This window comes from Entelurus aequoreus, linkage group LG01, assembly GCF_033978785.1.
Source record: "Entelurus aequoreus isolate RoL-2023_Sb linkage group LG01, RoL_Eaeq_v1.1, whole genome shotgun sequence".
Taxonomy (NCBI): Eukaryota; Metazoa; Chordata; class Actinopteri; order Syngnathiformes; family Syngnathidae; genus Entelurus; species Entelurus aequoreus.
In genome coordinates, this window is record NC_084731.1 from 25,740,152 (window position 1) to 25,812,240 (window position 72,089).

At 39.4% G+C, this 72,089-nt stretch overlaps 3 protein-coding genes across 4 annotated transcripts; 1 reads left to right on the top strand and 2 right to left on the bottom strand.

Annotated features, from left to right (window-relative positions):
• Positions 1 to 3,038: 3,038 nt before the first annotated feature.
• cyldb (cylindromatosis (turban tumor syndrome), b) lies at positions 3,039 to 25,143 on the bottom strand. Its single transcript, XM_062046446.1, has 15 exons — positions 25,090 to 25,143; positions 14,644 to 14,857; positions 14,126 to 14,578; positions 12,472 to 12,595; positions 11,947 to 12,182; positions 11,689 to 11,857; positions 8,931 to 9,063; positions 7,715 to 7,819; positions 6,136 to 6,215; positions 5,986 to 6,052; positions 5,772 to 5,904; positions 5,586 to 5,694; positions 5,395 to 5,513; positions 4,082 to 4,286; positions 3,039 to 3,873 (listed from the first exon to the last, which is right to left on the bottom strand). Exons 3-15 carry the CDS (start codon positions 14,555 to 14,557, stop codon positions 3,668 to 3,670), a joined length of 2,118 nt encoding a protein of 705 aa, XP_061902430.1. The 5' UTR covers positions 14,558 to 14,578; positions 14,644 to 14,857; positions 25,090 to 25,143; the 3' UTR covers positions 3,039 to 3,667.
• A 4,218-nt stretch (positions 25,144 to 29,361) lies between these two features.
• LOC133658468 (glutathione hydrolase 7-like) lies at positions 29,362 to 37,959 on the bottom strand. Of its 2 annotated transcripts, none has more exons than XM_062060663.1 (14): positions 37,805 to 37,959; positions 37,467 to 37,660; positions 37,249 to 37,400; positions 37,046 to 37,163; positions 34,116 to 34,183; positions 33,977 to 34,050; positions 33,720 to 33,901; positions 33,555 to 33,642; positions 33,356 to 33,477; positions 33,198 to 33,265; positions 31,575 to 31,730; positions 31,388 to 31,493; positions 29,600 to 29,750; positions 29,362 to 29,527 (listed from the first exon to the last, which is right to left on the bottom strand). In XM_062060663.1, the coding sequence occupies exons 1-14, from the start codon at positions 37,893 to 37,895 to the stop codon at positions 29,400 to 29,402; spliced, it is 1,698 nt and encodes a 565-aa protein (XP_061916647.1). In that variant the 5' UTR covers positions 37,896 to 37,959; the 3' UTR covers positions 29,362 to 29,399. The 2 variants fall into 2 exon arrangements, with proteins under 2 accessions (XP_061916647.1, XP_061916568.1); XM_062060584.1 differs by having other exon boundaries at positions 33,198 to 33,273; positions 33,355 to 33,477.
• A 16,503-nt stretch (positions 37,960 to 54,462) lies between these two features.
• snai1a (snail family zinc finger 1a) lies at positions 54,463 to 59,298 on the top strand. The gene is made up of 3 exons (XM_062060785.1): positions 54,463 to 54,729; positions 55,127 to 55,618; positions 58,639 to 59,298. The coding sequence occupies exons 1-3, from the start codon at positions 54,654 to 54,656 to the stop codon at positions 58,821 to 58,823; spliced, it is 753 nt and encodes a 250-aa protein (XP_061916769.1). The 5' UTR covers positions 54,463 to 54,653; the 3' UTR covers positions 58,824 to 59,298.
• Positions 59,299 to 72,089: the final 12,791 nt, after the last annotated feature.

Genomic DNA, 72,089 nt, shown 5'->3' on the forward strand with positions numbered 1-72,089 from the left:
GAAACGGAAGGAGTCCACAATGGAGACGGGGGTGGGAGAGTCAATCAGGGTGAGGGGGGGATTGTGGGGCTGTGACTTTCCTGAAGTCCATGATCATCTCCACTGTTTTCTGGCCGTTCAGCTCCAGGTTGTTGAGGCTGCACCAGGACGCCAGCCGGTCCACCTCTCTCCTGTTGGCGGTCTCATCGCCATCCGAGATGAGCCCGATGATATTTTATTATAAGGCCATGCCGAATAAGGCATTAATAGGTACTCAATAATGACTAGTTAAGAGCCAATATGTTACTAATTTGCATGTTAATAAGCAACTAATTAATGGTGAATATGTTCCCCATACTAAAGTGTTACCATGTTTTTTTACTGGTGCATAAAATGAACCGTGCATGAACATCACCTCGTTCAAAGAACAAAACCAACACAGTGCATAAACTCACAACAAATTACACACCTGCAAACTAGTCAGCTGTTGCCGTATCCGTAATACGCCGATAGGGAGAAGTTTGTATTTACACGATGAGTCGGGTGTGTTTTCACCTCCGCCGAACCCCTGAGGCCGACTCACCGAACCCCTAGGGTTCGATCGAACCCAGGTTAAGAACCACTGCACTAGAACAAGTCCTGCGAGGCGCACTGCTTTTTTTGATTCAGTGTACAGCTCTGGTAATGCGAACATTCGCGCCCACCTGCACAAATGTACTTCAAAATGTAACAATCAAAATAAATATTTATTTATTTTTGTTTACTAGGGCATGCATATATAATATGCATTAGTTTGACCATTTAAAATCAACGATAATAAAAAGGAGATGCTTGGAAATAGCATAAAAATGCCCCAAAAACTTGGAAAAACGCGATTCATAGCGTTACTTTTTGGTGTAACCATCATGAGCGTTCTGTTCAGGTATATTTCTTTTATATTTTAAAAAATCATCGTATTTATGTATTACTAAATTTAAATAGGTATTGATCAATCTTCAAGCTGTGTGTATTTTATTTCAGTTTGCTTTTGACATCTTATTTAGAATTGTAGTTGAAACTTTTACAACCTTGTGTTGCGCTCATGATGGCGTAACCAAACTAGATTTCATTTAATAATCTTATTTTGAATATGTATTCCCTTTTTTATATTTAGTATATTTAAATATTCATTTATAAACATTGAATACATTTCAAATATCAATAAAATGCAATTACCTTCATCTTATAGGGTAATGTTTAGTTATACCAAGTCATGAGCGTAACACTAAGCTTCATCACTTTGACTTGTAATATCTCTAATTCTGGTGGGGTTTTATGCTTTTTTCTTTTTGGAACATGTACTATACATATAATACAATAAAGTCCCATATAAAATTATGTTTCTAGCAATACTTTAATTTTGCCTTTGAAAGTAACACTCCAATGTCCATTAGTGGAGCTGTACACTGCAGCTAACCTAGTAACATTTTATAATAAATAACTTTTACAGTCGCATGGGTTGTTCATAGAAACGCTCATCAATACGTAAAAAAAAAAAAATACATAATGCACTGCAAAAAGTCAAGTGTTCAAAAACAATTTAAAAAAAAAAAATTAGGGGTATTTTATTTGAACTAAGCAAAATTATCTGCCAATAGAACAAGAACATTTGGCTTGTCAAGACTTTCCAAAAGGGTGGCTGGCATCTCCCTTAGAGATAGGGTGAGAAGTTCAGTCACCCGAGAGAGACTCGGAGTAGAGCCGCTGCTCCTTCGCTTGGAAAGGAGCCAGCTTAGGTGGTTCGGGCATCTCGTGCGGATGCCTCACGAGCGTCTCCCTAGGGAGGTCCTCGTTGCACGTCCCACTGGGAGGAGACCCCGCGGTAGGCCAAGGACCAGATGGGGGGATTACATCTCCTCTCTGGCCTGGGAACGCTTCGGGATTCCCCAGGAGAAAGTCGCTAATGTTGCTCTGGAGAGGGAAGTCTGGGGGTCTTTGCTGGAGCTGTTGTCCCCGCGACCCGATTCCGGATAAGCGGTTGAAGATGGATGGATGGATGGAAGACTTTCCAAAACAAGAAAAATTAGCTAACCTCAATGAACCCAAAAATACCTTCAAATAAGTATTTTCTCACTAATAACAACTGTACTACTATATGAGTACGTATTTTCTATTGTTTCATTGAAAATAAAACAGCAAAGTCCATTTGGCTGTCATCCGTTTTAATTATGAGACACAATTAAGTCAAAGTCATGATTTTTTTTTTCATGCTTGAAATAAGAAATTAATACTTTATATTTCATATTTTATACTTGTGTTGATGACAGAGCCTTGCAACAGTTGATATTCTAGTTTCAAGCATGTTTTACTCAATATAGGTCATAAACTCTCAGCAACAAGCTGTAATATCTTACTGAAATAATTTAGGACCAAAACCCTTAAAACAAGTAAAACACCAACATAAAATCTGCTTAGTGAGAAGAATTATCTTATCAGACAGAAAATAAGCAAAATCATCCTTATTTGAGATATTTAATCTTACTTAGATTTCAGTTTTTGCAGTGTGCATACTAAGCATTGAAGGATATGCGACTATTGTCATAATGCCTTCAACACGGAGGTGCCCAGCATGTGGCAGAGAACACACAGTATAGGCCAACCTGCCCTACATAACCTTGAAAGCACACAGCCCTATCATATGACAACTCAAGACTTTCAGACTACAGTTCATGTGCAAATCAATGAATGTTGCATATGTATAACTGACATACATGTTCAATAGCACTCAACAGTAGCAAGCGGCTCTCATTCTTACCCTGTAGTAACATGAGCATTTTTTATTAAAGTAGATTGTACCCACTTTTATGTACCTGATGCATGTTTTGGACTGATCTGTGTGCAAACAAATCAAACATGACATGAAATGTCGTCTCACTTCACTCCTCAGTGTTTGCTGAAGTCATGCTGACTACGCAAACCCTCTTCCATCCACTAGAGGGCGTTAAACGTTAGTCCCTCCCACAAGGTTGAATATACTTTGTTATAAAGGGGTCATTAAACTTGCTTCGAATGGTGTCAAATATACATGATTCAGCGTGGTGTGTGAAGCTCTTCCCTGCACTTAAACCCAAGTCATTAAGGCTTGCTACTTTAAAATGAGATAAAATATGCAATTTTAAATGTTCTTAATTCTGTTATACGTTTTAACATCAAGAGGCTTATTAAAATAAAAAAACAAACAAATCATCAGTGAAGTCTCAGCACAATGTTTTCATACATTTAATGGCAGTCTACACAACACTATTTTTTTTTTTACAGTAAATAACCATCATGATGAATTATGCTCAATGAGGCTTAAAATACTTTTAGGTCACCACTGGCAATCTAGTTTTAGTAATAATACACAATGTTATTTATTAAATTACATCAAAGGGGGAAAAGCTAAATCATTTACACGCTACATTTATAATCTTGGCTTAAATGGCCACAATTCATGACAAAAGCAACAATAAAGGACAGACAGGAAAAATATGTTTCACTTCCCACAACATTCTAGTTTTTCTTCCTGCACATTATTACATTTTACAGTATGTCAAAACACAGATTTCCCTCACTGCTGTTTGGATGCAAAGACCAAAACCTGGTTGATAAAGTGCAAAGTTATTATTAAGGCACTGCTGCAAGAACGTTGTGTCCTTGTCCTCTACTTTTAAGGATGCTGATGGTTTGAATTGGAGAGAGGCATTGCTGGGTTTTGGTATAGAAACATGTAGGAGTCACACAGCAGCCTGCGCACAAGTTCAGGAGCATGCAAAGGGTTAACCTTGGCCTGCTCCTCCTCAGACTGGGACAGAAAGTTACCCAGCTCTGGACACGCTTGGATCTCTGGGATGTTGAAGCCCCTTTGATCGTCACCTGCAAAGAAGAGTGGCGCTGAGATAAGGAAATAGATTGAGAAGAGATACAACAATCAACGACGTCACAGTGCGCTCCTATCTGTCTTTATCAGATGAGAAATACGCGGGTCACGGGTAACCATTTCATTTTCAAACCAAAACATGTCAATGTTTGCACGAACGTATCAGGAACAGATTTCTTCTTCAAGCCAAATGATTGTCCTCACCATATCGGTCAGCCATGCTGTCAAAGAAGACCCATGAGTGTGGGTCTGAGCCGAATTTGACGAAGGACACGTAGTGGCTGGTGTGAATGCAAAGCACAGCAAACAGCTGCATCGTGTGCCTGGCAGCAGGGGAAGACGTGGATACCTCAGCTGAAACTGACAAAGGCTTTGGGGAATGCGCCTGTCTTGAGGGATGATTGTGCACCTTTAAAATAAAGAAGTAATACAATTAATAACTACAGTGGTACAGCAACTTAAGAGTGCCTTAACTTAAGAGTGTTTTGATATAAGAGCTGTTGACTCATTTATATGTTTTAAGTCACAAGCAAAAATGTGATTTACAAGCATCACCGCCATTAGTTGGCGTAGCAAATCTCACAGTAAACCCCAGAAGATCCACCCACAACATGTGGTCGGGAGATAAGACATAATTCTGTTTTCCAACCATCGTAAGGAAAAAAGTAAGTGTGAAGGACAGTGATGAAAAGAAGAAGTGGATACTATTTAGTGAATTGAATAAAGATATCATCAAAAACATGACCAGGCGTGTCGCCAACTCGGCAAAGCAATTCGAGCATAGCACTGCTAGTGTGTATCATACTGAAGCAGAACGCCAGCCAAGAATGCTAAAATTTAATTAAAATGGTGAAAAACATGAAAAATATGGAAAAGTTTGTAAGTTTGACAAAGAAGCAGCTGGAAGGAGATACCGTAGAAGTCCACTCTCCAAGGTAATTGCTGTACATCATCATTAGATTACTTCATAAAACTACTATAGTTGTTAGTAAAACATTCTATTGCAGTGGTTCTCAAACATATTTTACCAAGCACCACCTCATAAAACACTTAGCTCTCCAAGTACCACTATAATGACCAACAATAAAACACAGTAGCGTAGTAGGCCTAAATATTCATAAAAACAAAACAGAAGTTTTATCTAAAGAGGTATATTTAATATTTTTGGCCACTAACAATACACAGTTTGAACAGGAGCACTGTTTAAATATTTAGTCAAGTGATTATTTGGCGTGGCACGAGATGGTGCCCGTGACAGTTTGAGAGTCACTGTTCTATTGTATTGGTTTTGTACAATATATCTAAACTAAAAGTTCGTTTTTCTTTTTAAAAGGCATATTAGATGTTAAAAATGCCAGCCAAGCACCAATTAAATTGATTTTAATTCATTTCAAATGGGAGACGCTGATTTGAGATACAAGTGTTTTGAGTTAAGAGCTCCGTCACAGAATCAACTGAGCTTGTAAGTAGAGGCACTGTTGTATAATATTATTTACTAGCCATATTATTGGCCTTACCTGTGTGTTGCAGGTGGTGCAGTATGATTTGATTCTCCCTTGATGCATTTTGTGATCTGGCAGACACTGGAGACAATCGTACTCTGCCAACTGGCCACAGATGAAACACTGCCTAGGAGCTGTAAGAACACACACCCATGAGGTAAAATATGCTTGAACAGCTATTTGATGTTCTAATGCCTGTTCCTTACAGTTGTATAGGAGATCTGTAATGTCCAGCTCCATGGAGGGAATGATGTGAGAAAACATTTTATATTTGTTTCCAAACCTTGGCATCTGAACTATCAGACAGGATGGCATCTAAAGTAAAAACACAAAACAGACATTAGAGTCACATGATCATATGGTTAAAAATGTCATGCTCTTCTTTTCTGCACCTCTTCAAACTTGACGTCGCACGACAGACAGGAAGTGTCCATCAATTGTTGAACCGTGGGTGTGTGTGCCATCTGCTCTTTTTCCAGAATGATCTGGAAAGTGTAGGCCCCCTGATAACTTTCGCCTCTTGACCTAGAATAAACCTGTATTCAGTAACCTAAAATCTACCATACAAGGACCTGATGATTAAAACTGGACTGTACAAGGTCATACCGGAGTTTAAGCAGCGGCTCAATGCCAAGAACCTTCTGGAAGAGAACTGTGATGAACTCCTCTGGGTCTGCAAGGAAATACAAAAACAGGAGTGTTATGATTTAGAACGTCGAACAGACCCTCTACCACAAGACCATAAAAAATATGGACCTTTTTCTTCTGTTCGAAAGGTGTCACAGCCAAGCTGATTGCGGAAATTCATCACACTCGCAGCAGGCACAAAACCTTGTCTGCAAAAAATGCATTTGCTGTCAGTGAGTTTCCATTTAAAAGCAGTACACAACAAAGCATAGAAACACACCCCCTCATCATGATTGTTCTTTTTTCAAGCTAAAGGGTTGTAATAAACAAACCATCTGGTGCCTCAGTTCCCAAAGCGGGGTACACCAATTGTCATAATAGTATGTGAATAAAAATTAAAAACAGCATGACTACATTAGTGCCTGAAAGCCTGAGTTAAGCTTCAATGCCTCATCACAGCATGAAGAAAGGAGACCGACACAAAGCTGTTCTTTGTTTTGTATGCATCAGTGATGATTATGTCGTGAATAAGTATGTAACGATAAATTAACTGAATCTCCGGTGGTGAGTTTATTAGAGAAACAAGCTAGTTCTCTAATGGCCAGCTAGCTCTGAACACTAACATATATAATATAGTCATTAACTTCTTTCCCCACATTAGTGAACATGACAAAGAGGTTTTTACAACAGGAAGTGAACCTGCGTGACGTCGTATAAACCAGACGTGCAACTCTCGTCTTGCCTTTATCATTTAAAAAAACACTCGAAAACCTTAATGAATTAAAACTAAAGAAGATACAAGATAAACATATTCAAACACTCAAATATAAATTGTGTTATTTAATTTTTGTTCTGCCAAGAAAGTACATTGTGCATCTATGTATTTATTTGCATTTGTTAAATAAAACCTAGTAAAGAGATTTCATCATGTGTATAAGTACTTTTTGAGCACATTTAAATAACCCTGATCATTTTGTTCATCATCATAATAATAATAATAATAATAGGTACCTCCCTAGTTGTGTGTTTGATCTTGAAATTTCCATTCATATTGTGAGTTGAACATCCTCTTATGTGGTGCTGTGACTAATTACTGCATTTTTTTGAGTTATGAGCCTGCAATTTGACTGTTTTATGTGCGGTCACTTAAGTTAACCATGTTGCCGTTTACTTGTCACTTATTTCATCGTGCAGCTGACTGCTGAAAACAAATACGTTTTTGCACTAGCGGATTTACTCAGCCACGGTGTGTTACAGCACAACTGAATGACACATCCGTTGTCGCACAGATATTTAGAAAATCAAGCATGCTTGTTTGAGAAATAAGCCACAGGATTTTTTTTTTAGCAATGATTAAGTCCAGAAAAACTGAGATGGACCGTATATGTACAATAAACATACAAAACAGGTGAGAAACCATTCAGTGTAAGATGTTGTACTGTGTGCTTTTTTTTTTTTTTTAGGTGTGTAAGAGTACAAGGTACATTTCTTTCGGTGAAATACTGTATCTGAAGGGGTATGGGACAGTGGACATATTGGAACTTTATATCAATGGATAGATCTTAAGTTGATCTAGAGATTTAAGCATTGAAAGTAAAAAAATAATAATATATAACTTACTTTTAAGACTTTAATTAAAGAGACCCTTTCGGATCCTCGGACCTTTTAACATTCATAACATTGAAGGATTCCCTGATGTTATTCATACCTGCGTAAACGGTTGATTATTTTTCTCAGCGTGGAAGTAATGGGCCGCACTGTGTCATCAGGAATCTGGCATATATTGTCCATGGTCATAGAGGAGCTGAACAAACTGTGGAAAGGAAACAACTTAGTATTTATCTGGATGCAGCAGCTCAATGTGCTCGTTTGGCATAACTAATTTGTCACTTTTCCTGGTAATGTTAAAGATCTAAGGTGAGGTAAGAATGCTGCGCTGTTTAAAAATCGTGTGCACTTAAAAGGGGAACTGCACATTTTTTGGAATTTGCCTATTGTTCACAATTATGTAAGACAAGAAGACAGATGTACTTTTTAAATGCATTCAAACTCGTACATAGTATAAAATGAATGTCTGCTTATAAAAGAGTCAATAAGAGGTCCTCTATTCTGCGTATAAAACCCAATAAATAACCATACAAAAACCGCCAACAAAACTCAATTTACATTTTACATTAGTGATAGTTACTATAAGCGCAGACAAACTATAGCGGCGCCGTGATCATCATCGGCTGGTAAGCTGCTTCCTCGCCTCTGTGCTTGGTAAAGTATATTCTAGATCATAAAAAAAGGCTTCTCTCCTTGATAGTAGAAGAATGAGGACATAATCAGACGTGTTGGTACACTTTGACAGCCAATTTAGACCCGGACATGGCGAGAAAGACACCAAATGACACTTGGTTCCGCCCCCTTTTTTGTGAAGATTATGAGTCATTCTTCATCTAAACGGGAGTACATCAACAACTCATCAGTCAGCATCCCAATGACAGCAGACATCGTACAGTAAGTGATGTTTTTATTATGTTTGTTGGCTCTTATGAAGTCTTCAGTGAGTAGTAATCAGTGATGTTGTCCAATGAAAAAGCAAACCTTGTGATGCGTTGTTTAAATTAATGCGCCACCCTATGTTTAAAAAGGATCAAAGTACGTAAATATTATGTTAGTATGAATGTGCCTGTTACTACATTACATAAATGCTTACATTGTGTATATAAAATCTTGATGGAAGTGTTTAAATGTTTTTTTAAGCGCTTTATAGGCAGAATAAAGCAAATTTTATGGGCTCCAATGTAAGCAGACTTTTGATCACAGAATGCATGAAAAAGAAAAACACCTGTGTGCTTGTCTTACATATGGATTGTAAATAATAGGCACAATTACCAAAAACGTGCAGTTCCCCTTTAAGGGTGTTGAACTGGTTTTACCTGAAGAGCGTGGCATCCAGATAACAGGAGTTGATGTGACCCTGAATCCCTTTCATTCTTCCCACTAACAAAGACATGGCTTCTGATTCTGGGATGGGTGCCACATACTCGTCAGAGTCCACATATGGAGGTACTAAAACAAGCAATAAAAAATGAAAATAAAAAAAAAGTTTGTGAATAATCAAAAATTAACACACACATTAACATATTAGGCACTTTGAAACAGTTGCAACACAATGTGCTTTACATCAGTAAAAAAAAAGAAAAAAGAAGAAACACATACAAGCACGCACACAGCACTATTGAATATAAAAGATGACATGGCATTGAGGAAAAGCGCCACCTTTAAGGCATCCACACTGGAAAATAACTGGAAATTAATGTAATCTAAAAAAAATATAATACAATCAAATCGAAATTATATGTAAAAATATAAATAAATAAAAATTAAGAACCTTAGAGTTTGAAATTGTTATAAAATAAATCATAATCCAAGCATCTTGAAAATAAATTAATAAATGTGAAATAACAGTTTAACAAGCCTATTTAATGGTGAATAATTAGAGTGTCACTTCCTTTCTATGCATGTACTTTTATGTGGGTGTTCCCTTACAGCATGTGTGTCAAACTATGGCCCGTGTAAATTCACTTGGCCCGTGAGGTGATATCAAATTAACACTAGAGCTGGCCCGCCGATTATATACAGCGGCGGTGCCGCGGTTCACCGCTAATTCTCATACTTGCCAAACCTCCTGGGAGACTCCCAAATTTCAGTTCCCCTCCCGAAAATTGTAACATCCCCTTTTAATCCAGTCTAACGAGTGCTGGCTCAGTTACATAATATGTGCGGCTTTGGCACGCACACAGAAGTGAATGCAACGCATACTTGATCTTCAGCGATACAGGTTACACTGAGGGTGCCAGTATAAAAACCTTTAACATTGTTAGAAATATACGCCACACTGTGAACCCACACCAAACAAGAATGACAAACACATTTCGGGAGAACATCCGCACAGTAACACAACATAAACACAAAATAAAAAATACCCAGAACCCTTTGCAGCACTAACTCTTCCGGTGTTGTGCTGGATAATGCACCCCCGGCATAGAATGCAACCCCTGACGGGAGTTTTTAAATCAACTAAAGCCCACACTTAAAGTTTCCACGTGCAAGATTGAATCTATTTGAAAAAGTTATTTAATCCATCCATCCATCCATTTTCTACCGCTTTTTCCCTTCGGGGTCACGGGGGGCCCTGGAGCCTATCTCAGCTACAATCGGGCGGAAGGCGGGGTACACCCTGGACAAGTCGCCACCTCATCGCAGGCCCAACACAGATAGACAGACAACATTCACACTCACATTCACACACTAGGGCCAATTTAGTGTTGCCAATCAGCCTATCCCCAAGTTATTTAATAAGAAGCCGAAAGTGCAAAAACAATAATGTTCGTGTTGGAGGAGTTGTGAATGAATGAAATATGAAATCCGTGCTGCAGTCTGCAGGTGTACCTAATGTTGTGGCCCAGCAGCGACTGCAGCACGGATTTCATATTTGCACATGGAAACTTTAAGTGTGGGCTTTAGTTGATATAACACTCCCGTCAGGGGGTGCATTCTACGCCGGGGGTGCATTATCCGGCACAACACCTGTTGTCCGGGACGCTACAAGGTGGGTGTATGTGTGTGGTGGGGGGCGGGGGGGTGTTTGGAGGTAGCGGGGGTGTATATTGTAGCGTCCCGGAAGAGTTAGTGCTGCAAAGGGTTCTGGGTATTTGTTCTGTTGTGTTTATGTTGTGTTACTGTGCGGATGTTCTCCCAAAATGTGTTTGTCATTCTTGTTTGGTGTGGATTCACAGTGTGGCGTATATTTCTAACAATGTTAAAGTTGCTTATACCGCCACTCTCAGTGTAAACTGTATCGCTGTTGATGAAGTATGCTTTGCATTTACGTGTGTGTGTGCGTAGAGGAGCCGCTCATATCTTGTGACTGGGCGGGCACGTTGTTAGAAGGGATGAAAAGCGGACGTGACAGCAGTGCCTGTAAGGCACGCCCCCAGGACTGTGGAATATGAGATATAATGACTGATGAACACCTTCGATCGATAATGAGGGATGCCTCTGCTCAAAGCCTGAGTCCTGACATTAATGAACTAGCATCCAAGAAAAGATGGCAGGTATCTGGCTTGGGCACATCAGATTAGATCAGTGTGTTGCAAACTGAGCAGTTTAAAGTCCTTAATGGTTGGTTTATTCATTATTTTATTTTCAAATTTATTTGCCTGTGGAAAAAGTTAATGTTGATATTTACCTCAGAAGGCTGCAAATAGAAAAGAGGCATTCCATTTTTATTTAAATTGTATTTGATATGCAATTGATATTTTTTAATGATTATTATTATTTGAAACTCGATTTTGCATGTCACTATAAAGTTATATAAGCCTTGCTTGTTCAATATTTAATGAAAAACTTGTTTGGGTCCCTATCAAAAAGGTTAATTTGTTCAACCTTGGCCCGCGGCTTTGTTCAGTTTTAAATTTTGGCCCACTCTGTATTTGAGTTTGACACCCCTGCCTTACAGCATCATACGAACACTTCTGATAAGTACTAGTTAACAAAAAACGGTTTTCAGTTAAATACTAACTTCTTTAGAACAAGCTCACTGCCCTTCTATTACCATGTTTCAAATGGCATTACAAAGAACAACGCGATGATCAGTGAATTCAAATTGTTTAATTGCATCAAGCAACTAACCTGTAGGTATTTCCGTGTGGTTGGGGGTGCCGCTTCCTGTTGAAAAGCAGTCAAACCTGCTATCAGGGCTGCATTTGGTCACAGGAAGAAACAAAGCCCGGCTTTTTTTGCAGGTGAACAGACGCTGGCCTCCGTATGTCCCATCGGAGCATCCCTTCACATCATATTCCTTAAAACATTGAGAGAAAAAAAGACATTTAATGCAAGCAAATGATCAAAAACAAGGTAAAAATTGAATATGAATTTGTTGTGACTCACGAGTTCAATCCCAGCCCACTCAGCAGTTTTTCCTGCAGGGACACCGAGCCATCTCACAACTCCATACACTGTCACCCCTGTGTTGGACACCACCTGCGTCAAGGACCCCACTTCCAAAGGTGCACTGTGATTTGGACTCTGAATGATGCTCTGCTGCGTGTGGTTTTCTTGCACCCGCCCATGAGATCTAATATTAGGCATGGAGTTGATGCGTGTCACTGCCTTTTTGTTTGTTCCTGTGGAGAATGTAGGGAGATTCCGGATTACATAACTATATGACATATCTTTAAACTTGAGATATGCTGCGGCTGCTGCTAAAAAATTGACCTCCAGCTAACACGGCCTGAGTTGACAATATGTTCGAAGTATGTAACTCAAGACAACTGAACACACGCCATGTCATGTGATGCGATGACTCAGCTCTTCTGCATTCCTGAGCCACTTGACCAGTTTTTCCACTAGACCCCAAAGGGGTAATCTGATTTGACATTTTCTGATAACGCCACACTGGCCACCTATACATACCGCCATATTGGCCATCTCCCCAGTTCAGTCCAAGGGGGACAGAGTAAGCCGGGACCACTTGGATGATGTCTACTGCGCTGAACAGGGATGGAGGAGCAGGTTTTTTAGAAGTCTGATCACTGTCCTGGATAAGAAAAACAAACACTTGGGCGCTCAAAGTATGCACAACTAATCCAGGGTGATATAACGATTATAGGTGGATACAATAGTTATATAACAATACGTGCAAGTACATTTTCAGATGTACAGGTGAAACTAAAAAAAATTGAATATTGCTTTTTTATTCCAGTAATTAGTTACAAAGTGAAACTAATATATGACATGCAAACAAAGATATTTCAAGCCTTTTTAAGAAAAAAAAAATTAATTTTTTTTTTTAATATAACTGATAATTACGGCTTACAGTTTACAAAAAACGCAAATTGAAAATGTTGGGTTTTCAAAAAGTGTAAGCCACAATCATAAACATTATGACAAATAAAGGCCTTGCAAATCTCAATTTGCATGTAATGAGTTTATTAAAGTTACAAGTTAAAGTACCAAAGATTGTCACACACACACTGGGTGTGGTGAAATTAACCTCTGCATTTGACCCATCCTCTTGTTCACCCCCTAGGAGGTGAGGGGAGCAGTGAGCAGAAGCCGTGCCCGGGAATCATTTTTTGGTGATTTAACCCCCAATTCCAACCCATGATGCTGAGTGCCAAGCAGGGAGGTAATGGGTCCCATTTTTATAGTCTCTGGTATGACTCGGGCGGTGTTTGAACTCAAGACCTACCGATCTCAGGGCGGAAACTCTTAACGCAGTGGTTCTTAACCTTGTTGGAGGTACCGAACCCCACCAGTTTCATATGCACATTCACCGAACCATTCTTTAGTGAAAAATAAAATGTTTTTTTTTTTTTTCAAATTCAAGATAAAGTTATATGTTTTTGGTAACACTTTAGTATGGGGAACATATTCTAAGTAACAAAGACTTAATTGAGTTTTTTGGACACTAGGGGAACATATTCTAAGTAACAAAGACTTAATTTAGAGTTATTTGGTTAGGGTTATGGTTAGCGGGTTAGGGCCAGGGTTAGAGGGTTAGGGTTATAATAAGGCATTAATAAGTACTTAATAATGACTAGTTAAGAGCCAATATGTTACTAATTTGCATGTTAATAAGCAACTAATTAATGGTGAATATGTTCCCCATACTAAAGTGTTACCATGTTTTATTACTGGTTCACAAAATGAACCGTGCTTGAACATCACCTTGTTCAAACAACAAAACCAACACAGTGCATAAACTCACAACAAATTACACACCTGCAAATCAGTCTGACTTCTGCTGTTGCTGTATCCGTAATACGCCGATAGGGAGAAGTTTTTATTTACACGATGAGTCGGGTGTGTTTTGACCTCCGCCGAACCCCTGAGCCCGACTCAGTGGTTCTTAACCTTAACAGGTTAAGAACCACTGCTCTAACCACATACTAGTTTTAACATATTAGTTTCACATTTAAAAGTTGAATTGCTGACATTAATGGACTTTTGCCCAATACAATTTGTATTAAGTTCCACCTGTAATGTTGCAGTTTCTAATCTACTTCTGAACGTTCTTCATTGAGAAGGATGTTCAGACATTATAAAGAAATGAATACAAACTCACCAGAAATTCCACCTCAAAGGCCAACATTTGCAGGTCGCCTTTGCCCTCCTTCCTCCCAATCTGCATCAGGTTCCTCACCAGTCCCACTTTGTGGCCCTTCTTGTTCTTCACCACCACCAGGTCATCCACATTCAGCTCGCAGATGGCCGAGAACAGCTGAGGGTTGCACAGCAGCTCCAGGCGTTTGCTTACGGAGGAGACGTAGAGCAGTAGCTGGGCCTGGTGGCGAGTCAGGGGGTAAGTGTCCTCCCTCCGTACTACGCCTCCGTTCTTGGGGCTCCCGGCGTTGGGGCCCCCGCAGTAGAGGAGCCCCGTCATCTCCCCGTTCTGCGTCTCTGCCTCCAGTCGGCCAATGCACCCGCGACAGAAGCCTTTCCTCGACCTCCCACGTAAAACGATGAAAAACTCCTTTAAAACGGGATTGGGCTCCATGGCAACAGGTGTTAAAAGGAACTGCAAATTGAGCGTAAATCTCTATAAATACACGTTGTATAGGTCGTTAAATAACACAACATTACCTAATTGTCGGGTTGCTTCCTTGTCGACAGCGCAATGTCAAGTTTGAACCAATTAGTCGTCAAGTTGTCGCCATATATTGTTGTTGAACTACAGGCGGATGATCCTCCCTCTTGTCTCCTCTCGAGGTGACTGAGTTTTTCTTCTTCGCTTGTCCAAATAAGTGTGACCCGACAGTGACCGCCGGCCACGCCCACTTTCCCTCAGCTCTCCGCCCTAAAACAGTGCACACACACGTCATGGCATTGCGTGACCGCAGCTGTGATAATAACGATAACGATAAAACATTTGAAAAAAGGAATTTTACCTTTGTAACCTCATTATACTATTGGCTAAGTTTTATAAATTAATAAATGTTACATTTCTCAATACCCGACCTGTTTTTTATGCCTTTAAAAAAGATTTAGAACTCTACATTAAAACACTCTACTAGGGGAAAAAAATCGATTCGAATTCAAATCGCGATTCTCACGTACAGTATCGATTCTCATTTTTCAAAAATCGATTAATTTTTTTATTAATCAATCCAACAAAACAATACACAGCAATACCATAACAATGCAATCCAATTCCAAAACCAAACCCGACCCAGCAACACTCAGCACTGCAATAAACAGAGCAATTGAGAGGAGACACAAACACGACACAGAACAATCCAAAAGTAGTGAAACAAAAATGAATATTATCAACAACAGTATCAATATTAGTAACAATTTCAACATAGCAGTGATTAAAAATCCCTCATTGACATTATCATTAGACATTTAAAATAAAAAAAAAGGGAATAAGCGGTAGAAAATGGATGGATGGATGGAATTTTAAAAAAAGAACAATAGTGTCACAGTGGCTTACACTTGCACCCCATCTCATAAGCTTGACAACACACTGACAAAGATAAAATAAGTCATATTTTTGGTTCATTTAATAGTTAAAACAAATTTACATTATTGCAATCAGTTGATAAAACATTGTCCTTTACAATTATAAAAGCTTTTTACAAAAATCTACTACTCTGCTTGCATGTCAGCAGACTGGGGTAGATCCTGCTGAAATTCTATGTATTGAATGAATAGAGAAATGTTTTGAATCGGAAAAATATCGTTTTTGAATCGAGAATCGCGTTGAATCAAAAAAATCGATTTATAATTGAATCGTGACCCCAAGAATCGATGTTGAATCGAATCGTGGAACACCCAAAGATTCGCAGCCCTACTCTCTACCTCTAACAACCAAAAAGCTGTAAAAACGATGATGCTGTGTTCCAAATTTAAGTTATTTACTGAAATTGACTGAGCCTATGGCTTTGCACTTTGTTTATATGTATATATATATATATATATATATATATATATATATATATATATATATATATATATATGTATATATATATATATATATATATATATATATGTATATATATATATATATATATATATATATATATATATATATATATATACATATATATATATATATATATATATATATATATATACATATATATATATATATATATATATATATATATATATATATATATATATATATATATATATATATATATATATATATATATATATATATATATATATATATATATATATATTGCATTCTATTTTAGTTACTTTGAATTTACAACCCCCTGGCGCTGTTTTGTACTGTTTTTGTACTTACCTTGATTATTATTTCTCAACTGTTTGTAAATGTTGAAATTTCTAAACAAAGGTTTAAAAAAATTTTTTTTTTTAAAGATAATAACGATAACGTTTTTGTGCCTTTGCGAATGCAGATATTGTCAGAAATGCAACAATGTTTATTTTATTTTATTTTTTTTACAAAATTGAATATCCTTTTTATTTGCTCCTGTTGTTGTACCGTAATAATGAAATAAATAATTTATATGACCACTAGTGTGCCGTGAGGTACAGTCTGGTGTGCCGTGGGAAATGATCTAATTTCACCTATTTGGGGTAAAAAAATATTTTTTGCAAACCAGTGATTATAGTCTGCAAATTATGTGTTGTTGTTGTTGTTGAGTGTCGGTGCTGTCTAGAGCTCGGTAGAGTAACCATGTAATACTCTTCCATATCAGTAGGTGGCAGCAGGTAGCTAATTGCTTTGTAGATGTCGGAAACAGCGGGAGGCAGCATGCAGGCAAAAGGGTGTCTAATGCTTAAACCAAAAATAAACAAAAGGTGAGTGCCCCTAAGAAAAGGCATTGAAGCTTAGGGAAGGTTATGCAGACCGAGACTAAAACTGAACTGGCTACAGAGTAAACAAAAACAGAATGCTGGACGACAGCAAAGACTTACTGTGGAGCAAAGACGGCGTCCACAATGTACATCCGAACATGACATGACAATCGACAATGTCCCCACAAAAAAGAATAAAAACTAAGTACATGTGGGAAATATCGCTCAAAGGAAGACATGAAACTGCCAAAGGAAAATACCAAAAAAAGAGAAAAAGCCACCAAAATTGGAGTGCAAAACAAGAACTAAAACACTACACACAGGAAAACAGCAAAAAACTCCAAATAAGTCACGGCGTGATGTGACAGGTGGTGACAGTACACTTTGAGACAAGAGCTATATTGATGCATGCTTGGTTATGGTTTAAATTCATATCCAACAATTGCGACAACGACTTTTTTCTGTCAACTGAGTTACGTTGTTTAATGATTTCTGCTGGTGGTGTGCCTCCGGATTTTGTCAACACAAAAAATGTGCCTTGGCTCAAAAAAGGTTGAAAATCACTGTTTTAGACAAACTTTTGTGAAATCAGCAGATTAATATACTTGTTTTTCCACTGGAAGGGACAAGCGTTTCAAAGCCATATATTACAAATTAAAAAAAACACCAGATGAAAGATTATCAGTTATATGCTGTTAAAAATGACATCCTGCAGCTTTCCAGTCAAATAGATGTGTTTTCCCAAACTGGCTGCCATACAGACCAGCATGTTTAAGGACGTACTCCTAAGACTTTTTTCTTATACATTTGTGAAGATGACTAATACAAATCCAGTTGTCCCTCGCCACATCATACTTCAAATATTGCGGCTTTGCAGATTTGTTTGAGTTTTTTATGCATATTCTACATTTTGGCCGTAAATTATGTAGTTTAATGGAAATATGTACATTCTCTAGAACAGTGTTTTTCAACCTTTTTTGAGCCCAGGCGCGTTTTTTTTCATTGAAAGAAATCCTGAGGCACACCACAAGCAGAAATCATAAAAAAACCAAACTCAGTAGCCGATATTGACAGTAAAAAGTCGTTCTTGCAATTGTTGGATATGAATTCAAACCATGACCAAGCATGCATCACCATAGCTCTTGTCTCAAAGTCGGTGTACTGTCATGACCTGTCACATCACGCTGTGACTTATTTGTTTTTGTTGTTTTCCTGTGTGTAGTGTTTTAGTCCTTGTCTTGCGCTCCTATTTTGGTGTTTTTTCCTGTTTTGTTGGTATTTTCCTGTTGCAGTTTCATTTCTTCCCTGAGCGCTATTCTCCGCACCTGCTTTGTTTTCGCAATCGAGACTATCTAAGTCACATATGTCAGAGTCAAGGCCCGCGGGCCATATCCGGCCCGCGAGAAGGTTTTTTACGGCCCTTGGGATGATCTTGATTTATTATTAGAACCGGCCCGCAGACCGCAGATCTTTTTTTTTTTTTTTTTTTTTTTTTTTTTTTTTTTTTTTTTTTTAGACCGCAGATCTTTTACACGCACCAAGCGGATGCCGGTCCAAGGTTCCGAAAGGGGGCGAGCGGCCCGCCGGGACGCGCCTGCCGGCCGAAGGGCTGCAGCCCGGCCGTCAGTCGCGGAGCCCGCCGTGCCACGCGCGCCAAGGGGGCGGGCCGAAACCCGGCCCCGAGGCCCTGAGACTTCTGCTTTGTTTCCCCAAACCGCGCGTCACCGCCGGGCCCGCACCACCGTCGGGCTGCAGCCCGAGCGTCGGTGGCGGAACCCGTCATGTGCCGCGCGCGCCAAGCGGAGCGGGGGGGTCAAGCGGGCCGAAACCCGCAGGCCACCCCCTCACCACGAGGCCCTACGCGCGGCCCGTCGGGACGCGCCCGCCGTCAAGCCACGAGGGCCAGCCGTCGGGTCGCGGAGCCCGCCGTGCCACGCGCGCCAAGGGGCGGGCCGAAACCAGCGGGGGGTTTCGGGCACCCAACTCGCCTCCCTCCCACGGAGGGAGGAGGGGGGTTTAATGTGAACATTACTGTGCAATCACATATTTAGAGTTTTTACTCAATTCAAGTTTAAAAGTTAAAGTTTAATATTTGTTTTCACTGCATGTTACTTCTCCTTAAACAAAGTGTTGTTTTTGATTTATAGATTTTTGCACTTTATTTTATTGTATTTCAATTTAATTATATTTTAAAAATATTTCAGTTGAGTGGATGATAGAAAATTGCTATTATTGTTTTTTTCTTTGAAGTAAATTTAGCCCACTTTTGCTAAAATAGAAAATATAGGCTACTGATGGTGCCTTGAATACCGGTTTCTTTCATTTAATGTTCATGTTATGGGGATTTTTATATAAAGGAAATTTGTCTTTTGTGTCTGTTGAAAATTAAAGATTACTGACAGAGCCATAAGAAAATATTGCTTTATTTATCTGATCATATTGGAATATATTTGTTAGGTTTTCAGTAGGTTCAATTAGGTTCACTAGACTATATGCGTCATTTAAAAAATTTTCAATGAACATTCGAACAGTCCGGCCCTCGGCTTGTAGCTAAATTTTTTATTTGGCCCTCCGTCCATTTGACTTTGACACCCCTGATCTAAGTAGTGCGGACGCTATCCTTCTTTGTGGGAACATTGTTGATTGTCATGTCATGTACGGGTGTAGTTTGTGGACGCCGTCTCTGCTCCATACGCTGTAAGTCTTTGCTGTCGTCAAGCATTTTGTGTTTTGTTTACTTTGCAGCCAGTTCAGTTTTAGTTTCATTCTGCATAGCCATGCCTAAGCTTCAATGCCTTTTCTTAGCGGCACTCGCCTTTTGTTTATTTTTGGTTTAAGCATCAGACACCTTTTTACTGCTGTCGTCTGCATATTGTGATCATGACAAACCATTCAATCCACTTTATTTGTATAGCACATTTAAACAACAAAAATGTTTCCAAAGTGCTGCACAACAATATTAAAAACAATTCAAATATTATTGTTAGCTCCACCAATGACTGAATAAAAACCAAAACAAGTAATATAAAAACAATATAAAAATAAATATGATTAAAAACGATTTTAAAGATTTAAAAATTAAAACAATAAATATGCTCTTGTAGCATGTCCTAGTTTAATAATGTCATTTTTTACAGAGTGGGGTCGCCGATAGAGTGAGTGCAGTCATGTGACTGCCAAGCTCCAATTCATTGGTGAAATGGGAGTCAAAAGTGACTAGTGTTTATGTTGAATTGGCAAAAAACAGAGTCATGTGAAAGCGCCCGCTGGAAGAAGTCTCTCTCTGACAAACCAAAACAAGAACGTTGCAAGCAGTATCCAATAATTTGAAATAAAGGAAGCGAACGGAATGAAATTTAATGTAACAAAGTAAAAGTAGTGTTTCTTCTTCCTAAAAATATATTCAAATACCAGCAGAAAGTATGTTGTACAATTTATCCAAAACACTACTTAAATAAATGTAATGCATTACATTAGGGGTGTTAAAAACAATTAATGGTTGATGTGGTACTGCCGGCGGTTGGCGTCGCTGTGTTGGGTTGGAGTGGTTGGGGGACTGTGGCTGGTATCTGTGCGCTTGTGGGGTTGTGGGGGCTGGCTGGCGTTGGCTTGACGGCTGGTTTGGGGGCTGGCGTGCGGACGGGGTGCATTGACTTCTTCCCCGGTTGGGGGGCACCATCCCCCGGCCGGAACTCGTATGGGTGCGTTGCTGTGTGGATGGCCGGGATGCGGTGTTTGCATTGGGCATGGGGCTGTGCAGTTTTTCTGCGTTTGGTTGCTGGTATGGGCTCTGCGGGGTTGGGTTGGGGCGGGCGGGGGATGGCTTTGTTTGGCGGGGGGTGGGCTCGCGTGACGTCACGCTAAAGTGGTCTGGTGTGGGTCACGGGCCGTGGGGGGGGGGCGGCTTCCTGGCCGTAGTTCCTGGTTGTCGGCCGCATGGACTGGGGGGGATGTCCGGGCCCTCTACTCCTCCTACTTATAGCACACACAGTCACACAAATATAGGACTTTGGGGGATTGTCCTGCGGGGAGGCATGGCGGGGGGTTGAGGATGCCTCCTATGGGGCTCCGGTCCTCCTGTCTTGTCCCCTGCTCGTCCATCCCTCAATCTTAGCTGCATATTAGACACTTAGGATTTGGAGGGCTCGGCTTGGTTGGGACCCACCAAGACCTTGATGTCCCCCAATTTTAATCGCATTATTAGTTCCCACAAGCATACATATCTCACTCACGCTACAGTACACACATCAATAGGGACTGGAGGTCGGCTGTAATGGCTGACCTCCTAATTTTAACTACACAGTAGACACTCTGGGGGCCTTGTACACATGCATGTGGGGGGGTTGGGGTTTGGCGCACCCCTCATTGCCTCGTCGGCCGGCGCGGATTCCGGGGACTGCGTTCTGGTGGCCTGCCAGGCTTTTATTAATTTATTATTATTATTATTATTATTATTATTTTTATTTTTTTATTTTTTTTAATATGTATATATATGTATGTGTATATATATATATATATATATATATATATATATATATATATATATATATATATATATATATATATATATATATATATATATATATATATATATATATATATATATATGTGTGTGTATGTGTATGTGTATGTGTGTGTATGTGTATGTATATGTATGTGTATGTATATATGTATATTGATATATTTATTTATTTATTTTTTATTTTATAATTATTTTATTTTAAAAATAATTTTTATTATTTACTTACTTTATTTTATTTAATTATTTGTATTTGTTATTTTTAATCTAATTTGTATTTCATGTTATTATTATTATTATTTTTTTTAAAATTATTGTTATTTTTGTTTAATCTTATTATTTATTTGTGTGTGGCGTCGCGCGGGTCTCGCTTCCTGTTGGGTGGGGTCCGTGCCCGTGTGGCCCGACCTTGCGCTGTGGGGTCTCTGTTGGCGACTTGATGTGGTGGCGGCGCGGCGCCCGTGTCTGGTCTGGATACTGTGTCTCGGTTGTTTGGGCGGTGGTGTGTTTGTGCGGGTTTGGGTTGGGGTGGTGGGGTCTTTTGGCGGGGGTGGGGGGTGTTGGTGTCTCTTGTTTGCGTGTTGGCGTTTGGGCTTGCTGGCGGGCTGGCGCTGGCTGGTGTCTGTGATCCTGTTGGCGTGTGGTTGCCGGTCGCGTTTTTTTTTTTTGATCGCTTTGATTTGATTGGGTGGTGCTGGCTGTCTGGGGGTGTTGTGGCTGCTGTTTCTGCTGCCGTTTGTTTGTGGTGTGGGCGCCCGTGGCTGCTGGGTCTGGTGCAGGGGGGTGGCTGATGTTGTGACTGGTGGCAGCGCGCGCGCGTGGTGGTTGTCGGGGCTGACAAACTGTGTATGTGTGTGTGTGTGTGTGTGTATGTATGTATGTATGTATGTATGTATGTATGTATGTATGTATGTATGTATGTATGTATGTATGTATGTATGTATGTATGTATGTATGTATGTATGTATGTATGTATGTATGTATGTATGTATATATATGTGTAAGTGTATGCATGTGTATGTGTGTGTATGTGTACATGTGTATGTTTATGTGTATGTATATATATATGTATGTATATTTCTGGGGGTACGTTCTGGGCCTGCCTGTCGGGTGGGGGTCGGTGCCTCAGGCTACTGCATCCGGACTGCGTGTCTGGAGCTCCTGGGTCCCGCCGTCCATCCCTTCCGGGTGCCCGTCTTGGTTGGGGCCTGCTGGGTCTGGTCCCTGCGTCTACTGTGGCGGCTTGGTGCTGCAGGGTATTCCGAGGTGCTGCGAGTCGGCCAGTTGTTGGGGTAGCGACCTTGTGTGTCAGCATGTCTGTGATCTTCTTTTAATTCTTTATTTATTTATTTATTTATTTTTTTTTTTTTTATATAAATAGATTTAATTATTTATTTATTTATTTTTTTTCCTTTTTTTTTTTTTCCTTTTTTTTTTTTTTTTTTTTTAAATATATTTTATTAATATTATTATTATTATGTATTTATTTATTTTATTTATTTATTCCCCTACCTCAGGGGGGGAGACTCGGCGGGGCGGTTGCTGGTTGTTCCATCTCCATCGTTGGGGTCCCTGCGGGTGGGGTGGGTGGTTCCTGTGGCCCCGTGCTGGGTGGTCCTGTGGCGGCCGGCTTGGGTGGGGTGGCCGTGGGCTGGCCTCGCCGCGCTCTCCGGGGGTGGGGGGGGGGCTCGTGGGGGCCCTGTTGCCGGTGGGGCGGGGGCGGTCTTCCCGTCCGGTTGCGGGGGGTCTCCGGGCCCCTCGGGCGGGGCGTCCCGCCTTTCTGTCCGTGTGGGGTGTGGTGTCTCGCTGGCTTGGGGTCTGGCTGCCCCCTGTTTTTCCCGTGCCTTGTCCTCTGCCGGGTGCGTCTGTCTGCGGCCTGCTGCTGGCCCTTGTGGGCGGCACTGTGGGCCAGGCTCTGGGGTTCCTGTCGCTGTCCGGCTTGGCTGCGTGGGGGCGGTGGCCCCTGGTTCCCTGGGCACCACACCTACTGTTTGTGGGATGGGTTCTCGGGGAGGCTGGGGCCGTACTCTGGCTACCGCACACACTGGGAGTCAAATGTATTGTACATGCAAATTCACATATACTCACACACATACATACAGACATACATAGGTACCTACGCTCCCACATACATATACAAATAAATACAGTACATATTTACACACTCAAAGTTCGTACATCCACACGCACATTCATTATACAAACATACTGTATACACATACTGTACATATACATTCACTGTAAAAACATACATATACACATACTGTACATATACATTCACCGTACAAACACACACATACACATACTACACATACATTCACTGTACAAACACACACATACATATACTGTACATATACATTCACTGTACAAACACACATTTACACATACTGTACATATATATTCACTGTTCAAACACATATACTGTATACACATACTGTACATATACATTCGCTGTACACACATATACACATACTGTACATATACATTCACTGTACAAGCACACATACACGTACTGTACATATACAAGTACATATGCACACATACACTCATGCACATAATCACGTTTTATCAAACATATATTAACGTTGTTGCCCTAGGGTAAACTGGGTATAACACATGGCACACTGACAAAGCTTAACCTATTGTTGCTATAACAATCTACAAGGTTAAGGTTGCTTCTCTTTCTTCCCCTCCATTTTTCTGCATTCTTTCGTATCTCAAGTTATCATTACGTATATGTATTGTTGCATTTGAACAATTGTATTGTTGATAATAAAGGTAAAGTACTGGTATTGTTTATTATCAATAGCACTATTTCTATTGGTATTCACATTGCTCCATTTTTAGTGTAATAATGCTCATTGTCATTTCTGTATTTTTTTTTTTAAATTTTCGCTAACTGCTTATTTGCTATTACTTTTACCATCATATTTGTACATGTCGTATTTGCTGATGTTGCTCTGTTGTTGTTGTTGTTGTTGTGTTTGCTGTTGTTGTTTTTGTCTCTCTGTCTAATCCCCCTCTTGTCCCCACAATTCCCCCCTCTGTCTTCCTTTTTCTCTCTTTCTATCCCCTCCTGCTCCGGCCCGGCTGCACCAAATGATAATATAAATACATTTAATAAAGTCAAAATACAAGTAAGGCAACAAGAGAAGTATCCTACACTTCTCTTTTGTAAAGTAAATCTGAACAGCCGATATGGGCATCTACATCTGCTATATGATTTGCCCGAGAAGCTGGGCAGGACATTATAAAACAAAAACAAAAAAACAAACAAAAAAAAACAACAATTAATCTCTATAAATCGACTAATATTTTTTAAAAAAAATCCATGTAAAAAAAAAGATATAGTAATACAATTTAATTTAAATAAAATATACCAACTTTATTTATAAAGCCCTATAAAAACAGCCACAATTGAAAAACAAGTAAGACAAAAAACTGTTTAAAACAAAGGTAAAATATATAACAAAAAGATCTGATCAAAAAATGATGGAGTTGCTCTATTTTCTTTTATCAAATTAATTAACATTTTGTGATTTTTGTAAATAACAAGTCCATCTTTAAGCCAACAATGCACGTAGAAGTTGTGCGTAAGCACCTAAGAGCTTTTGTAACCTGCAACCTGTTTTGAAAAGCTTTTATAGTAATTTGTATACCAAATAATATATTACGAGAATTGTGATTAATTTAGAGTCGTTTCTGAATCAAATTGTGAGGCGCCCAAAGATTCCTACCTGTATTTCTTAGCAACCAGCCTGTATTTGACAGTATTCAGGCTTATATGCTGTACTTTATACATAATTAAAAAATGGGACTGTTATATAAAAAAGGCCACAAAGGGGTCAAATATCAAAGCCGATCTATTCTTTTTCACTTGTTTGTTATGAGGTAACAAAGTACAGTGCTTAAAGGTGGAAGGACACTATGTACAGTACGTGAAGCCTATTTATCCATCCATACCACCGAGCTAATGACAAGCTGAGGCGTACATACCTCATCACTAGAATACAACTCATTAGTCACTGCAAAGACTGACATTGAGCAGACGCATTTGCAGTAACTATTCTAGACGAGAGAGTGCTTTGAGTGACATGTTTGTCCTTACACTGTTCTTGTGATATGTCCTACCATGTGACACAGGTGGCATGCAGTCTGACAATATCTTGATGTACATCAGCTTTATGTAACAGCTGTGCCGCTCCTCAAAGAGTGCATGCACGCAAGCCACAAGTCCTAAAAAAAAATCATTTGGTGGAGTATTTGGATAGAAATATTATTTAAAAGTAACTAGATGCCTCTTGTCTTTGTATCTTTAAAAAAAAAAAAATTCATGTAAGAAACAGAGTGGCCCTACTGCATAGACTGACCATACGTCCTCTTTTCCCCGGACATGTCCTCTTTTGCGGGGCTGTCCGGGCGGAGTTTCTTAAATGCCTCAAATATCCGGCATTTTGAGTTAGAGTTGCGTGTATTTTCAATGTACGTTCAGGGTTAAGAAGGGGTTAAAAACAAAACAAATTGTGAAGGTGTGAGCACGCAGCAGCATTCGTGAGGGAGGGGCAGAGACAGAGAGAGCGAGAGAGTTATGATAAACGTGCATGCGTCGCCAGGCTCTGCTTTTTATCGGTAGATTTATCAGATTTATTTTTTTATCATCTATAGCAGGGGTGTCAAAAGTGTAACCCGGAGGCCATTTGCGGCCCACGGCTATTTTTTTAAAGGCCCACGGCACGTTCTAAAAATACTATTAAAATAAAGAAAAACATAACAAAAGTGAAATAAAAAAGCTTAAAGGTGAAATGTAATTTAGAAAAAGTTGCAATGTTGACTAATAAAACAAAGCTGTTTTTTTCTTCTTTCAAACTGTCATTGCTCAAAGCATAATATTGAATCAAAATCAATGTTATTATGAATTATTGACCTATCCAAGGCTCCGATTACTTCACATCAAATATTCCACTTTGAAAAATATTTTCGGTGGAAGATTTTGCATATTTTGTTTGTTTGCCATTAAAAACATAGTTTTGTTTGACAAAACAGAGCAGAAAACAAACAAACAAAAAAACAACATAAAAAAAACTAAAACATTTTGAAATGAGGGATAGATCTGAAGTTGATGTAGACTCCAGAGATTTAAGCGTTAAATATAAAATGTATGTATGCCCTGGCACACACCATTATCATCATTTCATGACCGAAGCAAAACACTTTTTCCACTTTTATACTGAAATAAATACACCTACAACTTATTCAATAAAAACATAGAAAAAACTACCAGCAGCGGTAAAGTTTAGCTCCATGAAGGAAAGAAGAAAGTGAATGAATGTTTAGAACTGATACATTTACATATGTATACAAATGTTTTTTTTTTTTTTAATGAATTAAGTAACGTTTATGACAACCTTTTTCCAAAACACAATATAGAATGTGAGATATAACAGGATAATGCATACGTTTATCTTTTTTTTTCAAAACGCTTACAAAAAAGTGGGACCCCAAAAATTCACTGTGGGACCCCATTTTGAAAATTCCTAGCGCCAACACTGCTGTCAACAGAGGAAAAAAATGCTTTATTTAAATAAATATATTATTTATAAAGCAAGTTTGTGTATCATTGGCAAATTTTCACCTAGTCCCGGCCTTGGCGGGCTGCCCGCCTTGGCACACGCATACAGGACTGTCTCAGAAAATTAGAATATTGTGATAAAGTTCTTTATTTTCTGTAATGCAATTAAAAAAACAAAAATGTTATACATTCTGGATTCATTACACAACTGAAATATTGCAAGCCTTTTATTATTTTAATATTCCTGATTATGGCATACAGTTTAAAAAAACTCAAAAATCCCATCTCAAAAAATTTAAATATTTCCTCAGACCAAGTAAAAAAAAAAGATTTAGAACAGCAAAACAAAAGCAAACATTTGAAAATGTCAATTAATGCACTCGGTACTTGGTTGGAATCCTTTTGCACGGATTACTGCATCAATGCGGCGTGGCATGGAGGCAATCAGCCTGTGGCATTGCTAAAGTGTTATGGATGCCCAGGATGCTTCAATAGTGGCCTTTAGCTCATTTGCATTATTGGGTCTGGTGTCTTTCAGCTTCTTCTTCACAATACCCCACAAATTCTCTATGGGGTTCAGGTCAGGGGAGTTGGCAGGCCAATCGAGGACAGTAATGCCATGGTCAGTACACCAGTTACTGATGGTTTGGCACTGTGGGCAGGTGCCAGATCATGCTGGAAAATGAAATCATCATCTCCATAGAGCTATTCAACAGATGGAAGCATGTAGTGCTCTAAAATCTCTTGGTACACAGCTGCATTGACTCTGGACTTGATGAAACACAGTGGACCAACACCAGCAGCTGACATGGCTCCCCAAACCATTGCCGACTGTTGGAACTTCACACTGGATTTCAAGCACCTTGGATTTTGCTCCTCTCCAGCCTTCCTCCAGACTCTCGCGCCTTGACTTCCAAATGAAATACAAAACTTGCTTTCATCTGAAAACAGGACTCTGGACCACTCTGTAACTGTCCAGTGTTTCTTTTCCATAGCCCAAGGAAGACCCAGGACACGTTGGGAAGACTATCTCTCCCGACTGGCCTGGGAACGCCTCGGGATCCCCCGGGAGGAGCTGGACGAAGTGGCTGGGGAGAGGGAAGTCTGGGCTTCCCTGCTTAGGCTGCTGCCCCCACGACCCGATCTCGGATAAGCGGAAGAAGATGGATGGATGGATAAATGATCAAATCATGAAAAAAAGTCAATTAAATCATGAAATATAGAATTAATCAAATTGAATGTAATTTTAAATTAGTGAAAAGTGTTTAACTCCAACTTTGACCGACAATTAAATTATTTATTCTCCATGTGGCCCTCCATTGCTTACTTCCGGTTTCATCGTTCTTTTGTGTTTTCCCCGAATTTCATGTGTTTTGGCGGTTTGCGGCACATTTACCCCTGTCGGCGAGTGTCAGTAATCAATACATTATACATAAGTAAAAATGTAGCAATTAGATATAAATAATGTAGTAAAGTAAAAGGGTTTCTTCTCAACAAAAACACTGAAAATTAAAAAGAAAAGTTTGCTGCATAAAAACTACTCTGGCAAGTAGAGATGTCCGATATCAGACTGCCGATATTATCGGCCGATAAATGCTTTAAAATGTGATATCGGAAATTATTGGTATCTGTTTCAAAAAGTAAAATGCATGACTTTTTAAAACGCCGCTGTGTACACGGACGTAGGGAGAAGTACAGAGCGCCAATTAACCTTAAAAGGCACTGCCTTTGCGTGTCGGCCCAATCACATAATATCTACGGCTTTTAACACAAGTGAATGCAATGCATACTTGGTCAACAGCCATACATGTCACACTGAGGGTGGCCGTATAAACAACTTTAACACGGTTACAAATATGCGCCACACTGTGAACCCACACCAAACAAGAATTACAACACATTTCGGGAGAACATCCGCACCGTAACACAACATAAACACAACAGAACAAATACCCAGAACCCCTTGCAGCACTAACTCTTCCGGGAAGCTACAATATACACCCCCCGCTACCCCCCTACACCCCACCCACCTCAACCTCCTCATGCTCTCTCAGGGAGAGCGTGTCCCAAATTCCAAGCTGCTGTTTTGAGGCATGTTAAAAAAAAAAATGCAGTTTGTGACTTCAATAATAAATATGGCAGTGCCACGTTGGCATTTTTTTCCATAACTGGAGTTGATTTATTTTGGAAAACCTTGTTACATTGTTTAATGCATCCAGCGGGGCATCACAACCAAATTAGGCATAATAATGTGTTAATTCCACGACTGTATTAATCGGTATCGGTTGATATCGGAATCGGTAATTAAAAGTTGGACAATATCGGAATGTCCGATATTGGCAAAAAAGCCATTATCGGACATCTCTACTGGCAAGTATAAATTATCCAAAAAGTTGTTCATGTGAACGTAGCACGTTACCACCCACTTATACTTCAAAATAACATGTAGACATAAAGTCATGAAAGACTTTATTACAGTCATGAAAAAACATACATTTCCTGCATGACATCTTGGTTCCTCAGGACCCCATGGACAACAGTTCTCAACCTTTCGACTCTCTGGGCACTTTCATTCAAAGTCTGCACCCTATCTTCTGGAAACAGTGCTGACAGTGGGAAAAAAAAGAAGAAAAAAGATATGAGGATATAGGAATAACTCATTAAATTTGTACACTTACATTGGACAATAGTTCCATCTGGTCGCTCCACAAGCCCTGCCAGTGAGAGGCTCAGTGCCATGTAGGTCCCACAGACACGCCAAGCTGGTACCACAATTGTGGGTGTCAGAGCTGAGAGAGCTGGCCTCTTGTCAGGCTGGATTTTAATTCCCTGTTTAAGAAAAAAACAATAGTTCAACACTGATGTAATACAAAACACAAAACCAGTGAAGTTGGCACGTTGTTTAAATCGTAAAAAAAAAAAAAAATTCAATTGAATGGACTGCAAAGACATGATACTTAACGTTCGAACTGGAAAACTGTTATTTTTTGCAAATATTAGCTCATTTGGAATTTGATGCCTGCAACATGTTTCAAAAAAGCTGGCACACGTGGCAAAAAAGACTGAGAAAGTTGAGGAATGCTCATCAAACACTTATTTGGAACATCCCACATGTGAACAGGCTAATTGGGAACATGTGGGTGCCATGATTGGGTATAAAAGCAGCCTCCATGAAATGCTCAGTCATTCACAAACAAGGATGGGGCGAGGGTCACCACTTTGTGTACAAATGCGTGAGCAAATTATCAAACAGTTTAAGAACAACATTTCTCAACGAGCTATTGCAAGAAATTTAAGGATTTCACCATCTACGGGTCGTTATATCATCAAAAGGTTCAGAGAATCTGGAGAAATCACTGCACGTAAGCGATGATATTACGGAACTGTGACCCTCAGGCGGTACTGCATCAAAAAGCGACATCAGTGTGTTAAGGATATCACTACATGGGCTCAGGAACACGTCAGAAAACCACTGTCAGTAACTACAGTTCGTCGCTACATCTGTAAGTGCAAGTTAAAACTCTACTATGCCAAGCGAAAGCCATTTATCAACAACACCCAGAAACGCTGCCAGCTTCGCTGGGCCCAAGCTCATCTAAGATGGACTGATGCAAAGTGGAAAAGTGTTCTGTGGTCTGACGAGTCCACATTTAAAATTGTTTTTGGAAACTGTGGACGTCGTGTCCTCCGGAACAAAGAGGAAAAGAACCATCCGGACTATTAGGCGCAAAGTTCAAAAGCCAGCATCTATGATGATATGGGGGTGTATTAGTGCCCAAGGCATGGGTAACTTACACATCTGTGAAGGCACCATTATTGCTGAAAGGTACATACAGGTTTTGGAGCAACATATATTGCCATCCAAGCAACGTTATCATGGACGCCCCTGCTTATTTCAGCAAGACAATGCCAAGCCACCTGTTACAACAGCATGGCTTCATAGTAAAAGAGTGCGGGTACTAGACTGGCCTGCCTGTAGTCTAGACCTGTCTCCCATTGAAAATTTGTGGCGCATTATGAAGCCTAAAATACCACAACGGAGACTTCGGACTGTTGAACAACAAACTGTACATCCAGCAAGAATGGGAAATAATTCTACCTGAAAAGCTTCAAAAATTTGTCTCCTCAGTTCCCAAATGTTTACTAAGTGTTGTTAAAAGGAAAGGCCATGTAACAGTGGTAAAAATGCCCCTGTGCCAACTTTTTTGCAATGTGTTGCTGCCATTAAATTCTAAGTTAATGATTATTTGCAAAAAAAAAAAAATAGTTTCTCAGTTCGAAACTTAAATATCTTGTCTTTGCAGTCCATTCAATTGAATAGAAGTTGAAAGGGATTTGCAAATCATCAAAAGGGACAAGCGGTAGACAATGGATGGATGTATTTTGTTTTTATTTACGAATTACACAACGTGCCAACTTCACTGGTTTTGGTTTTATATGTTCTCTTTGGTGCTTTGATTGCTCACTTGGTTCTTGCCAGCTTTGTTTGTCTGGTAGAACTCAAGGATGAGGCTGTTAAGAATGATGCCTGAGCGAGTTAAGATTCTGCTCCCAAACGGTCTGCTCAAAGAACTGCAGAAGAGTAAATTCATGAGAGATAAGGTGAAGGAATGTCAGTGTGTACAGAAGCAAATACCACACGTATTTTGTCACCCTGCCATCGACACCATGAGGCCATCCGGTCCCATGACTTCTACTTGTCCAGCCATCAGCGCTGTCTTTTGGATGGTGTGGACTCTGCTTTGGTCTTCAGGTGGAGAGCCAAGTGAGTGCCAAATTTCTGGGCGAAGCATGTCAACAGAGCCTTTTCTTTAAGAACAAACACATTTAGTCAGATACTGATCATTTTAAGTTGGGACATCAAAGATTGCAAAAAACTGCACGCACCACAGGGGGTTGCAAAAGGTACACATGTCATAAAATATAAGAGAGTGTTACTAGTGTACAAGTGGAAGTGTGTTTTGTGGCTGCCATGCAGCGAGAAGGGTGGGGTTTTCGCAATCTGCAAACAGCTATCTGATTGCAATCTGTGCAAAGGTGTGATTTTTTAAATATTAGATTTTTGTATTTTTTTTATACATTATTACTTTTGGCAATGCCAACAATTTTGTCCACATAATCCATGTAATTTGCTGAAACTACATTTGATGAAATGACTGTTTGTTATTATTATTAGTCATGGATGTGATCGCAATTCATAATATATTCAAAAATATGTTTCCAATATTTTTTCATAATGGCAATTTATTACAATTCTAAATCAAACCATCATTTTAGAAAATTTTTCTTATTTTTTTTGTATTGCGAACATTTAGATTTTAATTCAGTTAACAATTTTCAAAAAATGTTTTCCCCAAATCGCGATTATTCCTTCTAAATAGATAAATGTTTTAAAATGAATAATTTAGAAGGAATAATCGCAATATATTATATTCCTTTTAGAATTATTTTTCAAAATACGTTTTTTTAGGCAATCACCATTCTTATTTATTTCGCTTATATGTCACCAGCAGCCAAGAGCATTGGTAACCTGTAATTGGTTTTGAAAATGTTATATTTTATTATACCAAATTATATCCATCCATCCATCTTCTACCGCTTGTCCCTATTGCGAGAATCGTGTAGAATTGAGAATCGATTCTTTATCAAAGTCACCCCAATAATCGGAATCAAATCGTGAGTTGCAAGATTCATATCCCTTTATCTGTATCCTATAATTATATACAAAATATTGGTAAATAAAAAGGGCATTATATATTGTATTGTTGATAAAGAATCAGATTATTATATCTGAGTAGGAGTTTGCTTCTTCCTGCTCCTTTTCAGACAAACAATGTTTTTTTAAATTTTTTTTTTTTTCAGTTGACCATTGTATTGGAGATACTATTTTGTTTGAATGGCTGGCCTGGGAACATCTCGAGATCCCCCGGGAGGAGCTGGATGAAGTGGCTGGGGAGAGGGAAGTCTGGGCTTCCTTGCTTAGGCTGCGACCCCCGCGACCCGACCTCAGATAAGCGGAAGAAGATGAATGGATGGTGCAGATGAAATATTTTTGGTTGGTTTTTTTTCAGAATAAAATGAATTACATTTTTTATAATTTTAGGCTACTTTGAAGTTAAACTTGTGTTTTGATTTCTTTATGTATTTTATAATTAATACAGCGTACTAGTGCCTCAACCATTTTTATATTATTTTTCGAGTCATTTCCTTCATATGTGTCTGAATTTCCTTCTGGTTCTATTGGCTAAATAGTGGTTAAGTCTTAGTACGGTTTACCTCAGCATGTCAGACAGCAGCTCAGTCATTGACGAGTTATATTCAGAGATTCCCATTCTGACAGCTTCCTTCAGAGCCATTTTACATAAAGAAAAAAAAGACAGATTTGAATAGAAATACCAAAATATACATTAGCTGACAATTAGAGTTTGCAGTACCTTAGAGGTCCAGCGTAGCACTGTTTGATTCCGATCGGTCTTGTTGAAGCCCTCTAAAAGTTTTGCAGTAAGTAACAAAGCTGCAGCAGCAGACGGGTGAGCAGGAACCAAAATTCTAAATTCTAAGACAACCATAACAAACATTTGTCAACCCAAATTTAATCAATTTGTGTAGTTTGTATACAAGTAGTGTTTTTACTTTTATAAAGGCCCTCCAATGGCTGCCCTACATCCACAATGTAGTTACTAATGTCCTCCCGACTAAGGACACCTCCTTGGGCCCGCACCTAGATCAAAAACTTAATGAACCCAGATTTGAAAAATACCACAAAACAAAGCCACTTAAAGTATGAATGTCTTCCACCTCCTCCTCCATCTCTTGAGATAGATTTCCGCTATAGAAGTTGGACAGGCCAACTTGAAGGAGTCGGGCCACACTGGGCATCCTGAGAAATGAACCCGGACGCAGAGCTCTGCCATCTGGGAAGAAGGTAGCCCTGAAACGGCCCATTAGGGAGTCTCCTTTCACATTTGATATTGCAGAAGCTGTTTAGAAGAAATGAGCGATCATCAGCATGTGATGCATGATGAAGACAAAGTGACGAGGAAGGGTTGACTCACCAAGACTTTGAGATACATTAAAACCTTCTCTTGCCACAACAGCAGCTCTGGCGGCCACATTTTGCCAAGATAAACTGCAGTAAAATTAAAGAGTTAAAAAAAAAGCCAAGAAAATTTTACGATAAAATTGTATTTTTACCTCCCATACAATCTGTGAGCTTGGTGCAGCCCTCTGAGCATACCAGGCACTCCGACCAACAGACCTGCCTTCACAATACAGCAGTACGTCGGTTTTTATTAGTAATCCTTCCCAAAGGTTCAGACAAATTCGGATGAAAATCAAAGCAATTTGTTCCGTTTCAGACATCCAAAAATATGAACGCAACACATTTTAAAGAATACCGTATTTTTCGGACTATAAGTCGCAGTTTTTTTCATAGTTTGGCCGGGGGTGCGACTTGTGTGTGAAATTAACACATTACCGTAAAATATCAAATAATATTATTTAGCTCATTCACGTAAGAGACTAGACGTATAAGATTTCATGGGATTTAGCGATTAGGAGTGACAGATTGTTTGGAAAACGTATAGCATGTTCCATATGTTATAGTTATTTGAATGACTCTTACCATAATATGTTACGTTAACATACCAGGCACGTTCTCAGTTGGTTATTTATGCCTCATATAACGTACACTTATTCAGCCTGTTGTTCACTATTCTTTATTTATTTTAAATTGCCTTTCAAATGTCTACAATGTTATGTCAGACCCACTCGACATCCGTTGCTTTCGGTCTCCCCTAGAGGGGGGGGGTTACCCACATATGCGGTCCTCTCCAAGGTTTCTCATAGTCATTCACCGACGTCCCACTGGGGTGAGTTTTTCCTTGCCCGTATGTGGGCTCTGTACCGAGGATGTCGTTGTGGCTTGTACAGCCCTTTGAGACACTTGTGATTTAGGGCTATATAAATAAACATTGATTGATTGATTGATTGATATTCTTGGTGTTTGGTTATATCAAATAAATTTCCCCCAAAAATGCGACTTATACTCCAGTACGACTTATATATGTTTTTTTCCTTCTTTATTATGCATTTTCGGCCGGTGCGACTTATACTCCGAAAAATACGGTAATTAGTTTTATATACAGAAAGCAATGCGTTATGTAACTAATGCAGACCTCCACCAGGCTTCATCTCCCAATATTAAAAAAAGTCCTGAATCCAGAATGTGATCCTGATCAGCTCCAAAATAAAAACACTTCTTCCTTATCCCGTTTTTGACATTTCCTGAAAGATAAATGAAAATACGTCCTTTTTTGTTTTGTTTTTTGCACTATCTATAGTGAAATGAAAGGAACGGAGTGAAGCCTCTGGTCACTCATCCACTGTCTTTGTCTCCGTGGGTGGAGGCGGGTCCACACACACATTAACCGATATTATCGGCCGATAAATGCTTTAAAATGTAATATCGGAAATTATCGGTATCGGTTTCAAAAAGTACAATTTATGACTTTTTAAAACGCCGCTGTACGGAGTGGTACACGGACGTAGGGAGAAGTACAGAGCGTCAATAAACCTTAAAGGCACTGCCTTTGAATGCCGGCCCAATCACATAATATCTAAGGCTTTTCACACACAAGTGAATGCCATCCATACTTGGTCAACAGCCATACAGGTCACACTGAGGGTAGCCGTATAAACAACTTTAACACTGTTACAAATATGCGCCACACTGTGAACCCACATGAATGACAAACACATTTCGGGAGAACATCCGCACCGTAACACAACATAAACAACAGAACAAATACCCAGAACCCCTTGCAGCACTAACTCTTCCGGGACGCTACAATATACACCCCCCCGCTACTCCCTACCCCTCCCCCACCTCAACCCCGCCCACCTCAACCTCCTCATGCTCTCTCAGGGAGAGCATGCCCCAAATTCCAAGCTGCTGTTTTGAGGCATGTTACAAAAAATAATGTACTTTCTGACTTCAATAATAAACATGGCAGTGCCACGTTGGCATTTTTTTTCCATAACTTGAGTTGATTTATTTTGGAAAACCTTGTTTAATGCATCCAGCGGGGCATCACAACAAAATTAGGCATAACAATGTGTTAATTCTACGACTATATATATCGGTATCGGTTGATATCAGAATCTGTAATTAAGAGTTGGACAATATCGGATATCGGCAAAAAAGCCATTATCGGACATCTTTACTTTTTTGCACCACCACCATTTTTGCCAGATAAATACAGCAAAAATAAGTGCATGAAAAATACAACTCACTATACGCTGAATTAGTGGGAGCCCTGGGCTTGTTCCTTAGCAATGAGATCCCCAGCAGGTTAATGGTATTTACGATCGGTCACATTTATATTTCATATGCTCATTAATGTACATTGTATCATGTCACAAAGTTATAGCAAATATAACAAATGGCAACTTCCTATGAGGAGTTTCATTGTACATCTATAAACAAGTTTATTGGCGTCTCTAGTGGGACAGGCGAAAGTTAAATCGGAGAAAATGCAGTCGTTTACAAATGCAATGTTTCTCTGCAGCCAAGTAGCAAATGCATCACAGACTGGTACCGGTCCCCGGACCGGGGGTTGGGGCCCACTGAGTTAGCAGTCAATTTAAAAAAAAAAAAAGAAAAAGCACAGAGACTAAATCACCAACACTTCGGATTATTTGTTTGGACGCGCAATTTTGCTGAATTAAGTTAAAGTTAAAGTTCCAATGATTGTCACACACACACTAGGAGTGGTGAAATTTGTCCTCTGCATTCGACCCATCCCCTTGTTCACCCCCTGGGAAATGAGGGGAGCAGTGGGCAGCAGCGGTGCCGTGCCCGGGAATCAATTTTGGTGAATTAACCCCCAATTCCAACCCTTGATCCTGAGTGCCAAGCAGGGAGGTAATGGGTCCCATTTTTATAGTCTTTGGTATGTTGTGCGCAATGTTTGGGCGTCTGATAATAAAGTACACAAAAACCGGTGCAAAATTTTGGTGAACACGATCACAGGAAAAGTGGGACGTCAATAAAAGTAAAAGGTATTACTGTTGTATCATAATTCAGAATTATGAATTTTGAAATGGATACATTTTTGTGTTACCTTCTTTCTAAATCCACTTTGCAGCATCTCCTCCTTGAGCCCCTTTGGTGCTACTCCTTGAAAATTAAGTACCTTCGTTTCATTTTTCCGCGTGTTGTGAACCAGCATCACCCCTCCTCTGTTTAAGGGAGCAAGTTGTGGATTAAACAAATAATGCAATTTATTTTTACACAAGGGTGCAGACACACACAAAGAAACCTCACCCACCAATACCTATTACATGTGGATGCACCACACCCAGACACAGTACGGCAGCGATGGCCGCATCTACACTTGAGCCACGATCACGAAGGACTCTCTGGCCGACTGCCGTACAGCGTTCATGGTCCGAAACCAACATTCCTTCTACAAAGAGCTGAGAAGCAACTGGAATGATGACACGGTCATGCAGAAGACTGCAACTAATGAATATGCACCATACCATATTTTCACCAAGATACACCTGCAGCATCGTTGCAAAGGTCACTACCACGGCAAAAATGATGCAGGCGATGTACACATACTTGGGTGCATTATTGCTGGAACTTTCCTTGGTTTTGTTAGCGGAGACGTCATCCAGAAAACAACCAGAAGCCAATTGGTGCAAAGGTACCTCCTTTTGGACTTTGTTTACATCTGTCAAAGCATCATGGGGAATTTAAATGCTTTTTTCTTGCCTCGACTCAGCCAATCGTCATAAATCAAGCCTATGATGTCGTTATGGTCATGCTTAGGTTAACGCGTTGCATATGGTCTTTTAATGCTCTTACGTGTACCTACCTGGCTTGGAACCATGCGCCAACTGAGGCGACTCAAAACTTTTGTAATTGATAGATTGTTTGTTGAGCCCAACTTCAGGTGAAAGATCCATGTTCGCTGCAGGGTATCAAGAGTCAAGTTGTGCAGGTGTTGTGTCTTACCCATAAAGTAGACCCCTCCCACCACAACACAGCTGGTATAATTACCCAACAACCAATCATATGTCACGATGTGCGGGGAAACGTTTGCACAGCCTGGATTTATATGAAATAAACCCCATGCTACAAAAGGTAAACAACTTTTCAAAACATGTTTTAAACATTTTAACTAGTATACCACTTTTTCCACATTCAATACGATAATGATATTGGAGTCCTGAGTATTGGCTGATACTGATATCAATCCGCTATCAGCACATATTATAGAGCCTATGTGTCAAAGTCAAGGCCCGCGGGCCAGATCCGGCCCGCATATGAATTATCTATGGCCCCCGGGATGATATATGTTTAGTATTAGAACCGGCCTACAGGCCACAGCCGCCTGCTGCTGTTTTGCACGCACCAATACTCCATCAGTGTTGGCGCTAGGAATTTTCAAAATGGGGTCCCAGGGACCCCATCAAGTCATAAAAATGGGATCCCACAGTATATTTTTGGGGTCCCACTTTTTTGTAACCGTTTTGAAAACAAATTATTAGAGATGTCCTATAATGGCTTTTTTGCCGATATCCGATATTGTCCAACTCTTAATTACCGATTCCGATATCAACCGATACCGATAAATACAGTCGTGGAATTAACACATTATTATGCCTAATTTTGTTGTGATGCCCCGCTGGATGCATTAAACAATGTAACAAGGTTTTCCAAAATAAATCAACTCAAGTTATGGAAAACCTTGCCAACATGGCACTGCCATATTTATTATTGAAGTCACAAAGTGCATTATTTTTTTTTAACATGCCTCAAAACAGCAGCTTGGAATTTGGGACATGCTCTCCCTGAGAGAGCATGAGGAGGTTGAGGTGGGCGGTGTTGGGGGCGGGGGGGTTGGGGGGGGGTATATTGTAGCGTCCCGGAAGAGTTAGTGCTGCAAGGGATTCTGGGTATTTGTTCTGTTGTGTTTATGTTGTGTTACGGTGCGGATGTTCTCCCGAAATGTGTTTGTCATTCTTGTTTGGTGTGGGCTCACAGTGTGGCGCATATTTGTAAGAGTGTTAAAGTTCTTTATACGGCCATTCTCAGTGTAACCTGTATGGCTGTTGACCAAGTATGCTTTGCATTCACTTGTGTGTGTGAAAAGCCGTAGATATTATGTGATTTGGCCGGCACGCAAAGGCAGTGCCTTTAAGGTTTATTGGCGCTCTGTACTTCTGCCTACGTCCGTGTACAAAGCGGCGTTTTAAAAAGTCATACATTTTACTTTTTGAAACCGATACTAATAATTTTGAAACCGATACCGATAATTTCCGATATTACATTTTAAAGCATTCATCGGCCGATAATATCGGCAGTCCGATATTATCGGACATCTCTACAAATTATAAATGTATGCATTATCCTGTTATATCTCACATTCTATATTATGTTTTGGAAAAAGGTTGTCATAAATGTTACTTAATTCATTAAAAAAAAAAAATACAAAAGAAAACACATTTGTATGCATATGTAAATGTATTTAGTTATAAACATTCATTCATTTTGCTTTATGGATCTAAACTTTTCTATATTTTTATTGTAATATTTTCAGAATGTGTTTGTTCTATTTTTGGCCAAAGTAAGACAAAGAAAACAATCTGAAGTTGTCTTTTTTTTTTTTTAGTATTAATGTCATGATTTTAATAGTCCGGCCCGCGTGTGCACAGCTTTTCCTCCAAGCGGCCCCTGAGCTAAAATGAGTTTGACACCCGTGTCATAGAACATACTTTATTAATTTGCAGTGTGGAATGTTAAAAAAGGCTTGATCAAGTAATAGTCATCAAACAGAGCACAATGGTAGATATGAAAAACACTAAACTATTTACCATTAACCATCTGAAATGGACTTATACTGTCATTAAGTGGAGTAGTAAGTGTTGTTTTGGCAACACCTAGAGGCCACAATAATTCAGTATCTTGCTTTGCTCTAAAACTATAACAAGTGGCTTGACGATATGTCTTTACAGCAAAACTAGCATTACATGTTATGTAGACTTCAAGGAAGTGTTTTAAATGTAGAAGAAAAAAAATCATAACTATTACCCCTTTAAGTTGAATGATGCGGACACGCTTGTTACTGGATACTTTCTACTACGCTTTTGCCTTGGAGACTATGTATCTGTAAGCAATATGCAACTATTATTATTTGATACTTGTTTACATTGACATGTCGTGCTTGAGACTGCAATATTGTTCAATTAAGGACACATATTATGTATTTTTTCTCACCCCCCCAAACCTCCCCCCATTGTTTACCTGTATCTCACCTTTTTTGTAAGGGGCGCCGGAAGTTGGCAGACCCGTCAGCGATCCTGTTCTGTCTCCCTGTAATGTTTGTCTGATCTTGAATGGGATTGTGCTGAAAATTTTAATTTCCCCTCGGGGATTAATAAAGTATTTCTGATTCTGTATGTCTAGCTTGTGTTCTTAGCTGTTGTGTAATTACTAGAACCTAATAGCCTAGAGCCTACCACACGCTACAGGACTGCTTGTATCGGAGCCCTTATATCAGAGATTTTACATGCAATCCGATTTTTGTTTTTCTTTTTGCTGATATCTGACCGACATCAACATTGGATCGGGACACCCCTAATTTTAACCAGTGCTGTCAAACGGTTAATATTTAAAATCAGATTAATCATATTTTTTAATTGTGAATAATCATAATTAATCACAGTAAAATACTTGCTAGCATAATTTAAATTAGCTTTTTTTTTTTTAAAATACATGAATACAAATACAAACAAATGCAATTTTACTGTCAGAATGTGAATTTGAAAATGTTTTAATAAATACAGTAGTTCATTGTCTAACTTCTTCAAATTGATCATTATAAACTGAATATTGCCACAGCTAAAGCATAAAAACTTGTCTTGGAAACTTCAACTTTTTAAAAGTGTTTTTTTTTAACATTACAAAAAATAACAGTCTTTAGTCACCTTTATACTCCATCCATCCATTTTCTCGGGGCTGGGGGGGGGGGGGGCGTGGCTGGAGCCTATCCCAGAGGGCAGGGTACATAATCTTTAATTTATTCCAATATATTATTGCTGCTTAAGGCTGAGCCAATCAGTGGCCATGACACTGAACAGCGCACTCTGATTGGTTTGGTCTCATCTAATGGCCAATACCATCCATCCATCCATCCATTTCCTACCGCTTGTCCCTATATGTTTAGTACATTTAGCCTTTTTTTTAATTTAGACCAAGAATAAGTGGAATAGACTTTTTTTTTAAAAATCAACAGTCCAGTGATGCCACAAACTTCAAAGCGCAATATGGCTGGTATTCCGACACGTGACTTCTTCCCTTAAGTGAAAACCAGTGGTGGTCAACCAAGCTGAGATGGCTGTTGTACAGCAAGCAGTACGCGAACGATCTAAATACAAAAGAGGCTTAAATCTTCCTGCAAAAAGCAGATACGAGCAAAAAAAAAATCAATCTATGCAACAGAATAGATCCCTATACTTTATCAAAAAAAGTTTTGTCGAGTGATAAAGGATCATATGTCGGTCGCGTTCTCAGACATATCGAACTATTGTGCCCCAGAAGCCATTCTACATGACAAAACAGATGAAAACTTGGAAAAGCATGGAGATCTACAACTTCTTTGTGTGTGGCTGGGTCAAAGAAATTGGTATCAAGACTCTTCCAGATAAATATGCATCGTTTTTGCTCAGGCAAGGTTGCATTTTAGGATTTAACTTTGCGTCTACTGATGTTCGTTGCTGTTGCACACGCCGTTAACGAGTAACGTGTTTTTCCTCATCTTTATCAAAATATGTTGCTACATTGACACTAAAGAGTAGGGGTGTGGGGAAAAATCGATTCGAATCGCGATTCTCACGTTGTGCGATTCAGAATCGATTCTCATTTTTAAAAAATCGATTTTTTTTTTTTTATGGATTTTTTTTATTAAAATTTTTTTATTTTTTATTTTTTTAATTAGTCAATCCAACAAAACAATACACAGCAATACCATAACAATGCAATCCAATTCCAAAACCAAACCCGACCCAGCAACACTCAGAACTGCAATAAACAGAGCAATTGTGTCACGGCCAGGGCGCATTCCAATGCGTCCTCATCTGTGCCTCATGGCGAGCGCACCGAGGGCCACGCCCACATGCGCTCTCTCATCCTTGCGCCCTGCTTGTCTCACCTTGGGACACGCCCACGGCCGCGGCGCACTTGCAGGGACGCGCCGTGCGCGTCTCCGCTCTGCAGCAGCCACCAGCTGCAATCATTCACTAACAATCGGCGCACCTGTCGGTAATGAGGACGCTGCCTTCATAAGCCTGCTGAACCGGCCATCAGGCGCCGGAATATAGTCTACTGTACAGTAAGCGATCGTCTCCTGCTTTATGTATCTTGCTCTCTCAGTGGTTTCCCTTCCGTGTTTCATTGTCGTGTCATCCTACCGCAGACCTCCGTTCCCGTGTGTCTCGTCATTCCTCGTCGTCCCCCTGCTTCTCGGACTGCCCCCTTGGATCTCGACCTCCCGCTTGGACACGGATTCCCCTCTTCCCCTGGACTTCCTCATCTCTCGTTCAACACTTGGTAACACACACTTCAGCTAACTACACACATAGCTAGTGATGGGTTGATGAGGCCTCATGAAGCGTTTCGACACATTGCAAAACTGTATTGATACTGTGTCGATACTGTGTCACTAAATACTGACATCTGCTGGACATTAAAAATCCCTACAGGCAACCTATGGACCGACTCAACTGACACTGATTTTATGACCTAGTATATACAATAATATAAACCAAGTCATTGTATTTCATTTAGGATTATTTCATATCTTCATTTAAATAAAAATATATTTTTATCTTTTTTAGATACAGTCAAATAATGTGAACATGTATCATGACTAGGATGGTAGAAGGTGGGGATTGAACCCCAGTAACCGATTGCTGGCACGGCCACGCTACCAACTTCGCCACGCCGTCATTCCTGTACCTTCTCTAGTAACAGTAGTGATGGGTCCACACAGATGCATAGAGCGAAACCCCGTGTCGGTGCGCGTACCGCTTTTAGAAAGTCACGTGACCGATCATGAGCTGCTTTGGTCACGTGACCGATACGCGAACTGTATCGCACTGACGCCTCCTCTGTGCCTGTGAGCAACATTCCCTCTAAGGTGCGCGCCTGCGCAATTGCGCACTGCTCTAGCGTCCTCCGCGCACACCGTGCGCCGCACAGCCAATATATGCCGCGCACCAAATCAAACCCATCTGAATTCTAAACAAAATAAACACATTTATTCTGTGTAATTTTGAAATGCAACTTTGAGTGACAGTGACAACAAGCGGCCCTAATGGTGTTCGTCAACAACACGCATTGCGCCGCTTCCTAATAAACACAGTTTGGCGCGCAGGCGTCAGTGCGATACAGTTCATGAGCGGTCACGTGACCAGAACAGCTCATGAGCGGTCACGTGACCAAAACAGCTCATGAGCGGTCACGTGACCAAAACAGCTCGTGTTCGGTCACGTGACTTTCTAAAAGCGATACGCGCACCGACACAGGGTATCGCTCTATGAGCTCGACGCATGCGCCGATGCATCGGTGTTGCCGGACCCATCACTACACATAGCCTAACACCACATACACTTTTGGATCTAGTTCACACTCCACTCTATTGTTTATTTGTATAGTTTGATTATTATATATAGTTAATATATATAATAAATCATTGTTCATACTGCCATCTAGTGTCTGTTGCCGTCACCTCCCATTAGTAACCATAACAAATTGAGAGGAGACACAAACACGACACAGAGCAAACCAAAAGTAGTGAAACAAAAATGAATATTATCAACAGTATCAATATTAGTTACAATTTCAACATAGCAGTGATTAAAAATCCCTCATTGACATTATCATTAGACATTTAGTTTATGAGATGCGATGCAAGTGTAAGCCACTGTGACACTATTGTTCATTTTTTGTATTTTTTAATTTTTATTAATGTTTGTAATGATAATATCAATGAGCGATTTTTAATCACTGCTATGTTGAAATTGTTACTAATATTGATACTGTTGTTGATAATATTCATTTTTGTCTCACTACTTTTAGATTGTTCCGTGTCATGTTTGTGTGTCCTCAATTGCTCTGTTTATTGCTATTCTGAATGTTGCTGGGTCGGGTTTTGTTTTGAAATTGTATTGCATTATTATGGTATTGTTGTGTATTGTTTTAATTTAAAAGAAAAAAAAAAAAGTTTTTGAATCGAGAATCCTGTTGAATTGAAAAAAAAAAATCGATTCTGAATCGAATCGTGACCCCAAGAATCGATTTTGAATTGAATCGTGGGACACCCAAAGATTCCCAGCCCTACTAAAGAGGTAAATAAAACGGTTTGCTGGCTTCCGCCTCTGCACCTCACAACCCTAACAGATGTCAACATTGTCCATCCATCCATTTTCTACCGTTTGTCCCTTTCGGGGTCACGGGGGGTGCTGGAGCCTCTCGGATGCATGCGGGCGGAAGGCGGGGTACACCCTGGACAAGTCTCTATCTCATCACAGATAGACAGACAACATTCACACACTAGGGCCAATTTAGTGTTGCCAATCAACCTATCCCCAGGTGCATGTTTTTGGAGGTAGGAGGAACCCACGCAGTCACAGGTAGATCACGCAAACTCCACACAGAAAGATCCCAAACCCGGGATTGAACTCAGGACCTTCGTATTGTGAGACACATGAACTAAACCCCTGGTTCACCGTGCTGCCCTGTCAACATTGTGTATGTGCTAAAACAGAGATGTCAAACATGCGGCCCGTGGGCCGGATCAGGACCGCGAACATGTTGAATCTGGAGTTTGCAAAGTGTAAAATTGGCTGCATTATTAAATTAAAGAAACTGCTGTTCTAAATGTGTCCACTGGGTGTCGCAATAGCAATTATGTTAGGCAAGCAAATAGTTTATACAAAGCAAGATTTACACGGTAAAGTGGGGCTGCGACTCCTCCTTCTCTCGACCCAACGTCAAACAAACAGTTGTAAAATAAACAATTGGTAACCCCACTTAGAATGCTGCATGAAACGCTGCACATTGATATAGTAATTATTGTATTTTGTGCAAATTTAAAGAAAGTGGAAATGACAAACGAGGTATGTATCAAATATATATATAATCGTTTTTAATTAGGTTTTAGTTTTCAATCCTAGATAGGCTGTGACTTAAAGTTGAATTGCTTTGCAGATACACTGAGATGCAGTCTAAGTTCATTGTGTTCTTCATGGTGTTATTGTTCCTCAGAATTTCCAACTAACTTGAAGTGTTTTGCCAAGAGGATTCTATTTTGTGCCGAAGTAAAACAAAGAAAACAATCTGAAGTTGTCGCAGTTGTATTTTTAAGTTGTCATGCCATGATTTTACCCGTCCGGCCCACGTGGGAATAGACATTCCTCCATGCGGCCCCTGAGCTAAAATGAATTTGACGCCCCTGTGCTAAAAGCTTCATTTATGATTGTTGCCTTTGTTAAAAGCTTAACTCTTTTGGGTTTAGTGCAGTTCATAATCTTTAACCTGAATTACTTTCGAAATTTACCATGAATTGATTAACGTTAAGTTGAAAAACTTATTCGGGTGTTACCATTTAGTGGTCAGTTGTACGGAATATGTACTGTACTGTGCAATCTATTAAAAGTTTTAATCAATCAATCGCTCACATTTGCTTTCTTTTGTTTAGACACGTTGAGTTGGTGCTTTTCGCAACACTCATGGCAAACGTGTTTAAGAAATAAACATATCAAGATAATAATTTAAATGGGAAAAAATAAACGTTAAAAGTATGTCAAACAAACCTTTAGCAGTGATCACTGCAAACTCATGCCTTCTTCGACTTTGTTCTCTTGGACTGTAGTGTTGAGTGTTGGTCAAATCTTGCACTCTTCCTCCCTTTTTAATTACCTCGAGGAACTCTGAAGAAGCCTTTTCGCGGTTTGAATGATTCGTACAACGGGGCATTTTTTCTTCGGGAAAGGCTAAATGGCGCCTAGTACCCATTGACAAAAGAGCTAGCTTGACCACCACCAGTATTCATTGGGCGCGACGTCAGTAACATCCCAGTAATTTGCTCAAAACTTGATAACTATTACCTTAAGTCCCACCGAGGTGTATTTTGAAGCGGAATTTGTCACACATCACACCAGTCTCCACTCAACTTTGCACTGGCGTATGAATTGACATGAGTATGTGGGATCAAAATAAATTGGGTGATTAATCATAATTATTGATGTCATTTGTTGTAATTCCATGCATTAACTTGTTAAATCTGAATTTCAACACAAATTCATACATGTAATAATATATCACTTCCATCGATCCATCCATTTTTGTATTTTTTGTATTTAGTGTATTAGTTCAGCAACTAGTGTTTGGATCCCACTGTACGCAATATCTGAAGAGCATGGAAAAAAGCATTTCACTCTGGTGTACTCTGCATGTGACGAATAAACCTTGAACCTTGAACCATTTTCTACCACTTGTCCCTTACGGAGTCGCGGGGGGGGGGTGCTGGAGCCTACTTCATTGATGCAATTTGTTCTGATAATACTAAAACAGTGCATCTCTTTAAATGTAATGGTTATTGTTTGAAATAAAGATGGTTGTAACATAGCTGCCAACTGTTAAAAAAATGCAATACTGAACTATAGCAAGAGTAAAAAAAAACGTTGTTACGCCTAATTGCACTTGCAGGGTTTCAGTGGCTAAGGGTACGATGTCCCGGCTGTTGGAGAGGGAAGGAGTGGTTTTGAAATCCTTGCCGAACACGATTGTGTCGCTGAACGACATTTCGGGACATGTGATGATTGCTGGACATGCTGGACTTTTTCAACTTTGTGAGCTCCTGCAACGCTTTGGGCGGGGACAGCAATGCTGCGATGACACGACTTTTACTGTCAGTTTCTTTGCTTTGATCCGTGGACCGCTCGCTCTCTGGATCCAACGTGCTGACAGAAAAACAAAGAAACGTGAACATAAAAGGTACTGGAATAGGATAGATGTCAGCACTATTTGTCTTATTTACCTTGCGTCCGTATCGACTTGTGTAATAGTAGCTGCATCAGGAGCAGGGTGTGAGAGTGTAGTGGGGGTCTCTAAAGTCTGGGGCCCTGCAGATGCTTCCTCTGGAAAGAAACAAGTGAAGATCAATTAGTTTTGAGTAATTGCAGGACTGGAATTTAACCACGGCAACTGCGGCAAAAGCCACGACCGCCCTCGTCATTCGCCGTAAGCCCTAAAAAATTGACCAACATTTGCAGCAAGAACATGCCGTGACCGCCCTTGCCTTTTTACTTGTTAATGGACTAGGGATTTAAAGATAAACGGTATATTGGTAATTCGCTATAAAATAATATAATTCGATAAAATTCCAGACGGTTAGTAATACCGTCTAAATTTTTAATTACAGAAAAATCGTCATTTATTAATGCATTTTAGGCGTTGTTTGGCTTGATAATCATGGCGGACTAAGGACACAGACTTTGCTGCGGAGATTTCCCCTCAGAGTAAACGGAGCCAAGCGCTTGGTTTAACGTCATTTTCCCTTGCTTCCCGCCGTGTGTTTAAGAGCGCACTGCTGTGTTTAGATGGAGACAGGTGTGAACAATATTTGGAGACAGACGCACTTGTCCCCACACTAAAAGTATACAGCGAAGGAGAAAGCTTTATGATGTTTTGCAGCAGGTGATGTGTCGTGAACGTTGTCATAACTTGTTTATAAAGTCTTTACTTTGTTGACTGGTATGTTCACTCGTCCTTTATTTAACTGCAAACTGTATCAGTGTTCAAATAACATCAATACTAGCTCAAATGTTTTGTCATCTCATCCAACTGAACGCAGGCTGTGAAGATTGTGTATTCGATGTGAGAGGTGTCACTCTTTATTTTTGTTGGCCAAACTGTTGTACTGAACCAAGAGAAGAACAAAGCTTGTTTATTAGACTTCATCTTCATTAGCCAAACTGCTTTGTGTTTTATTTTAATATCAAAAAGTAAACACAAGGTTTTTATACATTACTTGTGTTTTTTCATGTCACAAAGGTATTACTTCAAAAAACATTCATGTGACACAGCATTTTGTTAATATGTTATTGTGTATAGTTCATTCCTATACAACATATTTCTTCTCAAACTCTTACAGCCCCTGCCTCGAAAGAAAATAATGTTTGCCTTTGTGCCCTTCTAACTTGCTTGGTGCCCTGAAATATGAGCTCTTAAAAAGTTAAAATTCTAGGCCTGTAATTGGTATATAACCAACTGTACTTGGAACTCCCCCTTTCCATCGCCACTCTCGATATGGCGCCCTCTCTTGGTGTGACGTCATCTACAGAACTGGAGCCTATTTCCCCGCATTGACAGCGTGGAGTGTAAAACTATTATTTTGATCACTTAATTGCATGTTTTTGTTGCCCTGATCCATGATTACTTCAAAACTGAAATGGTAACATTATGAGCAAAAAAAAAAAAAAATCACTTCAAGCATATTGGAAAAAAACATCAGTAGAAGAAGACGCGAGCAGCTTGGCTTCTTTTCCCCTTGTTTTTAAGCGCCAGGTCTGCTCATCTTCCTCCGTTGTTCCGCAGGTTCTGACTCAATCTTTCAGTCTTTCTCCCCTCAAGCATGCTCCTGATTTTCAGGATCGCATTTGGCTTGAGTCTTTTACATTTTTACCATCCAAACTCAGATCAAAACCCTTCTTTTCTTTCTAAGTCAGAGTTGTTAAAATGATCCCTGCCCATTACACTCTTCTCGCTTGGTCCGTCCCATTTTGCACGAGTCAATTTGATTGGAGAGGTCCATACTATATTCGTCTTCCCATCATGTGGAAAAACTGCAGGCTGACTACTTTTTTTGCCCACTAAATATCACTACTGTGTCTATTTTATTTTTTTTGGGGGGGTTACCTGCAGACACAATTCTTATATCCAGAACTATGAAATAAGTTTCAATGTTGTTAGCATTAGAGGCGCCCTTTAAGAGCTGTGTGTTCACTGTTTAGCTCATTGGCTATCACTGCTCGATTAACTCTCAATGGGTGGAGACTTGTGGACACTGGTGGCAGCCCAACAAGACCACTGTTACACATTATTAGTATCGACATTTCAACAATTTTTCTGGTGTTTTTTGTTTAATTGTATTTTTAGAATATGCCATAGGCCAATTACAAACAAGCTGCATGCAAAATTAAAATGTGTTGACATGAAAAACTTATTCGGGTGTTAGCGCCAATGAAAGGTAACAATGGAAGTTTGATTTGTGCAATTTCTCAAATTTCCAACGAGTCAATATATTCTATTATTTTATATTCCATATATCTAGTTTCATGTGTAGTGCACTGCTTACAAAGTACAAAGAAGAAGAATTATGAGAAATACCTTCAACCTTATTGAAAATGGGATATTCTTCATCTCAGTATGTTTATCATGACTGACTTAATTATCTATTACAATAGCTGCTGTATTAATCATTCACTGATGTAATTGTGCTACAAAAAGAAGTCAGTAAATGAACGTATGTATTTGTAAACGCTCTGAAGTGGGAAAGGGGTAGGACTAAATAAGCTTTGCTTCTTCTTACTCCTTTTTGGACATGATATAAAGAGAAATGATATGAAATTGTGTGATTTATTATACTGTAAGTGTGTTCATATTCGAAATAAACTAAAGAAAGAAAGAACGTGTCTGAAGAACCAACCTTGATGACTGACCACAAGCCATTCTTCTTCAACAACCTGTTCAGACTTGACATCCTCGTGGTTCTCCTGCTGTCCTCCAAAAAGCAGATGAGCGAGTTTTTTGAACATTGCTGCTTCCTCTCGTTCTCTTTATCTGATGAGGATAATACAAATACTCATTGGTCATTGACATGTATACCTTATAGGGTTGTCAAAAATCAATTTTCGAATTAATCGCGATTCTTATTTGTAACAATTCTTCATAGATTTTTTTTTTTTTAATTGATTAAAACTTTTTTTTTCATTATTATTATTATTTTTTAATTTCCATCCTGTCCAGCCACTCAGGCAAATTATATTGTTGATGTAGATGTTCATATCTGCTCTACAGATTTACTTTATAAAAGAGACGTGTGGAATACTTCTCTTGTTGCCTTATTTCAGTTCAGTTTCAGTTTATTTCGAACATGCATACAATACAATGTAATTCTAGGGCTGCAACTGACAACTAATTTGATAATCGATTAATCTGTCGATTATTACTTCGATTAATCGACTGATAGTCGGATAAAAGAGACCAACTACATTTCTATCCTTTCCAGTATTTTATTGGAAAAAACAGCATACTGGCACCATACTTATTTTGATTATTGTTTCTCAGCTGTTTGTAAATGTTGCAGTTTATAAATAAAGGTTAATTTTAAAAAAAAGGAAAAAATGTATCCTCTGCGCATGGCATAGATCCAACGAATCAATGACTAAATTAATCGCCAACTATTTTTACAATCGATTTTAATCGATTAGTTGTTGCAGCCCTATGTAATTAATCACATATTTCCAGTTGTTTCATTACAGCACATCCGAAAAAGAGTAGGAAGAAGCTGAGTTTATTTAATCCTACCCAGTTTCATACCATAGCAATTTTATCCTAATTCCTTGTTCTCTGTAACATAACAGTGAAAAAATAAATAATAAACAAATAATATACTAATATAAGCTTTGGCTTCAGCCTATTCCTTTTTCAGTCATTCTTTTTCTTTTATTTTCTTTTTGTGTGTAAATGTGTATGTTTGTTAAATATGTCTAATCTGTACTGTTAATCTGGTCACACAAAACGGTTAATGGTTGATTATATGACCGAAATAAACTTATTTCATTCATTCATTCATTCATTCATTCATATACCATAGTAAGTAAACAAATATTAAATATGTAAATAATCTTTGTCTCAATAAAACAAAAAACAAAACAAAAAGATTTGTATTTGACTTAATTAAATGTTAGGGTAGATTTTTTTTTTATAGAGAAAAACATTTTTCTTTTAAGTAATATAGAAATGTATTAGAGATGTTCATCTATTTTATGTAGTAATGCAGTTAAACATAGAAATGGCACCCAATCGTATTTAAAAATATATCTTAGTTTGAATTGAGAATAATCAATTCTGAATCGAATCGTGTGGTGCCCAAACATTCGCAGCCCTAATAAACACACATAAAACATCTATAATCCTCTCTGTCACAATTGATCAAATAATCATCTTTCCAACAGACAAGCAATGTTTGGTCAGCTGACTAAAATGTCCAATGAAACAACAGTACAGTCTTTTGAATAATTTCCCCTCCCCGGAATTCATTGTTCGAGTCCATCTGTCTCAAGACAATGGGAGGGGTCAGCAAAAAGATAATATGGAACAACAATAATGTCGTTGAATTAATTATACACAATAGTTTCAATCAAATAGATAATCAATGACATCAGTACAATCGATACACATATGGATAGATATTTCCATAATATAACACAATTGTCAACAATAGGCTAACTTAACATGTATCGCGTAGGTATTGAATCATTACTGTTTATTAATCCATAGTAATTAAATTAAATAGTTGCACATATGAGTCCTACCTGATGTAATGCTTCCCTAATTTGACCGGTTTTCATTCAGTTGCTTTTTGTTTTGTTTTGACAATGACCGCTTATAAATGCAGAGGACTGTTGTTTGGGAATTCAAATACTCGACCAATGAGACAGCAGCGGATACGCCCATGGCTCCACCCACACGAAGAACCACCAATGAGAGGGCTCATACTCACCCGGCATTTGATTCATCCAAGAGTAAACTTTGCTATCAAGATAGTTACCTCCACACGGTTAACTTGTTAAACTTGCCTCCAGTCTAAAGATAGTTTTGTGACAATGGAGAAAATACATGTATGTTGTTTAATTGTATGTAATAACACGTTAACGAAATGAGGACTTGATGTGGATAGTTTGAATCCGAAAACTGCCATAGTTCTAGCTGCACCACCAAACGACATCTCGGTACTAACATGCTATGAAAAACTCTCTGTTACATTATTATACTGTTTTAAATAATGAATTTTCACACACTTTTTACCAAAAACTTTTTTTTTTTTAATTCTGCGATATTTCACTACTTTATTTTGTCCACTAGAAGGTGCGCTTGCTCTACTTAGATCAACTTTATGTGTATGGGCGCCCCCCATCGTGACAGCATGTGCTTCACGTCAAGTGGTTCCTTTGTTTACGCTAATACAGTGTGACATGTTTAATGACATCAAGTAAACCATCCTTCTCCTACCTCGGGACTCGGGACAGTGTATAGTTCAAAATGGGAGTGTAATGGCAAACACCTGCCAAGAATTCCAGCGAGTCAGCTAAAAGCAATATGCATTTATGGCAAGTATGATTAAAAGAAAATTGAACAAATTCTCACTGGATGTTGAGATTTTTTTTTTCTCTGTAAAATTCCAACTGGTATCAGTTGTAGTGACCTAGATGAACATAGTATAAACTTCATTCTAGCCAAAATATGTAAGAGTCAGAGATCCAATAGAGCAGGGGTGTTGTTTTAATTCCTATATCATTTATAAGTTTTGTTTTTTTTACAAAACAAATATTTGTAATATAAATTGATATAAAGTTTACAGCATGATCAGATACTATCAAAGTTAAAAGACATGCAATTGCACACAGTTCATGCAATTTTCATTTTAAAATTGAATGAAGGAATATATTTAGTATGAAAAATGAAGTCCTTTATATTATTAGGACATACCTTGAGTTTGACACCCATGTGCAATACAGCAAGGGTGCCTTGCTGTAAACTTTTTCCACTGAGGGCCATTTATAGGAAAATTGAAGGATTTTGCAGGCCAGTTTGATACATTCATCCATCCATCCATTTACTACCGCTTGTCCCTTTCTGGAGCCTATCTCAGCTGCATTCAGGGGGAAGGCGGTGTACACCCTGGACAAGTCGCCACCTCATCGCAGGGCTAACACAGATAGACAGACAACATTCACACTCACATTCACACACTAGGGCCAATTTAGTATCAAACTAATCCAATGTACAATGTGTCCCTAAAGTCTGGGCACTATCGACTAGAATGCATATATCATACAATTATTGAAAAAAAAAAAAAAAAAATTAATCTAATTTATTCAAAATACATAAACAATATAAATATGTTATTGTTCTTCTTCAATTGATTAATTTTAAAATATATTATATTATTATATAGAAAGTATTGCATATCTGTTCAGATTTTTTTTTTCATTTTAAAATTTGAATTATAATTGTATATTTATTTATTTTTTGTAAAAATCTTTGGTTTGGTTTAATATTCATATTAACTTTATATGTTCAGACTTTAGGGACATGTCAATATGTTACATTGTCTGAGTAAGACATGCAGACGACTTAGCTTTTGCGTGACTGGGGACAAAGAAAATTAGTCTAACATCTAAAAGTATCTCCAGAATAATGAATTAATTTTATCTTTAGAATATACAGAGGGCCAATAAGAAGGGCCAGATCTGTATATTAAAAATACAAAAATTTATGCATCATACCTATGGATACTGCTAAATAGGTTTCAGCATTATTGTAAACATGCATATTGCTGCAAACTACAACCACAATATGTTGTATACATTTGTTGTACTGGAGCTCACTGGGTGGCGTGGCTCGGTTGGTAGAGCGACCGTGCCAGCAACATGAGAGTTCCAGGTTCTATCCCCGCTTCTGCCATCTTAGTCACTGTTGTTCTGTCCTTGGACCCACCTGCTCCCAGTGCCACCCATTGTTCAAATGTAACTTAGATATTGAGTTTTATTATGTAAAGCGCTTTGAGTCACGAGAGAGAAAAGCGTTATATAAATATAATTGACTTTACTAAACTGTGTGGCAAGTTTTTTTGTTTTTATAGCCATTGTAGTCGAACTCCTAATCCTCAAATGCTCCCATACTTGTTCCGCTAATGATCTGGTGACATGTGTCCTACAAGCGTATGAGTCCCACCATTTTCAAACTATCAAGCTCCTCAATGAGGCGTCTGTCCTGCGTGAAAATTCAACTTTTAATGCTCGTTTAATGAACATTTCAGACCCGTCTCAGCTATTACCAGTGCCCAGTGAGCATAAAGTGGTCTGATTTTTTTTATCCACGGCATATTCCATGTGCTTTACATAGCTGCCGCGTGTGCAGTAATTCACGTTGATGTGTTTGCATAGTTTGCAGAGTGCCTTCACCTCTGCTTGTCTGCAGGTCAACACTGCTGGAATCTTGCGAGCTTCATGTTTGGGTTGTGGAGAGCGGTGAGCGAGCATGAAGGCTTTTTTTTTTTTTTTTTTTCCCGTTGCAGTACTATGGGAGGAGGAGGAGGTGGTGGGAAGGGCCCTGGGGGGTGGGGGGGGGGGGGTGGGGGGGTGAGCACACCCCTACCGCCTGTGTCAGTATTTTAGAACAGAGGCCAGCATTTAGTCATTCTGCATGAAAGCTGCATGCTCACTGCTCCGCTCAACTTCTCTCCAACTTTTGGACCTCTGGACTATCTGTAGATGTTTTCCCCTTTTTTTTGAATGTTCCCTACTTGGCAGAGGATCATTTGATTTACCCTGTTTATTCGGATACAGTTATTTAACACGCAAAAAAGGACAATGCCTCGGTCTTTCCTGGTTAAAAAGTACTTTGCCAAACAAAAGCCAAACTACAGTGAACTGGAATATCAAAACGGTGAGTGTCCACGTCTCTTATTTTGACAAGTATGGAGTTAAGAAAACACTTATGTAATTGCGCACGTTGCTTGGAAAGCCCCCGCCTCCCTCCTGTCAAAAACTGTGAATTGTTTTCTCTTAATACTTCGTCTCGACCCTTTGTTAGTGTGAATAAACACAAATCCAGTAAGTTACGGAGCTGTGGCCCGTTATATGCACTTTCCAACTTTTACTGCCAGCAGACAGAGCTCCATTCATGTTACAAGCCCTTGTGAAGACGTGGGAGGAAACGGCCCATGAAGACTTCCAAAATCTGCAACTTTACGCCCCCCAACCCACCCCCAAAAATGGTCGTCAACTAGGAAAATGGATGTCTTTGATCTTTTCTTGAAATAGGATGATTTTTTTTTCCACAGATACGTCACTGGACAGATATCCTCTTGCTGAGCTCTCGTCAGGAAACAACACCTGCTTGACAGCCGGCCTGGTGTGGGACCTCAGAGTCCTTCCTGCCCTCTACTTACCCGCCTCCCAAACAGAGCCCTCCGCCACCCCGGGCCCTTTGGACCTCAGCTCCCCGTCCAGCCTCAGCAGCAATGCCAGCAGTAGCGGCGAGGAAGACGAAGGCCGCACTTCAGACCCCCCCAGCCCGGAACCGGTCTATGCCCCTCGCCAGCGGATGAAATGCACCGGCGTTATAGCCCACGTCAGTCCTCCGGAGGAAGAGGAGGCCCCCGTTACGGCGACCAGGCCTGCCTTTCTCTGCAAACACTGCCCTAAAGAGTACACCAGCCTGGGGGCTCTAAAGATGCACATCCGCTCACACACCCTGCCTTGTGTGTGCACCACATGTGGAAAGGCGTTCTCCAGGCCATGGCTGCTGCGCGGCCACATCCGCACGCACACAGGTGAGCCTTCAACATTTAGCTGCAGTCGCCCCTTGTTTATCGCTGTTAATTTGTTTCGTGATAAATGAATTCCCAATCAAATATTCCAATAGCTAAATTATTTTTTTTTAAAACAGCTAACAACCTTCTAAATACGTTTTTGAACATTATGAGAGCCCTCGAGACATGACATGTCACCCTTTAGTCATCTTTACTCTTTTAATCCAATATAGTAATGCTGCCTGAGGCTGAGCCAATCAGTGGCCACGATACCGATTAGTCGACGGTAGTGGCCAATTGATATTTTTAGTTCATTTATCTATTTTTATGTTGGAAAATACATAGTTGTGGACCAAAAAGATTAAAATACGCCTTAAAGGGGCGATATTATGATTGGTTTTCTACATATAAAACACTTCCTTGTGGTCTACATAACATGCAAAGGTGGTGCTTTGGTCAAAATTGAGCATAGATTATGTTGTAAAAGACCATCTTCAAGCCGATTTCTGACTGTCTCTTCAGAATGCGGTATTTTTTTAAGTGCCGGAGCCCTCCTCCAGGCCTGGCCCTCTTTGACTGCGTCTCCACCCCGTCAGCCATGTTGTAGTTTTTAGCGCTTCCATATAGACTCCACTGACAGATATAAGTTACAACTATGCGCTACTTTGTATAAGAAATGGAAACAGTGGAGGATTTTAGCATGCATGTACATACACGAGCAAGTCTGCCCCACAACGAGAAGATAAAATAACAAAATAAGGACCATATTGACAACAACGCTGCACTACAACTGAATAAAATCTCTACCAAAAATGGAGATACCCGCTGACGTAACTAAGACAAAATACGTCACTAAAGTCCAAATTCCAAACGGCTCATTTGGAGCAAGAAGGCAAGATTGTTTTATAAATATCTCTGCCATGCCTCCGCAGTTTGATTTCACATTTCCGAGATTTATGAGGATCCCAAATACAAAAAAACAGGTACCAACAGGTTAAAAAAAAAAAGTTTTACATAATAGGACCCATTTAAAGGGATAAGATACAATCCAAAAAAACTTGACGTGGCGAAGAACGACTGTATTGACTCAAGTGGAGGTTGAAGTCTACATTTTGAGTATGCACGACAATCAATGTGACGTCCTCAGCAGACACAGTCACACGGGGGGAAAAGCCTTCTGTGGACTCATTGATCACTCATTGTGTTTAATGTGGCGTCAACAATGGCTCCCTTGCTAATGATCTTATCGTCACTTCTGGGGAAGATGAGCGAATACAAGACAAAGGGGTTTGAAGAATGCCTCAGGACTTATCAGTGAGTAACTTGTCACCATGCTAATTTCATTTGGCCCTGATTTAATCATGCTAATTCAACCGGGCTCCCATGCATTTATTCATTATCTACACCAGGGATAGTCAACTAAATTGTTTTAGGATCCACATTTCCAGAAAGCTAAGGGCCGTGGGGCCTGACTAATCCCTTCACTGTTAGTCCTATTTTGTTTATTCCGGAGAAACAGCATTTGATTTTGGTGTATTTATTTTGTCCTATTTACAGGAGCACTCTGCCGTTTTTAAGGATCTTCTGCACAAAAGTTAGTCAAAGATCATCTCTACGACTGCACTTTATTTTTAGAATCTGCTGCTAAAAAGTTAGTCAAAGATCATCTCTATGGTTGCACTTTATTTTTAGAATCTGCAGCTAAAAAGTTAGTCAAAGATCATCTCTATGATTGCACTTTATTTATAGAATCTGCTGCAAAAAAGTTAGTCAAAGATCATCTCTATGACTGCACTTTATTTTTAAAATCTGCTGCAAAAAAGTTAGTCAAAGATCATCTCTATGATTGCACTTTATTTATAGAATCTGCTGCAAAAAAGTTAGTCAAATATCATCTCTATGACTGCACTTTTTTTTTTTAAATCTGCTGCAAAAAAGTTAGTCAAAGATCATCTCTATGACTGCACTTTATTTTTAGAATCTGCTGCTAAAAAGTTAGTTAAAGATCATCTCTATGACTGCACTTTATTTATAGAATCTGTTGCAAAAATGTTTTCTGAACTGGAACCTTGAGAAACACTCCAAGTATAACTAAATACGTTTAGGTAAACAAACTACAGCAACACCTTAGTTACACGAATCACATTATGGAAAACAAAATGTTACAGCCAGAAAGGAGAGGACTTTAAAAAGTGCCTTGAGGAACGCCTCAGTTATGTAAATCACAAGTTTGGATCCCGGTGTTCTATGTTAAAATGTCAATGCAAGGATCTGCCAATGTGCAACAAAAGCATTCTAGTTAGGGACCGAGTCCCTTTGGGACAGAGGACCCTATTGTATTTCTAGCGTTTTATTATTATACCGCCGCCTCTTTGAGCTGTAATTTGACCCCCTTAACATGCTTCAAAATTGGACACACACATCAGGACTGGCGAAAATTGTGATCTAATAAAAAAACCAAACCCCAAAACTCAAAATTGCGCTCTAGCGCCCCCTAGGAAGAAAACACAGACAAAACTGCATGTAACTCCCAGTAGGAATGTCGTAGAGACACGAAACAAACACCTCTATGTAGGTCTCACTTAGGCCTATATTTCATACACTGACAACCCCCAGCAAAAATCAACAGGAAGTTTGCAATTCCCCCTTCAAAACAAAAGTTGTGTAAAAACAGTCACCTTTTTTCAAACATTATCTCCTCTGAGCGCGTTTGTCGTGTCGGCTTCAAATTAGCACAGGAGAGAGATTGAATCCTTCTGATTAAAAGTTGATGAAAGAGTTTTAATTACTGCTCCGGTTTGGATTTTATGAGCCCTCAAAGTCGGTCCCGTCCATCGCTGCTTGCAACTTTAATGTTTTTAGGAATTTGCTGCAAAAGTTTTGAACTGAAAACCTGGGGGTAGGTATATGGTGTCTTTCCCTGGCCAGATTCAGTTGAATACCTCTGATCGACACTGTCTTGGTGTGTGTGTGTGTGTGAGATGTCATTAAAAAGTCCAAAATGCCAACATGTCTCCTTTTTGTTCCCCCCTCCTACTTAGGCGAGCGTCCGTTCTCCTGCCCTCACTGCAACCGAGCTTTCGCCGACCGCTCCAATCTGCGAGCTCACCTGCAGACCCACGCCGAAGTGAAGAAGTACCAGTGCGGCGTCTGCTCTCGCACCTTCAGCCGCATGTCGTTGCTGCAGAAACACAGCTCCTCAGGGTGCTGCTCCGCCTCAGTGTGAGGGCGCCCCCCGGTCGGGGGCGAGGGGGGGGGGGGTCAGATATGGCGGGACAAAAGTCCCCCCCCCCCCAAGCTCAGGATAGTGGACACGGCGACAGGGACTCATCATCCGCAACAGCTTTAATCGGAAGGAACTAGTCCTCGTTGTGGATGTGAATCGTACAATCTTGAAGCTGTTGGACCAAAAAGCTGACGCTCTACTTGATATCGGCCCCCTTTGTTGCCAATGTGTGCATTCCAAAGACCAAATATGTACTGAACTCATTGGGGGTAAGAGGTGTTCTTTCCTGTCTCCGTCCTGGTGCCGGACAGCTCAGGATCACAGCCCAGACACAGCTGCTGAGAGGTAGGGGTGCGTGGGTGGTATAAACCTCTCAGTGTGCCTCCAAACACACACACACACACACACACACACACACACACACACACACACACACACACACACACACACACACACACACACACACACACACACACACACACACACACACACACACACACACACACACTCACACACACTCACACACATAAAAGCCATGGCACACACAGCTGTCCCTGGTGCTGTGGTGTAGATAGACGAGGTGCTAACAGGTGCTTCAGCAGTGACCTTCGCTGGCGGATAGCAGGTGACATCCATTGCCCCTCGCTTTAAAAAAAGAGCCTCACAAAAGGAATATTGTCTTTCCAAGAGATGATGATCTTCTTAAGCCTCTATTTTGACTACAAGGGTTTCGACGATAGGAACTGCTCGTGCACTCAAGGTTACCACAGTGTTAATAATACCAGTCAAAGCCATAAGTGATTTATGCTTTTATTTTTGTCTTTTTGTTTTTTTCCTTTTTCTTTTACCTCATTACTATTTGTGCCTTTAATTCATGTGTGCAGTATTAAAATGAATGATAACCAAACAAGGCTGGGACCAAACATTTGCAAAGTTTACACCATGGAGACATGGTTGCCTAATGTGATGAGAACCCCATACATGGACACTACAAAGATGAGTTTATAAAGTTTTCTAAACATTTATGGCAGTGTTTTTATAGTGCAATGTGTTATTTCAATTTTTTGTACCCTGCTTGTGTACGTCAATTATGATTCTGATGTTCATTCAATAAAGTAATTTATGTTTATTAATACTTGTTCTTTTGGCGCAGGCGAGGTATGTCGCACCTGCCACGTTACGGTTAAACAAGCCCTGTCTAATCATTAACAGGCACTTCAGCATTTTTTAATTGGACGTGCGGAGTGAACTGACCGTTGCTTGAAGGCAGACGTGCAGGTGAACACACTGCATGATGATGATGATGATGGACGGGAACAAACGTATGCACCTGTTGTCAGTTTCCACCTGCTTTCTACTTCCTGTTGTCACTGTGCAAACACGGCCATAGTTTATAGCAGCGGTTCTCAAACTCTGTTCACCAAGTACCACCTCAGAAAAAGTACCACCATAGTGACCAACATTAAAAGTCGTAATAGGCCTGCCTAAGTATTCATTAAAAACCGGGAAGAGGTTTTATTTTACAAGTATATTTAATCTTTTTGGCCACTATAACATTACACACAGTTTATTTTAACAAACACTGTCTCTGAATATTTGAAAATAAAACACTGTACTTTAATTAAGTGATTATTTGGGATACCATTAGACCAGGGGTGTCCAAACATTTTGACTTGGGGGCCGCATTGGGCTAAAAAAAATGTGGTTGAGGGCCGAAAGCCGACTGCATACATATATGTATGCATACACACACACATTATATGAATATAATTGGATATTAAGAGTATACTTAAGTTTGACTTCTACCTTGTTTACTGTGTAATTAATCAGAATTATCAAGCAGCTAAAATGCACCAAACATGGATAATAAGTATGGAGAGTATTAAGCATTTCCCCATCACGCTTTGTAATTTATTTATTTTTTTAAATGGTGATTGGACGTTTTTTATAATATCCATATCTGTTTACATTTTGGGTTGGTTGGATTTAAAAAAACATTTTTTTGCACCATGACTAGGGAAAGTTTTTTGCATTTGGTCATATAAATAGATGCTGCACATTCCAAACATAAAAAGTCTTTGACCAGGAAAAACTCATGCTATCCACTAGATTGTGTCAAAATAGCAGCATTTAAAATATCAGACTTTTAAAATTAATATAAGATTCCTTATTAATAAACTCATGACGTCTCGCGGGCCAATACTTTTGACACCCCTGCATTAGATGGAGCTTGCGTACCGTACCAGAGATTGCGAATCCCTGGTCTATAGCACATGTGTTAAACTCAATGACAGGGCGCTACATCATTTTATGTGGAAATGTGTGTCAATGAGGCATTTTTTGTAAAGGGGTTGATTCGTCGTTCACGAAGGAGTCAAGTCTTTTGAATGGCTCTTTCAAGCCAATGATGAGGACCGATCCGCAAGTGCGAGCCTTGACTGTCACACTGAAAAACTCACAAAATGAGCCATAAGTCAAAGGAAATGTAGGAACATTTGGACGCATTTTTGGCTTGATTGTTTTGTTAGGTAGCCTAGTGTAGACATACACACAACAGCTAGGGGAGTAACTCCATTTATATCCATCAATCCATATTGTGCAAATTTGTATTTTAATTATTTTTAGTAATTCTAGATGTATGGGTAATTCTAGATTATAATTTTGTAATTCAAGATGTATTATTTGTGGTTGTTAAAATACTCGTGTAAAAAATGTTCATGCAAAGTTGATTTCTCATTAAGGTTATCAGGAGCTTGTGCCGTTTTAATTGGGATGCAACATTTCCTTAATGAGAGAAAATTCTAAATAATGATGTCACTGTCAAAGCGTTGGGCGAGAGTACCACCTTATTGAATGTTTAGCATGAAAACACCACCCAGATGAAATTATGATAATATTTTACAATATTTCCCACAAATAGGGTATAAATTGGTGTAAATCGAAATAATTAACTTCTGCCAGTGATTATTTTCTTCATAAAAACGAGAAACTGCTGAAAAAAAATCTAAAATAGAAACATAACAATTAGAGCCAGTCTTTTGAACAGTTCTTTGAATGAAATGGCTCTTCAAGGTTTCCTTTCAGAGAGCCATAAAATGTATTTAAACATAAAAAGGACAGCAGACATTGTACAGTAAGTGATGTTTTATTATGTTTTTTGGCTCTCATAAAGTCTGCAGTGAATAGTACTCAGTGATGGAGTTGAAAAAAAGCAACAATCAGGATGCGTTTTTGAAATTAATGTGCAGCATATGCTTAAAATGAGCATAATACGTACATATTACATGTTAATAATAAGGATACCTGTTATTACATTACATATATTCTTACAGTGTTTATAAAAACCTTAATGGAGGATATGTTTTAAGGACTTTATATGCAGAGTAGAGCGGCTCCCATAGGCTCCATTGTAAGCGCACTTTTGATCGCATTTATTTACGATTTAGACTGCATTAAAAAAAATACATCCGTCGTCATGTCAAGTGCAGTTCCCCTTAAAGTCCTCTGTCCTCATGTGGCAGTTACACATGTGTTTTATCATGTGATTTATGTAACTAAGTTGTTGTTGTAGCTTGTTTACTTCAGATGCAGTCAGTAGTCATTTCTTTTTCATCATTTGTGCTATTCTTTTTTAAAAATGTTTTATTTTGTCCTGTCTAGCTACAAATTATATTGTTGATGTAGATGCCCATATCGGCTGTAAAGATTTAACTTTACAAAATAGAAGTGTGGGATACTTCTCTTGTTGCCTTATTTGTATTTGACTTTATTAAATGCATTTATATTATTATTTGGTGCAGTCGGGCCGTAGCAAGAGGGGATAGAAAGAAGGAAAAAAAGAAGAAAGAACAAGAGGGGGATAAGACAAAGAGACAACAACAATAACAACAACAACACAACAGCATCATTGAATGGTATATGTACAAATATATGTACTATTTGTGCTATTTAACGGATGGCTCGCAAGTTCAGTTAAAAAAACTTGTCAGATACACCCCAAAAATATGTTCTGGGTTGCCAATTAGGATGCTTTTTATGCCATAAAACCTAAATGTTTTTGCCGTAAACCCTAAACCTAAATGCTTCCCCTATATTTCCTGTACACTTATTTATTTATTTTTGTTAACAAATGCATTTTACCTGCACTTTGCCTGTCGTCTCTGCATCCTGGGGTCACAACCAACACAACACCCAAGTAGGATTGTTTACAAATGTCTATTTTAATGATGTTAAAATTCCTATTTTTTACACACAAAAACAATTTCTGTCATGACCATTATTTTCCTTAGCTCGGTGTTATTTCTGTTCCGGCGCCTTTGTTTTCTTATTTCCACTTCCTGTGTGTTTTCAGTCTCTGCCACTTCCTTTATGGCCTGAGCGCTGCCTCCTTCACCTGTCCCTGATTAGCAATCGGGATGCTTTATATTGTCATATTCCTCTGGACAGGGCTGGATCATTGTTCACTGTTTAGTGGCTATGCTACTTAGGGAGGTGTTTGCTTTCCCTTCACTCCCTAGTTGTACTAATTAGAGATGTCCGGTAATATCGGACTGCCGATATTATCTAAATGCTTTAAAATGTAATATCGGAAATTATCGGTATCGGTTTCAAAATGATCGGTATCGGTTTGAAGAAGAAAAATTTATGACTTCTTAAAACGCAGCTGTGTACACGGACGTAGGGAGAAGTACAGAGCGCCAATAAACCTTAAAGGCACTGCTTTTGGGTGTGCCCCATCACATAATATCTACGGCTTTTCACACACTCAAGTGAATGAAACGCATACTTGGTCAAAAGCCATACAGGTCACACTGAGGGTTACCGTATAAACAACTTTAACACTGTTACAAATATGCGCCAAACTGTGAACCCACACCAAACAAGAATGACAAACACATTTCGGGAGAACATCCGCACCGTAACACAACATAAACACAACAGAACAAATAACCAGAACCCCTTGCAGCACTAACTCTTCCGGGACGCTACAATAAACACCCCCCGCTACCCCTTACCCGCCCCCCCACTTCAAATTCCTCATGATCTCTCAGGGAGAGCATGTCCCAAATTCCAAGCTGCTGTTTTGAGGCATGTTTAAAAAAAAAAAATGCACTTTGTGACTTCAATAATAAATATGGCAGTGCCATGTTAGCATTTTTTTTCCATAACTTGAGTTGATTCATTTTGGAAAACCTTGTTACATTGTTTAATGCATCCAGCGGGGCATCACAACAAAATCAGGCATAATAATGTGTTAATTCCACGACTGTATACATCAGTTGATATCGGAATCGGTAATTAAGAGTTGGACAATATCGGGATATCGGATATCGGCAAAAAAGCCATTATCGGACATCCCTAGTACTAATTGTACTAAAAATATCTTATTACCTGCACCCTGTCTCTTGTCTCTGGATTCTGGGGTCACGTTGCAAACAAGGCTTTCAGCTGAAATTGAATTCAAGTCTGAAAGAAAAAACTATTGAAAAAGTGTTTGCAACATCGGGGCCGCCAAATAAAGTTCTTCTTAGGGCCCCAATTTAGCCTGGAGTGGCCCTGATTTTGTAGCCAAACAAAGTCATCCAATCACGCGGTTTTAAAGCAATCCAAACCCTAACCCGCCATATTACAAACACTATATTGTTTATTCAACAACTCCCTGACACTGTCCATCAAAAAACGAGTGTTATCTTCGTAAAGGTACTGACGTGTGCTTTTTAATCACTGGATGAAGTCAGTGTTGTGTGCTTATACTCTTTTCTCATCAGTAGAACTTGTCGTCCTAGACAGTGAGTCAGACTTGGAGGCTCACATTCCCGCGGCTCCCTTTGCTCGTCAGACCGCTATAGTCAGGCAGTCGGGCTGCGTGGGCTGAAGCCAGCCCAGAGTGAGGTAAACTGTTCCAATGGCAGTTTCTTATTTCCTCCTGACTCAGGGATATTTGCGTGCAGAGTAGACCCTAGGCAGGACAATCGCTGTATAGCCTCACACACACACACACACACACACACACACACACACACACACACACACACACACACACGTCTTCAACATCGTTTACATGTGGAAGACGTGAATGATTGTCAAACATCTGCAACAGGTCCACTGTGGGTTGAAAATCAATGATGGCGGGTTCCTGTTGGCAATGCTGGTCTCGTGTCTCATCCTGAATGAGCCTATTGGGTTTAATAGGCTCAGCTGTTGCCAGTTAGTTCAGGACTATTTTCCAAAATGGCTGGCAATAAATCCCGAGGGTTCTGGATATTTTCTTGTTGCATGGCCTTTTCTGTTCATCCATCCATTTTCTACCGCTTGTCTTACATGGTCGCGGTGGGGTGCTGGAGCCTATCTCAGCTGCACACGGGCGGAAGGCGTGGAACACCCTGGACAAGTCGCCACCTCATCACAGGGCCAACACAGATAGACAGACAACATTCACACTCACATTCACACACTAGGGCAGACCTGGGCAAATTCAGGCCCGGGGGCCACATGCGGCCCGTTAAGCTTTCCAATCTGCCCCGCCGGACATTCCCAAATAATTGTTTTAGATGTTTAAGATGCAAAGTGTAGGTGCCATTATGATGTGCAGTGATGTTTTCTAATGACCGTAAGTCTTCAACTATACTAAGTCTTTCAATGCTTGGAATCTGCATGATATACTAGTTACTATTAGGGGTGTGGGAAAAAAATCGATTCGAATCGCAATGCTCACGTTGTGCGATTCAGAATCGATTCTCATTTTTAAAAAATCGATTTTTTATTTTTTATTTTATTTTTATTTTTTTTTCATTTTAATTTTTTTTTTCATTTAATTTTTTTTTTCATTGATCAATCCAACAAAACAATACACAACAATACCATAACAATGCAATCCGATTACAAAACCAAACCCGACCCAGCAACACTCAGAACTGCAATAAACAGAGCAATTGAGAGGAGACACAAACACGACACAGAACAATCCAAAAGTAGTGAAACAAAAATGAATATTATCAACAACTGTATCAATATTAGTTACAATTTCAACATAACAGTGATTAAAAATCCCTCATTGACATTATCATTAGACATTTATAAAAATTTAAAAAAATGGAACAATAGTGTCACAGTGGCTTACACTTGCATCGCATCTCATAAGCTTGACAACACACTGTGTCCAATATTTTCACAAAGATAAAATAAGTCATATTTTTGGTTCATTTAATAGTTAAAACAAATTTACATTATTGCAATCAGTTGATAAAACATTGTCCTTTACTATTATAAAAGCTTTTTACAAAAATCTACTACTCTGCTTGCATGTCAGCAGACTGGGGTAGATCCTGCTGAAATCCTATGTATTGAATGAATTGTTTTGAATCGGGAAAATATTGTTTTTGAATCGAGAATCACGTTGAATCGGAAAAAATCGATTTTGAATCGAATCGTGACCCAAGAATCGATATTGAATCAAATCGTGGGACACCCAAAGATTCGCAGCCCTAGTTACTATGGTCATCTAATTAGTTACTATGGTCATCTAATTAGTTACTATGGTAATGTAAGTCACTGCAGTTCAGTGTGGGTGGGGAGTGTTTCCACAGAGTGTTTCCAGAGCCTGAAATGTGGGTATCAGGGACAGACATGGAAGGGGATTTTTACAACAAAGTTCTAAAGCTTAGTGATACATCAGATTTATCAGATTGTAGGTGAGTTGTTTTTTTTTTACCCTTAGCATTCATATTTCGCTGTGTTTTTTGCGTTTCCCTTAATTGTAAAATATGTGGATGGAGAGGGTGTGTGACGTTCTTTTGTTGTCAATAATCAGTGTTTTATCGTTCATAGTCAATATTGTAAATCCCACATTCTTTGTTTTCATGTACATTCTGGGTGTCTCATTCAGTAGAGAAATGCACTAGGGCCCATTTAGTGTTGCCAATCAGCCTATCCCCAGGTGCAATTCTAACAAAATGTTTTTGAATATTTTATGGTTCTTTGAGAGAGATTTTAAACATCTTAAATTGCTCGCTTCAGACGGGGGTCTTTCCTGCTGCTTTTAAAAACAGCAGTGGTGAGGACCCTGCTAAAAAAAAAGAGCAATTTGGATGCTGACCATTTTAATACCGTATTTTTCGGACTATAAGTCGCAGTTTTTTTCATAGTTTGGCCGGGGGTGCGACTTATACTCAGGAGCGACTTATGTGTGAAATTATTAACACATTACCGTAAAGTATCAAATAATATTATTTAGCTCATTCACGTAAGAGACTAGACGTATAAGATTTCATCGGATTTAGCGATTAGGAGTGACAGATTGTTTGGTAAATGTATAGCATGTTCTATATGTTATAGTTATTTGAATGACTCTTACCATAATATGTTACGTTAACATACCAGGCACGTTCTCAGTTGGTTATTTATGCATCATATAACGTACACTTATTCAGCCTGTTGTTCACTATTCTTTATTTATTTTAAATTGCCTTTCAAATGTCTATTCTTGGTGTTGGGTTTTATCAACTAAATTTCCCCCAAAAATGCGACTTATACTCCAGTGCGACTTACATATGTTTTTTTCCTTCTTTATTATGCATTTTCGGCCGGTGCGACTTATACTCCGAAAAATACAGTAATTACAGACATGTGTCAAACTTACCGTTTTTAATAAAAATTGGAGAAAAACTATTAGATTTTTCAACAATCTTTTGTTTTATCTTGCAAGATGTGAATCAAAGCACGTGTCCGTTAAAAGAACCCTCGATGATGTCATTATTCACATTTTTAAATCCTGGCGTGACTCTTTGTCTTCGCTGTTGCCGCAAAGGCTGTCGAGCTTTACTTGGCCAAACTAAACTCTCAAACCTTTGCTGTTGGACCATCTTTCTGCCTTTTTATAGCGAAATGAAAACACAACACGCTCCCCGTCTTGTTCCTCGAGGAGAGTGGAGGCCCTGAATGTGAAACCCGAGAGCGTTTTCCTGCTGCGTGCTTTACAGTGCCAAAACACTCACTGTAATTTACCAAAAGTGGCTGCTATTTATGCCATAAACCATGTGTTTAACATTCCTGAGCCCCGTCATGTTTGTGTATTCCTCGCTGCTGCTCTCTCCCAGTCACTCTCTGCAGTAATTCTATTTATCTGTGTGTGTGTGTGTGTGTGTGTGTGCGTGTGTGTGTGGGTGTGTGTGTGTGTGTGTGTGTCCCTCTTTGCAGAAGGATCATTTCTCTCCCTCTGAGACAAGGCCGACAGGAAGTTGGAGTTTACATTGGCCTACTTTCTCCAAAAAAAAAAAGCAGCCCGAGCTGAGAAGCTGCAGAGATCAAGTGCTGTGTTTCTTCTGCAGAACGACCACCAACCCCCCCAATCAGCTGTCCCACCCACGGCTGCTCAAATGGCCACGGATTTGGGGTGGAGTTTTGGTGGCGACCAACTTAAGTGTGTTCTTCAGTGTAGCAGCAGTTGGAACTCTGAGGGAAAGGAAGTCGCTGTCAGCCTCCCATAAACAGGACTCTTCTTTGCACTCATGACACACTCCCCGAGAAAAAAAAAGCCTCCAGTCATGTAGCAGACAAGCAATCTGCGTGGACCATCTCTGCACACTTGTGACCATCACCTGAGAGTCACTGGTAATTTTTATTGATCTGCTGCAGTCACTTAACAGTAGGCTGACTGTCTGCAATGATCAATCCAAGCAGGCTGCTTAGACACGGTCGTTGCAAAATGAGACACGAGAATAAAAACGTCGTGAATAGCAACTGTGTGTGTGCGGTCGGAAACAGAGACACCTTTATGTCTTGGGTCATGTCCTCACAAATTCACATATTCGCACGGCGTTAGTTTATGGAGCAAACTCGACGGTGCAACAAAACGATGTAAATCTCTTTCTGTAAGTAAAAAAAATCATAGAGATGAAAATACATGTTTTTGTTTATTTTTGTGCTGTATGTTATGAAATAGATTGGCCTTAATAGTCTTTTGAGTTGAACAGCTATTGTTGCATTTGTGCAAATTGTGATGATCCGTAGCCCGGATCATGTTTTTTTTTAGTTGAAGACTCCCTTAGTTCTGTTTCAGCACCCCTGGGTTTGTGTTTCTTGGTTGTCATGGGTGCTGATTATTTTCACCCGCCTCTGATTAGTGTTCGGGACGCTCACCTGCTCCCGGGCACTAATCAGAGAGCTATTTATTCCTGCCTTTCGCCACACTCGGTCTGGCTGTCTTGTTTGCTGTAAGCCAGTGTGCCGTGAGATACAGGCTGGTGTGCTGTAGGAGATTATCTAATTTCACTTATTTGGTTAAAATATTTTTTGCAAACCAGTAGGGCTGTGAATCTTTGGGTGTCCCACGATTTGATTCAATATTGATTCTTGGGGTCACGATTTGATTCAAAATCGATTCTTTTTTCCAATTCAACACGATTCTCGATTCAAAAACGATTTTTTTCCTGATTCAAAAGGATGCTCTATTCATTCAATACATAGGATTTCAGCAGGATCTACCCCAGTCTGCTGACATACAAGCAGAGTAGTAGATTTTTGTAAAAAGCTTTTATAATTGTAAAGGACAATGTTTTATCAAATGTTGCAATAATGTAAATGTGTTTTAACTTTTAAATGAACCAAAAATATGACTTATTTTATCTTTGCGAAAATATTGGACACAGTGTGTTGTCAAGCTTATGAGATGCGATGCAAGTGTAAGCCACTGTGACACTATTGTTCTTTTATTTTTATTTTTATAAATGTCTAATGATAATGTCAATGAGGGATTTTTAATCACTGATATGTTGAAATTGTAACTAATATTGATACTGTTGTTGATAATATTCATTTTTGTTTCACTACTTTTGGTTTGTTCTGTGTCGTGTTTGTGTCTCCTCTCAATTGCTCTGTTTATTGCAGTTCTGAGTGTTGCTGGGTCGGGTTTGGTTTTGGAATTGGATTGCATTGTTATGGTATTGCTGTGTATTGTTTTTTTGGATTGATTAATTAAAAAATAAATAAAAATAAAAATAAAAAAAATAAAAAATATATATATATATATATATTTTTTTAATAAATAAAAAAAAAAAATCGATTTTTTAAAAATGAGAATCGATTCTGAATTGCACAACGTGAGAATTGCGATTCGAATTCGAATCTATTTTTTCCCACACCCCTACAAACCAGTAATTATAGTCTGCAAATGTTGTGTTGTTGTTGAGTGTCGGTGCTGTCTAGAGCTCAGCAGAGTAACCGTGTAATACTATTCCATATCAGTAGGTGGCAGCCGGTAGCTAATTGCTTTGTAGATGTCGGAAACAGCGGGAGGCAGCATGCAGGTCAAATGGTATCTAATGCTTAAACAAAAAATAAAAGGCATTGAAGCTTAGGGAAGGCTATGCAGAACGAAACTAAAACTGAACTGAAAGTAAACAAAAACAGAATGCTGGACGACAGCAAAGACTTACTGTGGCGCAATGATGGCGTCCACAATGTACATCCGAACATGACATGACGATCAACAATGTCCCCACAAAGGAGGATAAAAACAACTGAAATATTCTTGATTGCTAAAACAAAGTAGATGCGGGAAATATCGCTCAAAGGAAGACATGAAACTGATACAGGAAAATACCAAAAAAAGAGAAAAAAACACCAAAATAGGAGCGCAAGACAAGAACTAAAACACTTCACACAGGAAAACAGCAAAACACTCATAATAAGTCAATGCGTGATGTGACAGGTCGTGATAGTACACCTACTTTGAGACAAGAGCTATATTGATGCATGGTTGGTTATGGTTTAAAGTCATATCAAAGTCATATGGGGACGGCGTGGCGAAGTTGGTAGAGTGGCCGTGCCAGCAATCGGAAGGTTGCTGGTTACTGGGGTTCAATCCCCACTTTCTACCATCCTAGTCACGTCCGTTGTGTCCTTGGGCAAGACACTTCACCCTTGCTCCTGATGGCTGCTGGTTAGCGCCTTGCATGGCAGCTCCCGCCATCAGTGTGTGAATGTGTGTGTGAATGGGTGAATGTGGAAATACTGTCAAAGCGCTTTGAGTACCTTGAAGGTAGAAAAGCGCTATACAAGTATAACCCATTTATCATTTATTATATCCAACAACTGCCACAACGACTTTTTACTGTCAACTGAGTTTCGTTTTTTAATGATTTCTGCTGGTGGTGTGCCTCTGATTTTTTTCAACGCAAAAATGTGCCTTCGCTCAAAAAAGGTTGAAAAACAATGCTGTAAGCAACAAGTTACGTTTGTGTACATCTTGCTTCTGGTGTCTATGCCTGTTTATCTTTAGATTCCTGTGCTAAGTTTCGCCTTAGCTCCCCGTGGTATCGGCACGCTTGTTTGTATTTTTGTATTTTTGAATGATTTATGAGAATAAATCATCGTCTTACCTGCACCTTGCCTCCGGAGTTCCTGCTGCATCTTGGGAGGACGATCCGCGCAGTAAAATGCGACCTAAGCGTAACACAAATAAGGGATGGACATTATAGGTTTATACTTCTATCTGCTCATTTTTGTTCATGATTCATTTTTTCGTTGTATGATTAATTTTTTAAAATATTGAGTGAATAATACAAAAACGGAAATGGAAAACTGCAAACTTAGGTTATTGTCGTACGGAAAACTACGACCAGAGTAGAGTTGGTTACATTATAGAGATAAGTTACACCACTGATCTATAGGGATGGGAATCGAAAACCGCGGTTCTTGTTCAGGACCGGTTCCCAGTGTCTCAAATCCTTGGAATGACTTGCCAAATTTTGTAAGGATTCCCTTAACGATTCCTGAGGGCGGGAATGGCGTCATTACGCAACGTGTGTAGTGAAGTTTCAAAGTTTGGCTACATTTTACAATAAATAATTGCAACAGCGCTATTTGTAATAATTGCAGTGTTGCTATTTCATCAAGAGGAGGACACACGCACAATATGCTGAAACATTTGAACACACAGCATGCAATCCTTAAAAATGAATGTTGATTTTTTTGAACCGTTCGAATTTCATCCGAGCAGCAGTCATCGTCATCTGCCGTAAATAGAACACATGCTAACTAACACCGCCTATAATGTAGGCGCCTTTTGCCTACTTGTCAAAACTGTTATTGCCTGTTAAATTGAAATGAATGCTTTTTCATTTAGATGAGCATGCATGACAAGAGACAGATTCTGTGCGGTACTCGCTCCAGTTTAGAACAAAATAGAATATAATGTTGCTTTATTGTCTGTTTCTACAGTCAACAACAGAAATGTGTCTTTGACATGGCTACATCACAAAATTAAAA

What these genes read in the sequence shown, in the direction of transcription:
- cyldb (XM_062046446.1), bottom strand. Translation starts at nt 14,557, where the DNA reads ATGGAGCCCAATCCCGTTTTAAAGGAGTTTTTCATCGTTTTACGTGGG. An exon ending in CCTTTGAGGTGGAATTTCTG is followed by an intron (nt 12,596 to 14,125) that starts GTGAGTTTGTAT and finishes TTTCTTATCCAG; the next exon opens with GACAGTGATCAGACTTCTAA. An exon ending in GAGCCGCTGCTTAAACTCCG is followed by an intron (nt 5,905 to 5,985) that starts GTATGACCTTGT and finishes GGTTTATTCTAG; the next exon opens with GTCAAGAGGCGAAAGTTATC.
- LOC133658468 (XM_062060584.1), bottom strand. Translation starts at nt 37,895, where the DNA reads ATGGATCTTTCACCTGAAGTTGGGCTCAACAAACAATCTATCAATTAC. An exon ending in CTCAAGAGATGGAGGAGGAG is followed by an intron (nt 33,643 to 33,719) that starts GTGGAAGACATT and finishes TTTTTGATCTAG; the next exon opens with GTGCGGGCCCAAGGAGGTGT. An exon ending in GCTACGCTGGACCTCTAAGG is followed by an intron (nt 33,274 to 33,354) that starts TACTGCAAACTC and finishes TATGTAAAATGG; the next exon opens with CTCTGAAGGAAGCTGTCAGA.
- snai1a (XM_062060785.1), top strand. Translation starts at nt 54,654, where the DNA reads ATGCCTCGGTCTTTCCTGGTTAAAAAGTACTTTGCCAAACAAAAGCCA. An exon ending in TGAACTGGAATATCAAAACG is followed by an intron (nt 54,730 to 55,126) that starts GTGAGTGTCCAC and finishes TTTTTTCCACAG; the next exon opens with ATACGTCACTGGACAGATAT. An exon ending in CCACATCCGCACGCACACAG is followed by an intron (nt 55,619 to 58,638) that starts GTGAGCCTTCAA and finishes CCTCCTACTTAG; the next exon opens with GCGAGCGTCCGTTCTCCTGC.